Below are 55,437 nucleotides of genomic sequence, written 5' to 3'. Positions count from 1 at the left end.
AGATCTTGTCTCCAAAAAATGAAACAAAAACAAACAAAAAGACCAAAAAAAAAAAAAACCCTTCCAAAATTTCTTTTCTTAGGACACAAAATTGCTTGTGTGTCATATAAGATTTTCTTTAATTTTGTCCCTACTCAGCCTCAGCATTCTAGTCCCAGTCCCTTGTTATCTGTTTGGGGGACACTTGCCTTTCTTCTGCTCCTTGTAGTCCCAAGCTTTGCCCCACCACGGACCTCGGCACAAGCTGCTTCTTCCTCTTCATCTGAACAACTCTCCTTATTCCGCAGGTCAGCTTTCTCTGGACTCTGTTGCTCAGTTCTTGGCATGTATCAGTTTCACAACTTCACATTTGTTTGAGATTAACTAACTTCTCAAATAGGGCAAGGACCAAGAACTACTAGTTAAGCACAAAGTACTTGGAAAGAGGCAAGTGTCAATGTAGATGTAATGTGCTGGGCCGTGTTCCTTCCAACTTAACCCATATTTACTCAAGAGGTTCTCAAAAGATCCATAAGGAAGGTGCAATTATTAGACCCATTTTACATGAGCACAGTATCTCAGGCTAAGAAGGGGTGAGCTGGGACCTCAACTCAGATGGCAGTTTCTACAGTCTGTACTCACTACTCCAACTATGGCACCTCATCAGCATCCACTGAATGCACGAAGATGCACTTTGGTAAGGAATAAACAGCACTACTGGTGGTAACCTGGCAAGCATTTCATTGTTGGTGGAAGAATCGGATGTTTGATAAGAACTTTGCTGCCAAACTTTTATCCTACACCATCTCATTTTGAGGCTTTTTTTTTTTTTTTTTTTTGCCAGTCCTGGGCTTGAGCTCAGGGCCTGAGCACTGTCCTTGGACTTTCTCAAGGCTAGAGCTCTACCCCTTGAGCCTCAGCACCACTTCCGGCTTTTTTTTCTATGTATGTGGTACTGAGGAATCGAACCTGGGTCTTCGTGCATGCTAGACAAGCACTCTACCACTAGGCCAAACTCCCGGCCTTTCTTTTCTTTTTTTTTTTTTTTTTAAGGCTGTATCTCACTATCTGAAGACCAGCCCAGGCTGGTCTTGAACTTCCTGTTTCCTTACCTCAGCTTCCCAACTTCAGGGATTACAGGTGTGGCAGTCTTTTCAACTACTTAAAAACACAGCAGCCCCTGAGCCCTGCTGCAGCTTCTTTTCTGAATTTGTCACAGACTACTCATATTGACTGAATAAAAGTCCTGTTTGCCAAACTGGGGGGAAAATTCCGTAGGGTGCCAGTGGCTCACACCTGTAATCCTAGATATTCAGGAGGCTGAGGATCCTGGTTTGAAACTGGCCAAGGCAGGAAAGGCCACCAGACACTTATCTCCAATTAATCTCAAAAAGCCAGAAGTGGAGCTGTTGCTCAAGTGCTAGAGCACTATCATGTATATGATACCTGTCATCCCAGCCCTCAGGAAGCTGAGGCAGACCTGTAGACTCTGAGGGCAGACTCTAATACATCTTAGGCCTCAGGCCAGCATGGAATGCACAGTGAGACTATTACTGTATCATCATGACACTAGGCAGAGGAAGTAGCCTAGCAAAGTGCTGGTGAGCAGGATAAATTTGGCAACCAATTGGGATCATTAGAAGTGTGGGTAGATCTACAGAAATTCAAGGATTTTCAGGAATCTCATCCGTCTTATCTTCTCTGATTCGTTACTCATACTCCGGGGAGCACCTCCAGAGTTAACAGTGGGTAAGGCAAGGTTAGGGAACTGTTAAGCCACAGGACAAGTTACCTTTCAGTGTGCGGAATGCAGTCCCAATTCCTTTGGGACCTGCAGAAATCTCTTGACAAACAACCTAAGTTTTCTTTTTAAGAATCAAAGGGAGTTGGCCTAGCTTTCTCAATTCTTCGGTTTTCCTTTCAACAACAAAAAAATAAGATTCCTCTCAACTTCTTCAGCGTGGAACCCACCAGCTATGGAGAAGAGCTCTAAAGACCAGCTACACTTAATTAACTGCATCAATACAACAACAAAAATGTAGCAAATCCGACAGTCAATCCTGATAGAGCTTACATGGAAAAAGAAAAACAAAGAAAGCTAAGCACCTTGCTCGTTTATTCCTGTACACACATTGTTTTTACAGGAGGACCTCCAGAAGGTGCAACGTTCCCGCCACATCCTACTTGACGAGGTCTAGGGTGGGGTCTGTGGGTGGGGAATCGTCTCCCCGGCCCTGAGGGAGACTGACTGTAACCGTCCCCGTGCACACAGCCCTGAGGGACTCCGTGGAGGGGGAGCTGCACGTAGTACTTGAAGCCCAGTCCCGACCAAATGACTAAGGGGCTGTGTGACCTTGGACAAGTTTCCTGACCCCTCTGGGCGGAAGTTGGACCGCGTGGTCTCCAAAGGTCCTCCCCAGCCCCGAGCCCGGTACCCAAGAGAGCTCCAGCATTACAGCAGCTTCCGGTGGGCGCAGCGCAGGACAGTAACGGTCCCCACCCCCACCGCACCCAGGCCCGCGAAACCCTCACTCAGCACGCCTCCAAGGGACGGCGCAGGCCCGGCCCGACCCGGCTCCGCCCCTTCCCGGGGCGTCCCGTCGTGCCCCGCGCTGGGCTCCTCAAGCAGTAGGACGCCTCCCGCCTTTCCGCGCCCCGACCCCGAACTCCTCTCCTCAGTTCTCCCGGGCGTCCTAACCTATCAACGTCTAGTAAGCTCAGCCAATCGGGCGGGCTCGGGATCTTGCCTTGCGCCCGCCCCCTCTCAGCGCTCAGCCGGTCTGAGCGCAAGACCTTTACCAGGCCTAGCCAATCAGCGGAAGGATCCCACCTGCCCCACCCCAATGTCCCGCCCCTCGGCCAATCCGTGCGTCCCATCTCATTGCCCGCCTAGCCAACCCGGGCCTTGAAACTTGCGGACGAATGAGCGAACGGCGGCTCTTCAACGCTAACTGCCCGGCCAATTGGGGACTCCGCGTGGCCACGGCGGCAACCAATTGCCGAGGAGCGCGGTGCCGCCTCGGCGAGGCCCGGCCCGGATATCCCTCCGCCTCCCTCCCTCCCTCTCTCTCCCACCCTGCGAGCCGCCGCTCACTTACTGCCTCCTTTCCTTCTTTCTCCCTCCGCCACCCGAGCACCAGCCGTGCTCCGCGCTGCCCCCGGGGTCCCTCCCCCGCCGCCAGAGGAACAGCCACCGCCACCGCCGCGGCCGCCGCCAGAAGCACATTTGGGAGGCGGAAGGAAGGAGAAAGGGGAGGAAGGGGAACCCGAGCGCCTGCCCTGAGGGAGCCGGTGAATGGGCTTGTGGTGACCCCCGCCCCCCACCCCACCCTCCCTTCCCACCCGACCCCCCAACCCCCACCCCCAGTTGGAGCCGCCGCCCGAGAGGCCGGGCCGTCGTCTTGGGAGGAGTCGCCGCAGCCACCTCCGCCATGGAACTGATCACCATCCTCGAGAAGACCGTGTCTCCGGGTAGGACGCGGGGACTGGGGGTGTCGGGCTGAGAGGACTGGGGCGGGGGAGGGGAGCCCGGCCCCACTGACCCCGCTCCCTCTCGCACTTTCCTTTCGCCCTCCCCCCCTAGACCGTCTGGAGCTGGAAGCAGCGCAGAAGTTCCTGGAGCGTGCGGCCGTGGAGAACCTGGTGCGTGCCACCCCGCCGCGCCCCATCCCGCCGCGTCCCCATCCCTGCGTGCGGGCCTTCCCGCCCTCCCGGAGGCCCAGGCCTCGGGAACCCACCCCGCCCCATCCCGTCCCCCTCCCCCCCCAGCCCGGTCCAACCTAACCCCGCCGTCGGGAAGCCGGTGGGTGTGTCCCGCCCCGGGCTCCACGTTTGGCCAATAGCGCGGCGCGCCGGGGTGATTCTAGTCCAATCGTCGCGCAGCCTGAGGGCGGCGGTGCAGCGGGAGGGAGAAAGAGGGAGAGAAGGGAAGTTAGGTTGCACGGCGCTGCGTGTTCAGCAAGGGTGGGGGCGGGGGAGCCGGGCTTTAGGGGCCATGTGGAAGCTCCTGGCCCGGCATCCCGCCCTGTGCTGTCCAGTGTCGGTTTCTCCTTTCTGTCCCGTGGTCCCTGTGGTTCTTTCCAACTACTTCACATATCTCTCCCCTGTCCCTCGGTCTGTGCTTATGGCTAGGCCTGGCACCTACCTACCTCTAATCCTAAACCCTTTATATTTTTCCCCCTTCCTGCCTGGTTATGCCTGGAATGTGTGTCTATTATGTACGGATTTCGATGAATAAAGACCTAGTCACTAAGGATCTGCACCCAGACAACAGACTGAAACTCATCCTTGAGATCAGGCCTGATGAAATCACGGGGGAAGCTCCTGCTAAGTTTTTCGTATTTCCAGATTTAAGGGGTACAGGAAAGGGTAAGGTTAGGTCCACCAGAGACCAGACCTTGAGTAGTGAAATGTAAAGTAGATTGAAACAGTTTGGTGTCAGAAATGTTTCACTTTACTGTTCTTTTCCTGTTGGGGTGAGGAGCAGAAGGAAGGATAAATGAGTACTTGAACTCTTAAAGGTAATAGGTAGTAGTAACACTGTAACCAAATGTGTTCCTTTGTGATGTCTTTGCAAAATAACAAGAACAAAGTGACAAGGTTTTGTTATGGGTTTTTTTTGTACTAATGTGTACTAGTTTTTAATAACCTACTTATCTTTAACTTAACCTTTGAAAACAATTTCTGTTAGTATAGACTGACAATTCCATTTAAGGTATGTTCTTGTTTTGCGTTTGCAAATTTGCAAGAGGACTTTTGTTATCCTGACATTCTTTAGCAGTACATGGCTAATAAAACTTTTGGCATTGTATTATGTGCTTGTAGGGCTTGTTAACGGTAAGCAAATGTGTCTGTTATGGCTTTTCTAACTTTCCTGTCTGAACAGAATTATCTTGGTAGGGGGAAGGGAATGGGTAGCTTAAAAATTTTAGGCAAAGATTCTTGTACAAAAATGATATGCATGGAAAAGCTTTTGTATATTACAAAAGATTGAGTTCAAAATGTATAGGAGCCTTTACTGTTTTGCTGGCTATGAAATATAAAGTCATTTTCCTTGAAAAAAAACTTGTCTGCTATTTTATCTTCATTTTCTCCTAGTTTCTGAATGCTTACCGCTTTTCCTTATAAATGTGCCTTTTCATTGCTTTCCTTTTGCTGAACACACACCACTAATCTGTAAAAGTTTAGGAGATCAAAATCTCATGCTTCCATGAGATCAGAAGCATGTAATGTAATTATTTTTGGGCTAAATGTTCAAACAAAAAGTTTTTTTTATACCTTGTCTCATTCACTCAACCAATATCGAGTACCATACATTGTTGTAAGTACTTGGAAAACTAAATAGTACATAGAGTCTCCTGACTACAAGATTGTCAAAACTTGATTTAATTTGGGGGGTGGAGGGGGGCTAGTGTAATGATTTGAACATTTAAGGATGTTTTTAGTAGGAAAATATAGGTACTGGGCTACTAGAGCTGAATAGCTTCCCTGTATAACAAAAATTCTTTTCCTGTTTTTCTGAAGAGGTCTTCCTATGTTGCCACCGTGGCTTCAAACTCCAGGATTCAAGCCATCCATTTACCTAGGCCTCCTGAGTACTGAGACTATATTCATGAGCCACCACATTGATCTGAGTTGAGATTTTGCAGTTCTCTGAAATGTCCATGGTGTGCTCTAAAAGTTTCATTTTCCTCTTAACAGCCCACTTTCCTTGTGGAACTGTCCAGAGTGCTGGCAAATCCAGGAAACAGTCAGGTTGCCAGAGTTGCAGCTGGTCTACAGATCAAGAATTCATTGACATCAAAGGATCCAGATATTAAAGCACAATATCAGCAAAGGTGGCTTGCTATTGATGCTAATGCTCGACGGGAAGTAAAAAACTATGTAAGTAACTTCTGGTCATGGTACCTATGAGACTAAACCGAAGTTTGTCATTTGTCTTTCACAGGGGGAAACTTTGGTAGTATGGTAGTCTTTTGGAACCGTAACCTAAAGGTAAAAATGATATTTGACTTGAAATTTCTCGATTATGATCCATTAATGGATCAAAATTCTTTTCTGTGAACTGAGGTATCCTGCAGCAGTTTTGAAAACCTTAATTGGATCTATTTTGAGTAGTATATAGTTGGTACTAATATCTAGATCACTTAGCAAACTTGTTAACAACATACTTCCAGAGGTGGTTTGCTGGGCACCAATGGCTTGCGCCTGTTATTCTAGCCACTCAGGAGGCAGATGTCTGAGGGTCCTGGTTCCAAAGAAGCCCAGGCAGGAAAGTCCGTGAGACTCTTTTTTTTTTTTTTTTTTAATTAATTTATTTATTTTTTTAATTTTTTGCCAGTCCTGGGCTTGGGCTCAGGGCCTGAGCACTGTCCTTGGACTTTCTCAAGGCTAGAGCTCTACCACTTGAGCCTCAGCACCACTTCCGGCTTTTTTCTATGTATGTGGTACCGAGGAATCAAACCCGGGTCTTCATGCATGCTAGGCAAGCACTTTAACCACTAGGCCAAACTCAGTTAACCACTAGGCTTAACTTCAGTTAACTACCAGATATCTGGAAGTAGCTGTGGCCCAGAGTGGTAGTAAGAGCCCTAGTCAAAAAACACAGGGACAGTACCCAGTTAATCTACCTTTAATGAGGGTAAAATGGGTTTTCAAGCACTGCAGAAATTCTGTCTTGAAAGTTCTAGAGTGAGGCTCGGGCTTTTGTTTTGTGCCCGTACTCAGAGTATAGACCAAAGGCCTTGTGACACAGGCACTGTACTGCTGAGCCATGCCTCCACCCATGTTTTTTTACTACTAATTACTTTTAGAATTGGGTCTTGCTTTCTATGCAGGCACAGACCTGAGTTATCATTCACCTTATGTTGGGCTTCACATGTATATGCTAGCTATCATGTTCAACTTCCTTCTATGCAGTTGCTAGTCTCTAGGACTTTTCTTTCTAGCACTGCAGTTCTCCCAGTCTTGGGCTCCGATGTAGCTGTGGGTACCATGCACACCATTGTGCATGTTTCAACCCATGGTTGAAAAGGGAGACCTTCCTGTGAACCTTTCCTGGGCTGGCCTTGAACCTGATTCTCTTATTCTCAGCCTCTTAAATTGCTATATTGCAGATAGTTCGTGTTTTGGACGGTCAGTATGGGTTTTTTTTGGGGGGGGGGCATACCAGTGCTGGGGCTTGAACTGAGGGTCTTGCTAGGCTTTTTTTTTTTTTTCCTCAAGGTTAATGTCTGTCATGGGCCACACCTTTACTTTTTTGTAGATAATCATTATTATTTGGTGGTGTAGGCATAGTTATACAAAGTCAGAAAATTAAATGGTTTCTTGGGTCTTTCAACCTCAAAGAGTGCTTTATCTATTTAGCAAATAATGAAAATTTTCTTTAGAAATCCCTGACTTTGGGGCTGGGATTTGACATAATGGTAGAATGCTTGCTTAGCATGCACAAAGACCTGGGTTCGATTCTCAGTAGTACATACACAGAAAAAGCCAGAGGTGGTGCTATGGCTTAAGTGGTAGAGCTTTAGCATTCAGAAAATGAGCACTGACAAAAATAAACAGCAACAACAAAAACCAGACTTTTTCCTTGACATTCTTGTGAATTACTAAATTACAAACCGGGGCCGGGAGTTTGGCCTAGTGGTAGATTGCTTGTCTCGCATGTACGAAGATCTGGGTTCGATTCCTTGGTACCACATACTTTAAAAAAGCTGGAAGTTCGGGCCGAGAGTTTGGCCTAGTGGTGGAGTGAAGACCCAGGTTCGATTCCTCTGTACCACATATATAGAAAAAAGCTGGAAGTGCTGCTGCGGCTCAAGTAGTAGAGCTCTTGCCTTGGGAAAGCCCAAGGACAGTGCCTAGGCTCTGAGTTCAAGGCCCAGGACTGGCAAAAAAAAAAAAATTACAGATCTATAGTTAATGGCTAATCCATATTTCTAGCCAAAGCAAGTGATTCAAAATATTGTAGACAAATTTGCTTTTTTGTTTTTAATTAATGAAGTTCATTAGTGCCCTGTATAACATGGGTATGGCTCAAGATGGCAAGTAAATTAAATATCTATATAGTCATAATTTTTTCCTAGATTTTTGAGTGAAAAATAGATTCCTGCAGTTATAGACCATCATAATGCTACACATCAATCCTTTGCTGTTTCCTGATTCTAGATGTTAGCTTTAAGTAGTGGCCCTTAATGCAAATAATTCTCTTCCTTTTTTGTACTTAATCTAGTCATGCTTTTGAGGTACCCATGACTAGAAACTGAAGTTACAAAATCCATCCTCAAATCTGTGGAGTATGTATAGCTGTTTCCATGTTGGGTCTGTAGCGTAATGTCATTTTAACCTTCTTTCAGCTATTTGGCATAAATTAAGTATAGTCCAAACCTGAAAATATTTTATCTTTATCTTATTTCATTGTCATTTGTAGAGCTTGAACTCAGGACCTGGGCAGTGTCCCTGAGCTTTTTTAGCTCAAGCCTAGCACTCTACCACTTTGAATCATAGCTCATTGAAGATAGTCCCACAGACTTTTCTGCCCGGGCTCGCTTTGAACTGTGATCCTCAGATCTCAGCCTTTTGAATAGCTAGGATTAGGTGGTAGTTTCCAGCATCCAGCCTTGGCACATCTTTTAATATTGGTGAGCTTAAGTCTTTCTTTTTTTTTTTTTTTTTTTTTTGTGGGTCATGGGGCTTGGACTCTGTCTCTGAATGCTGTCATGCTGTCCCTGAGCTCTTCAGTTCAAGGCTACTGCCCTACCCCTTGAGCCACAGCCCCACTTCCTGTTTTCTAGTGATTGATTGGAGATAAGAGTCTCACAGACTTTAGTGCCCAGGCTGGTTTTGAACTATGATCCTCAGATCTCAGCCTCCTGAGTAGCTAGGATTACAGGCTTGAGCCACCGCGCCTGGCGCTGAAGTCTATATATGAGTACCATTAGCATGAGTCAAGCATGGCGATGCATACTTTTCATCCCAATTTATTTGGGGAGGCCTAGGCAGAAAGATCACTAGGATCGCTTGACCTTTAGGAGTTCAAGGCAAGTCAGGACAATGCAGTAATGCCTCACTTTATAAAATTATAGCCAGGTGCTGTGGCTCATGCCTGTGATCCTAGTTACTCAGGAGGCTTTGATCTGAGAATCAATTAGTTGGAGGCTCTTATCTCCAATTAACCCCCAGAAAACCAGAAGCTGGAAGTGGTGTTGAAGCTAAATGTGGTACAGCACTAGCCTTGAGCTGAAGAGCTCAGGAACAACTCCCAGGCCCAGAGTTCAAGCCCCACAACTGACCAAGAGGAAACCTCCAAGTTGGCAGTTAACCTTGATCTTTCCTAGTATTGCTAATAATTCAATCAGTAACAATCAGTGCTTGGTGGTCTTTTTTTTTTTTTTTTTTTTTGCCAGTCCTGGGCTTGAGCTCAGGGCCTGAGCTGAGCACTGTCCTTGAACTTTCTCAAGGCTAGAGCTCTACCACTTGAGCCTCAGCACCACTTCTGGCTTTCGTTCATGCTAGGCAAGCACTTTACCACTGGGCCAAACTCCTGGCCCCTGCTTGATAGTCTTTTAAAATCTAGATTTTTGGAACACAGTTGAGCAAGCAATTTTCTTTCTTTGAACAGGGACTTGAACTCAGAGCCTGAAGTGCTTGTTTGGTACTTTTTCTTTTTGGCGGGGGGTTGGGGGTGTCAGTTGTGGGGCTTGAATTCTGGGCCTAGGCATTGTCCCTGAGTTCTTCAGCTCAAGACTAGTGCTCTACCACATTGAGCCACCACACCACTTCCGGTTTTCTAGTGGTTAATTGGAGATAAGTCTCATGGACTTTAGAGCCCGGGCTGGCTTTGAACCTCAGTTCTCAGATCTCAGTCTCCTGAGTAGCTAGGATTACAGCTATAAGCCACAGCACCCAGCTATTATTTTATAAAATGAAGCATTACAGTATGTGGTACTGAGAAATCAAACGCATGCATGTGTGGCATGAGCATTCTACCACTAGGCTACACTTCCGGCCTATTCGTGAGACATCTCCAATGGACAACCAGAAAACCAAAGTGGGGCTGTGGCACAAAGGGTAGGGCAGTAGCCTTAAGCTGGAGAGCTCAGGGACAACGTCAAGGCCCAGAGTTCAAGTCCCATGAATTAAAAAAAAGGGATTTTTGAGAATTTACCTTTGAACTTTACATAGTGTATTGCAACATCATGTGGTACCTCATAAATAAGTATAGGTTTTACTTGTCATTTAAAAATTTCAGATTCAAGGGTCAGGTGTTTGGCCTAGTGGTAGAATGCTTGCCTAGCATGCATGAAGACCCAAGTTCGATTCCTCAGTACCACATACATAGGGGGAAAAAAGGCGGAAGTGGTGCTAAGGCTCAAGTGGTAGAGCTCTAACCCAAGACTGAGCGCAAGCCCAAGACTGGCCAAAAAAGAAAAAATCTCTGAAAGGCACTTAGAACTTTGTTTTTGTTAGTATCCATTCAGCCTATGACATTTTGAATAATTCAGCACATTTTTTTCCCCTTACTACCTCCCATCATTGACAAAGTTTTAATTAACTGGGCTGTGAGTGTAGCCTAGTGGTAGAGTGCACCTCTTGAATGCATGAAGCCCTAGGTTTGATTCCTCGGTACCACATTCACAGAAAAAGCTGGAAGAAGTGGTGCTGTGGCTCAAGGGTAAAACGCTAGACTTGAGAAAGTCCAAGGACAGTGTCCAGGCCCTGAGGTGAAGCCCCAGGACTGGTCGAATAAAAAAAAAAAAGTTTTTGTTAACAAAGAACTATTGATTATTAGGTGGAGCTGTCTAGGTGGGTAGACAGAGGTGATGGTATATAGTATACAGAATAAGAGAAATCCCATAACCACCCCCAAAACAAAGAAAAGAGGGAAAGATGAGTTCATTATTAGCTAATAGCTACAAAGCAGGGCACTGAGTGACCTGACCCAGTCAGCAGAGCTGGCCTGAATGTCTGCAGCTATTCTTTGTCCTGTGTTCATGCCCGAACAGTTAACTGTTTGCCTTTGATGGGACTAGTGATTCTTAGTGAGTTCATGGACTGAATTACCTGATGGTGGTAATGGTTAACCCTGAGTAAATTGTGACTTCATCCTTCTTTAAAAATTATTTTTATCATTTTTTTTTTATTGTCAGGGTACTTTATAGAGGGGTTATAGTTACATTCATCTGGTAATAAGTACATTACTTTGTGTACATTAATATCCTTTCTCATGTTTTTGTCCCCCCCCCACCATGACTTCTTCCTTTATCTGTCCCTATACCCCTTGGGTTACAGATCAGTTCTTTGATTCCTAGACAAATGGAAAGAATTCTTTCAGACTAGAAATTAAAGTTTGATTCTTAGTTTTTTTTGTATTATTAGTACTATTGCATTTAGTATTGCTGCTTGACTAAGGCCTTTCTTTATTACCAGTTTTGACCAAAAAGTAGGTTTTTTTTTTATGTCAATAAAGAGCCAGGATAGAGAGTGACCTACTGTGCATCAGACCTACCTCAGTGCCCTCATCTCACCCTTTGTGTCCACAAAACAATCCCTCCAGGAGTCTGGAAGATGAATTTTGTCCCCACCCCTTACCGAAGTGTGCAGGGTGTTTCTAGAAAGTTCCAATTGGTGGTAAGGGAGGGTTGGTTTGCCACTGTTCTGGAGAGTGCTTATTGTTGGTGTTGTTACAATAGCTGTCTTTTTGTGAGGTGGGGAGGACAGAAATCAGAGACATTGATGTGCAACATGTTTGGCAAAAAGTATTCTCATGATGCTACAACTTGATGTTTTGTCTCATTTTCCCTCAGGTTTTGCAGACTTTGGGCACAGAAACTTACCGGCCTAGCTCTGCCTCCCAGTGTGTGGCTGGTATTGCTTGTGCAGAAATACCCGTAAACCAGTGGCCCGAACTCATTCCTCAACTAGTGGCCAATGTTACAAACCCCAATAGCACAGAGCACATGAAAGAGTCAACATTGGAGGCTATCGGTTACATCTGCCAAGATATAGTAAGTGTTTGCCTGATGTTTTCTAATCTGTATACTTTCTCATTCTTTCTAGTTATGCCATGTATATTAGGATTTCTCTGTCAAATCATGAAAGAATGAAAACCAGACTGCTGCAGTGTTTGGAGATACAACTAATTTGTTAACTTCTTTAATCAATTTATTAACCATACTGTGAAGAAAAGAAAGTGGAGAGTGGAAAGTCAAATTACTCAGGAGGCTGAGATCTGAGTATTGGCATTCAAAGCCAGCTCAGGCAGGAAAGTCTGTGAGATTTCTCCGATTAGCCACAAAGTAGAGCTGTGGCTCAAGTGGTAGAGCTTTGGCCTTGAGCACCAAAGCTGAAGGACAGTGCCCAGGCCCAGAATTCAAGCTGAGGGACAGGGCAGGGGGTGGGGGAATAAAATGTAGGGCTTAGTGGTAATGTCTGCTGAGCATGTGCAAGACCCCAAATATCAAAGATCCCTAGCATAAATAAGATCTCTCTTCATCCTCTACCTATTCCTCCTCTTCTTCCTCTACTTCTTCCTCTACTTCTTTTGCCAGTCCTGGGGCTTGAACTCAGGGCCTGGGCACTGTCATTGGGTTTTCTCACTCTACCATTTGAGCCATAGCGCCACTTCCAGCTTTTTCTGTATATGTGGTACTAAGGAACCAAACCCAGGCTTCCTGTAGGCTAAGCAAGCACTCTTACCACTAGGCCATGCTCCTGGCCACTGATGTTTTGTTTGTTTTGGTCAGTCTTGGGGCTTGAACTCAGCCTGGACTCTATCCCTGAGCTCTTCAGCTCAAGGCTACCACTCTATCACTTTGAACCACAGCACCCCTTCTAGTTTTCTGGTGGCTAATTAAAGATAACAATCTCATGGACTTTTGTGCCTGGACTGACTTTGAACCTTGATCCTCAAATCTCAGCCTCCTGAGTAGCTAGGATTGCAGGCCTGAGCCACCAGTATCTGGCTGATGTTTTATTTTCTTTTCCTTTTTTGGAGGGGGTTACAGGCCCTGGCCCTGAGCTCTTCAGCCATATTACCATTTCCTGTCTTCTAGTGCTTACTTGGAGATTAGAGTCTCATGGCTTTATAGTGCCCTGGCTGGCTTTGAACTGTGATCTTCAGTCTCAGCCTTCTGAGTAGCTAGTATTACAGGTGTGAACCACCATGCCCAGCTGATGTTTTATTTTCATACATGCATATAAAGTATTTTTTCTTTTTTCTTTCTTGCCAGCCCTGGGGCTTGAACTCATGGCCTGGCCACTATCCTTGGACACTTTTTGCTCAAGGTTATCACTCTGCCGCTTGAGCTACAGCGCTACTTCCAGCTTTTTTTTGACTATGTGATACCAAGGAGTTGAGGCTTCATGCATGCTGGGCAACAACTCTACCACTAGGATATGCTCCAGCCCCTAAAGTATTTTTTTTTCAAGGGGGGGTGGTGGTATGGGGTTGATCTTAGGGCCTTGGCTCTGCCTTTGAGCTTTTTCACTCAAAGCTAGTGCTCTACCACTTTGAGCCACAGTACAGTTCTTCTTCCTATTTTCTGGGGGTTGATCTCTCCTGCCTAGGCTAGCTTTGAACCACAATCCTGTCAGCCTCCTGTGTAGGATTATAGACATGAACCACCAGTGTTCTGCTTAAAATACTTAGATCATCATATTCATCTTCATTCACTTTTCACCATTACCTTCTCTTCCCTCTCAGTGACATCCACCTCCAATAAAACCTTTCTCCCTCCACTCCCCTCCCCTACCAGAGTATAAACTCGGGCCTCATGCTCCCGTTCTTTATTACTGGTGCTCTGCCTTGAGCACACTCCAGTCTAGCATTTCTTTTTCTTTTTCTTTTTTTTTTTTTTAATTTTAACGAACACAGGTTATAGTTACATGTGTAAATTAGTGAGTACATTTCACTTAAAACTGGGCACTGGTGGCTTATACCTGTTATCTTACTAGCTACTTAAGCTGAAAGCCAAAGTTTATGATTCAAAGCCATCCTAGGCAGGAGAATCCGAGACTGTTGTCTCCAATTACCACCAAAAAATGAAGAACTGTGGCTTAGCTGATAGCATGCTTACCTTTAGTAAACAACAACAACAAAAAAAAACAACTCAGGGGCTAGGAGTTTGGCCTAATGGTAGAGTGCTTGCCTAACATGCACAAAGACAGGTTTGATTCCTCAGTACCACTACATAGAAAAAAAATATATACTAGACGTGGTGCTATAACTCAAGTGGCAGAGCTCTAGCCTTGAGAAAGTCCAAGAATAGTGCCCAGGCCCTGAGTTCATGTTCCAAGACTGGCCAAAAAAAACCAACCTCAGAGACAGCTCCTAGGCACTTGCGTTTAAGCCCTAGGGCCAGCATGTAAGAAAAAGACTGATGCTATACCACTTGAGCCACACCTCTGTTTCTGGTTTTTCAGTACTTTTCTGCCCTTGCTGGCTTTAAACCAAATCCTCAGGTGTGAGCTGGCAACACTTGCTCTAGACACTTCTTTCCTCCTTTCTCTCATTTTAAATACCACTACTAGGATACTATTACAGGGTTTGAGCTCTTGCTGGGTTTGCCCATTGTCTACTGAGTCATATCTCCAGTCAGGGAGAAGAAGCTTTTTTTTTTTGCTAGTCGTGGGGCTTGAACTCAGGGCCTGAGCACTGTCCTTGGGCTTTTCTCAAGGCTAGCCCTCTGCCACTTCACCACTTCCAGCCTTTTCTATGTATGTGACACTGAGAAATTGAACCCGGGTCTTCGTGCATACTAGGCAAGCACTCTACCACGAGGCCAAACTCCCAGCCCGTCACCTGATCTCTTTTCTTAATGTACCGTGAATACTGTGGTGCCGTTTCATTTACTGCTTACAGTAGCTTCTGTTTAGTTTACTATTCTCTGTAGTTGATTTGGCCACGGGAGCTGCAGTAGTCTTTAGTGCTCCTGATGAGGTTATCACCTTTGATGCCTGTTTCAATGTAGAGAACTGCAAAGAATGTTGGACCATTTGAAGTGCTGTTCCTGTGGGATATTTTGCAAGTGCTTTGCAATACTATCTACAAATGGAAATGTGTGGAGGAAAGATTAGAGTCATAATGCTTATAGAGTAGATTTTAAAAATAAAAAGAATGATTAGTTGTGGAATTATGTTCATTGCATGTCTGCTTTTTTTTTTTCTTAGGATCCGGAGCAGCTACAGGATAAATCCAATGAGATTCTGACTGCCATAATCCAGGGAATGAGAAAAGAAGAGCCTAGTAATAATGTGAAGTTAGCTGCTACTAATGCACTCCTGAACTCACTGGAGTTCACCAAAGCAAACTTTGACAAAGAGGTGGGTTTTTGTGACAAATGGTATATGAGTTTGAGAATGAGGGATCAACGAATTAAATGAAAGCATTGTTTGTCCTGGGACTTGAACTCTAGGCCTGGCCACTGTACCTGAGCTCTTTAGCTCTTCAGATCAAGGCTACCGCCCTTCCTTGCTTCCTCCTGCCACTTCCCGTTTTCTAGAGGTTATTGGAGATACTTGTCATGTTTCCCCCCCCTTTCCCCGCCAGCCCTGGGCTTGAGCTCAGCGCCTGAGCACTGTCCTTGGACTTTCTCAAGGCTAGAACTCTACTACTTCAGCCATAGCACCACTTTTGGCTCTTTTCTATGTTTGTGGTACTGAGGAATAGAACCCAGGTCTTTGTGCATGATAGGCAAGCACTCTACCACTAGGCCAAACTCCCAGCCCTACTATAATTTTTTTTTTTTACTTTAGTTTTTTTTTCATATTTTTATTGTAATTAATAGAAGGGTTACATTATATTCACCAGATAGAAGGTGCATTAATTCACATACATTGATACCCTTTCTCATGTCTTGGTCCCCATTTCACTCCCCCCACCTACTATAATTTTTTTTTGTTTTTGTTTTTGCCAGTCCTGGGCTTGAGCTCAGGGCCTGAGCACTGTCCTTGGACTTTCTCAAGGCTAGAGCTCTACCACTTAAGCCTCAACACCACTTCTGGCTTTTTTCTATGTATGTGGTACCGAGGAATCGAACCCGGGTCTTCATGCATGCTAGGCAAGCACTTTAACCACTAGGCCAAACTCCTGGCCCCTATAATTTTTTTTTTTTTTTTTTTTTTTGCCTGTCCTGGGCTTGAGCTCAGGGCCTGAGCACTGTCCTTGGACTTTCTCAAGGCTAGAGCTCTATCACTTGAGCCTCAGCACCACTTCTGGCTTTTTTCTATGTATGTGGTACCAAGGAATTGAACCCGGGTCTTCATGCATGCTAGGCAAGCACTCTACCAATAGGCCAAACTCCCGGCCCCTATACTATAATATTTTTAAATGCAAAAATACACCCATACTTTTTCATTATGGGTTTGGCTCAAGGGTATGGTGGTAGCCTTGAGCTGAAGAGCCCAGGGACAGCGCCCAGGCCAAGTTCAAGTCCCTTCATCCACCAAAAAAACAACAGCAACAACAAAACAATATTCCTTTGTCTTTCTTTTATGTATGATGTGATTACAATAGACATGACAAACTTTTACAGTACTTCACATTAGAACCAGTCTTCAAAACTTTTTTTTTGGTCTTTTTTTGGTGCTGAGGATTGAACCCACCACATTGTACTTACTAGGCAAGTACTTTGCCACTGAGCTACATCCCAGCCCACTTCAAAACTTTTATAAGATTGGAACTTTGTATCTTTGAAGAAAGACTCCCATTTCTCTCCCCCAGCTTTTGTCCTCCACTCTTTCCATTCCTACCAATTTGACTACTATAGATAACATACAAATAATGCCAGACAGTATTTTGATTAATTCAGCTAGCATGTCCTCAAGGCTCACCTTCTATAGCATGTCAGAATTAGTTGTTTTTAATTCTCAAAATTAAAAAATAAGGAAGTGGGTTTTTCTACATGTAGATTTTTGTTTTTCTTTTAACCAGCAGTTTTTATGATGTGGTTCCTTGCCTACTATTTCCCTGAAATATTGTATGTAAAAATCATCTTCTAAATTAAGAAATAAGGGACATCCCAGGCCCAGAGTTCAAGACCTGTGACTGGCCAAAAAAAAGGCAGGTTACATAGCAGGTACTGGAGACAAACTCATAGCTTTCTGCATGCCACCACTGCCTCAAAGAAGAACTTCTAGATTGTATCAGGGTTATGTGGTAACATGGGACAAAGACAGGGTTTCGTTATAGACTCTTGGAGTGTTTGTGTATATTGTTTATCCTGTGCTAACGCTCTTTGCCTTTGCTTTTCTACAGTCTGAAAGGCACTTTATTATGCAGGTGGTCTGTGAAGCCACACAATGTCCAGATACAAGGGTACGTATAAGCTTGTATTAAAAGTATCTCCTTCGTATAATTTGAAATATATGGGACTAGTGGACTAAAGAAACAAATTTGACCAATACTGAAAAACTACTCTATGATATATGTAACTGAAGCCCAGATGGAGTCTCAGATCAAGTGATATAGAGCATCAGCTGAGTAGGTAGTACTGCCAAAGAAACAAGTAGAATAAAAAACTGAGTAGAATATGAAAGGAGGGTTTAATTTGAGGATTAATTAATCAAATGTTTGCTAAATTGAAGACTTTAGAGATTTCCTTTAAAAGATGGATTATATTTTTATTTTGTAAATTGTTAAATTTACTTTTCTTTAAAGGTACGAGTGGCTGCTTTACAGAATCTGGTGAAGATAATGTCTTTATATTATCAGTATATGGAAACTTATATGGGTCCTGCTCTTTTTGCGGTAAGTATTAATGACAGAGCTTCTCCTTTGCAGTTCTGTGTTGTTTTTTAAGAAATGTTATGAAATGAAACAAATTCCTTGAATCATTAACGATGTGCCAAGACTTGTTCTATCTCTGTGCTGTTAAAAGTTACTATTTCTGCCTTTTATATCTAGGTTTTATATGTAAATTGTATTTTTGAATGTCTTGTTAAGATGTGGAGGGGCTCTTAATTAAGAGTCAGTACTTCCTTGAGGTTTGTAAATTTTTTCCTCTTTTTTTTTTCCCCTCTGAAGATCACAATTGAAGCAATGAAAAGTGACATTGATGAAGTGGCTCTACAAGGCATAGAATTCTGGTCCAATGTCTGTGATGAGGAAATGGATTTGGCCATTGAGGCTTCAGAGGTAAGCCTGGGGCAATGTTTCTGTAAGTAGCGCTGTTCTACCTTGGCTTTGAAAAGTATCTCGTTTGTATTACTCTCCTTCAGAAAAAGCTTTACTCTGACCGGGCTTAGAAGATATCTCAGTTCGTATCAGTTCTTGTATCCAAGGCACCTCATGAAGGAGACAAGTCCCTAGAGAGGCAGCTGATGCTAATTTCAGGCATGATTTATTGTACATACTGATATTATCACTATGAACACAAGGGGGCAATGTGTTGTAAGCTTACTGAGGCGACTTCTGATGCTGGATTATTTCATTTTAGAGGTCTTTATGCAACCCAGTCTATAGAATTAATAACTTAACATGACAGTCGCATATGAAGGGAAAAAGGAGTAATTCACTTAGAAACCTTGAAAATTGAATTTTGTTTCTAACTTTATACTTTTAAAATGTAGCCTTGTAAGCCGGGCCCAGTGGCTTATACCTGTAATCCTAACTACTCAGGAGGCTGAGATCTGAGGATAGTGGTTCAAAGCCAGCCCAGGCACTAAAGTCGGAGAGACTCTATCTTCAACTAACCATTAGAAAACCAGAAGTGGCTCTGTGGCTCCAGGGGTAGGGTGGTAGGTCTTGAGCTGAAGAGCTCAGGGACAGCGCCCAGGCCCAAAGTTCAAGCCCCATAACCAGAAAAAAAAAAAAGATAAACGTAGCCTTGTATTTGGCATTTTTAACACCATAGGCCCAATTTGATGCTGTGGTTCAAGTTGGTAGAGTGCAAGCCTTAAGCCAAAAAGCTCAGACCACACCAGGGACCTAATTGTAGACTAAAAAATAAATACCTTTGAGCCAGGTGGTGGCTCAAGCCTGTAATCCTAGCTACTCAGGAGGCTGAAATCCTAGGATCAAGGTTCAAAACCAGCCTGGGCACAAAAGGACCTGAGACTCCTATCTCCAGTTAACCTCTAGAAAATGGGAAGTAGGACTTGGCTCAAGGGTAGGGCAGTAAGTAGCTTGAACTGAAGTGCTCAGAGACAACACCCAGGCTGAGTTCAAGCCCCATGACCCTCAAAAAACAAAAAACCTTCAAAATCACAGTGACTATTGCTATTAGTCCCACATAATGTGGTACGGACACTGGGGAAATTCTCACTTACTTGTCATTAGTATTACAGCTTGTTGTTTTGCTTTTTGGTTCTAAAAATTCCTTTGTTCCTCTCCAGGCAGCAGAACAAGGACGGCCCCCTGAGCACACCAGCAAATTTTATGCCAAGGGAGCACTACAGTACCTAGTTCCAATTCTCACACAGACACTGACTAAACAGGTGAGCCTTCTTCCAAGCCTTACTAGGTCCAAACCTTACTAGGTAAGCTGTGAAAGGTTTTTACAGTGTTGGTTTGCTTTGCAAGAGTTACTTACCATAGAAGAATTTAGCAACCCCTCAATTATTTGATGTATTCTGGATGATTCAGGAATAGCTGTGCTGGGTCTGAAGATCCCCTAGGCTTGCATGGAGAAAAACTGGATCTGAATGTCTATATCTTGATTGGAAATAGACCACACACCCTGCTCTAATTTCCTTAGTACTACATTGGCCACACTGTAACAGGAGATAGGGTCTATAAAGTGGCTATGAAGAAAAATAAATCAGGAGTCCGTGGCCTGTAATCCTAGTGATCAAAAAGCTGAGGTTTGAGGATTACAGTTCACAGCCAGCCTGAGGAGGAAGGTCTGCAGGATTCTTCTCTACAGTAGTAGATTGCTTCTTGATAGATGTAAGGCCCTGGCTATATTCTATCCTCAGCACTAAAAAAGAGAATAGTTTGAGATATACACTGGCTATATGTAGGCCACTTAAATATCTGGGATATAGGTATATTTTCAGTGCTATGAGTTTGGATATAAATTACCCTCATCTTCTCTCCCCCCACCCTCCTTTGAACTCAAGGCCTTATGTGCCCAGGCCTTGAGTTCAAGCCTCAGGACTGATACTTAAAAAAGAATCAAAGAACATGACATGAACTACTGAATAAATATAGAGGTTCTAAGTTCTTTTGTAATAATTGTGCTTTGGTTACTATTGTTTTAATTTGGGGTATCACAGTTTTTCTTGGTTTGGTGTTTGGGAAGGTTCCTCCCCTCCCCCCACCAAGCTCTTTCAATGCATGTGAGATTTTTTTTTTTTTTTTTTTTTTTTTGGCCAGTCCTGGGCTTGAGCTCAGGGCCTGAGCACTGTCCTTGGACTTTCTCAAGGCTAGAGCTCTACCACTTGAGCCTCAGCACCACTTCCGGCTTTTTTTCTATGTATGTAGTGCCGAGGAATTGAACCCAAGTCTTCGTGCATGCTAGGCAAGCACTTTAGCACTAGGCCAAACTCCTGGCCTGCATGTGAGATATTTTTGAAGAGTTTTCTTTATAAGGACTTTTAAGAAACAATGCTGGTGACTTTGAGCACTGGGAAACATCTTTGTACATAGGAATATAATTTTATGTCCTGAGGCTTGACATCAGGACCTAGGACCTCTCTGAGCTCTGTGTAAGTTGGAGTGAGAATAGTGACCTGGAAAAGATAAAGGTGTGTTTGTTTGAATACACTAACTGCTCCCTTAAATTTTGGGGTCATCCTTAGGGGTTTTTTTGTTGTGTTGTGTTTTGCTTTGCTTTGCTTTGCTTTTCCTGAGGCTTAGTCTGGCCCTGGGCACTGTCCCTGAGCTCCCTTTGCTGAAGGCTAGAATTGTATTGCTTGAGTAACGGTGCCACTTCTGGCTTTTTCTGTGATTTTAATTGGAGATTAGAGTCTCCTGAAACTTTCCCACCCCGGACTTTGAACTGTAATCCTCAGATCTCAGCCTCCTGAGTAGTTAAGATTATAGGTGTGTGGCACCCACACTGATTTTATATTTTAGTTTTACAGGAACTATTTGTTGTGCTTCTCAAACTCAGAATGAATCATATTCATATTATTTTTTGAACTGCATAGGCTGCTTAGCCTATATTTTGCTGTTTATATGATTGACCACAATGAAAAACTTGTTTTCTAATCTTTTGTGGGGAAGAGATAGCACTGCTTTTTTCTTAGTTTGTTTTTGTTTTTTCAGTCAAGAGGCTTGGGTACTGTCTCTGAGCTCTTTTGCTTAAAGGCTAGTGCTCTACCATTTTGAGCCATAGCACTGCTTCTAGCTTATGAGTGGTTAATTGGAGATAAGAGTCTCACAGGGACTTTTCTGCCTGGGCTAACTTTGGACCACAATCCTCAGTCTTCGCCTCCTGAGTAGCTAGGATTTATAGGCATGAGCCACCAACCCCTGGCAATACTAGGTTCTGAATCCAGGGCTTCATGCTTGCTAGGGGTACCCTACTACTGAGCCATATCTTGAGCCTGTGAGTTCTAATGTAAGGAGAGATCTGAATAGAATCTCTTTCATGAAAATTTATTAAAAATGAAACAATTGGGCCGGCAATGTGGTTTAGTGACAGAGTGTGTACCTAGCGTGCACGAAGCCCTGAGTTCGATTCTCTAGTACCACATAAATAGAAAAGGCTGGAAGTGATGCTGGGACTCAAGTGGTAGAGTGCTAACCTTGACCAAAAGAAGCCCAAAGACAGTGTCTAAAACCTGAGTCACTACGACTCCAGAGGCACTCTACCCTTAATGTCTTCATTCTAGTCACTACGAATTCCCTTACTTGGTTTTAAACGTGTGTGTGTGTGTATTCAGACTTTACATACATGATACTCATTTTGTCATTACATGTATTTGAAGTTGGCTCATTCTGTTTTCTGGATATAATAATACTGTGTTGGATATAATCACTGTCGTGGATATAATACTAAGAAGAATCTTCCTCCTTCAGCATCTTAGGTTAACAAAGGCTATGCTGTGATGAAACTTTGTGGATTTTATATTTACTTCCCTGAGGCTTAAATTCTACAGTTATGTGGGAGTATTCAAAGGCCTTTTTGAGAATTGGTTGAACAGAAGCTTACTTAGAGCCACATTCTTTCACCAGGACGAAAATGATGATGATGATGACTGGAACCCCTGCAAAGCTGCAGGGGTATGCCTCATGCTTCTGTCCACCTGCTGTGAAGATGACATTGTGCCACATGTCCTCCCCTTCATTAAAGAACACATCAAGAACCCAGATTGGCGATACCGGGATGCAGCAGTGATGGCTTTTGGCTGTATCTTGGAAGGACCCGAGCCCAATCAGCTCAAACCACTAGTTATACAGGTGAGCCATGAAGAAGGAGAAAAGTGGGATATCACTTTCACTTTTACCTTTTTTTTTTTTTTTTTTTTTTTTTGCGGGGTGGTGGGATAGTGGCCAGTTTTGGGCTTGAGCTCAGGGTCTAAGCACTGTCCTTGGACTTTCTCAAGGCTAGAGCTCTACCACTTGAGCCTCAGCACCACTTTGGCTTTTTTTTTCCTATGTATGTGGTACCATAGAATCAAACCCTGAATCTAAAACTAATTTTAATCCTCTTGCCCAGAATAATAACATTTGCCCTGTTTATGCCAATACTGGACTTAAACTCAGGGTCTAGGTTCTAGTCCTTGGCTTTTTTGTTCAAGTCTGGTGCTGTACCACTTGAGCACAATTCCATTTCTACCTTTTTTCACTGACTTTCCTACCCTGCTATCCCACCTGGTCTCAAGCCATGAGCCTCCAGTATACAGGCCATGATAAATTACACCCTTAATCCGGTATTTATCCTTGTAGGTTTTTTGTTTTTTTTTTTTTTGGTGCGGGGGGGGGGGGGGAGGGGGGTGGCTGGTAGGTTATGGAGCTTCAACTCTGGCCTGGGAACTGTCCCTGAGCTCTTCAGCACAAGGGTAGTGCTCTACCAATTGAGCCACAGTACCACTTTGTTTTCTGGTGGATAATTGGAGATAAGAGTCTTTTCTTCCTAAGCTGGTTTCAAGTCGAGATCCTTAGACCTCAGCCTCCTGAGAAGCTAGGATTAGAGGAAGGAGCCATCAGTGCTAGCTGTTGTGAGGTTTCTTTTCTGTGCTTTATATACAACCAGATGGAGTTCTTAATGTTGTTTTGCAAAGGACATGGGTTATTGCTGTGTTGCTTAGGCTATGTCCAAAGTTCCTGCTTTTAACCTAGCAAACAGCTGAGTCCATAGGCGTGTACCACCATACCCAACTATGCTATACAGTTGTTTTTATTTATTTGTGTGTGTTTGTGTCAATGTTAAGACTGTAATTTAGGGCCTGCCTCAGGTATTTGGGGCTTTTTTTTTTTTTTTTTTCCCTTTAATCAGTTGTGGGTCTTGGGACCTAGGCCTAAACACTGTCCCTGAGCTCTTCAGTTGAAGGATAGTGCTCTACTACTTTGAGCCACAGTGCCACTTCCGGCTTTTTCTGCTTGTGTGGTACTAAGGAATTGAATGAACTCAGGGCTTCATGCATGCTAGGGAGATACTCTACCCCAAAGCCATTCCCAGTCCATCTTCTTGACTTTTTTTCACTATCACTTGACCCACCTCCCTCCTACTTCCACCTTCTTGAAATGCATCTCGTGGATTTGTCTGCTGTTAGCTAGGATTATAGACGTGAGCCATCAAAGCCTAAATTGCCTTTTTTTTTTTTTTTTTTTTTTTTTGGTGGGTCATGGGGCTTGAACTCAGCCTAGGAGCTGTCCCTTAGCTCTTCAACTCAAGGCTACTGCCTGCCCTTGAGCCAAGCTCCCCTTCACATTTTCTAGAGATTACTTGGAGACTTGGAGATAAGAGTCTCAGAGTGGGGCCGGGAGTTTGGCCTAGTGGTAGAGTGCTTGCCTAGCATGCACGAAGACCCAGGTTCAATTCCTAGGTACCACATATATAGAAAAACAGCCAGAAGTGGTGCTGAGGCTCAAGTGATAGAGCTCTAGCCTTGAGAAAGTCCAAGGACAGTGCTCAGACCCTGAGCTCAAACCCAGGACTGGGGGAAAAAAAAGAGTCGCAGAGATACGAGTCTCAGGTCCCTTTGGGCCAAGGCTGGCTTTGAACCTTGATATTCAGATTTCGGTCTCCTGAGTAGCTAGGATTACAGGTGTGGCCAACATGCCTGGCTGCCTAATAATTTTTAATAATGGTATTAATTTATCATCTGGATAAAATTGATATCTATGTAAAATAATCCCCTTATGGAAAAGGTGTGTTAATTCTGTAAAATAGTGGACTCTATATGTATTGTTTGTATTTTGTTTTGTCAGTACTAAATCTAATGGCCTGGTGCTTAAATTTGGTATTCTACCACTTGAGACATACCTCTAAGCCCAGGCATGGCTTAACACCACTAGTAGTTCCTAGGAGGTGGAGACTGATAGGATCACAGAGTTCAAGGCAAAGAGCTTTATTAATGTCCAATCTCAACTAGTAAGTTGGGCCTGATGGCTTGCCTTTTTATTATTTTTGTAGAAATTTCAAAATGAACATCTTTTCTAAAAACATTTTAGAAGCTAAGCACTAGTGGCTCACACTTAAAATCCTACTCAGGAGGCTATGATCTGAGGATGTAGATTCAAGACCAGCTCAGACCTAAAAGCTGAGGAGACTTTATCCCCAAAACATTACTCAGAAAAAGCTGGATGTGGTGCTCTTGCTTAATTGGTAGAGCATTAGGCCTTGAGCACAGAGAGGCTTAGAGATAGCACCTAGACCCTGAGTTCAAGCCTAGGATTGACCAAAAGGGGTGCAGGGGCATTTTAATGATATATTGGTAAATACACAACTAGCAAGAAGTTAGGCTGGAGTCACGACTCAAGTAAGTTTTAGATCACTTGCCTAGCAAGTAGAAGGCCCTGAAGTTAAACCTCAGTACCACCAAAAATAGTTGATGTGAATTTTATCCTTGTTCTTATTGTGTTTTCAGGCTATGCCTACTCTAATAGAATTAATGAAAGACCCCAGTGTGGTTGTTCGGGACACAACTGCATGGACTGTGGGCAGGATTTGTGAACTGCTTCCAGAAGCGGCTATCAATGATGTCTACTTGGCTCCCTTGCTGCAATGTCTGATTGAAGGTCTAAGTGCTGAACCCAGAGTGGCTTCAAATGTGTGCTGGGTAAGGGATTTCTTTCTTGGTGAGAAAAGGAGCTTACCTGAGCCACTTATAACAAAAATAAGAGATGTAGAAGAGAAGTGGCTCTACTTCACTGGAAGGCTTTTCTTAATACCATCTCCTTTCTAATGTCTTCACTTAAAATGTGGGGGAGATGCTAACTGCAGGAGCCAGTGGGAGCTGTTGACTCATGGTGACTGGTTCCCGAAGCACTTAGAGCAGTCATGGCAACCCAGCAGGAGAGACAATCTGGACTTGCTCTTTTCCTTGAGTTGCTTGGGGACAAGCAGTTTTCATTAAGGTAGAGAGTAACTGGCTATAAGAATTTACCATTGTTCAGAGAGGGGCAAGAGGGAAAAAAGGCATGCAGCCTACATGCTGACTCAGTTTAAGCAATGTGTGGTTTATTAGGGACCTTTGGGGATGTGGGAGGAGGAAGGAAGGAGTGACCTAAAAGCCTTTCTGGAATTGAAAATAAAATGGCCGGCAGTGGTGGTAGATGAAAGTATTCTGCTGCTTGTAAAATAAGTTTAAGGTAACAATATCTTGATGACCTTGGCAGAAATGTTGGTGCTTTACTAGAATTGGTTTGTTTTTAGGTCAGTTGGAAAAGACTGCTTAAGGTATCCTAAGAAAGATGAGGTAATCTTAGGTTAGAGTTCCCTTAGGACTAATAGTTCAGTGTGCGTTTCAGGCCTTCTCTAGTCTGGCTGAAGCTGCTTATGAGGCTGCAGATGTAGCTGATGATCAAGAAGAACCAGCCACATACTGCTTGTCTTCTTCATTTGAGCTCATAGTTCAGAAGCTCCTGGAGACCACAGACAGGTAACTGATCAGCCATAAAAGTGGTGATATCTTAGTATTCAATTTCTGTTGCCTTTTTTGTTGTTGATAGAAATGTGAACAGGATAGTATTTTAGCTTCTCTGAAGGAATTGTGAGAATTCTACAGTGATTGGTTATTTGTTGAGTGAATAGTTTCTGTTATTTGTTAAGAGTAACTAGTTTCTGTTACAATTAGAAGCTGAAAACAATCTACATAACTCTTAATTACCTGTAGAAAGGTCCTTTAATTTTGCATTGTTAACAGTTAAGAGCATCTGTGGTATAAGAAAAATAATGGCTCCAATAATTAATTTTATTGCCAGGCCAAATCAATGTTATAATTTTTTTTTGGATGAAGTCTGTAGATAATAATTGATAGCTGGGCTGTGGCTCATGCATGAGATCTGAAGATCAAAGTTCTAGAATTGGCCAGGCAGAAAAGTCTGAGACTGTATCCAGTTAACCAGTAGAATGCATAAAAGAAGAAGCTATGGCTCAAGTCAAGTGATAAAGCACCCGTTGTGAATCAAAACAGAACAGCTGAGTGAGGGCCAGGAGTTCAGCCTAGCGGTAGAGTACTTGCTTAGCATGCACAAAGGCCTTGGTTCGATTTCTTGGTACCACATACACAGAAAAAGCCAGAAGTGGTAATGTGACTCAAGTGGTAGAGCACTAGCCTTGAGCAAAAGCTGCCCAAGGACAGTGCTCAGAGGCTTGAGTTCAAGCCCTAGGACTGGCCAAAAAAAAAAAAAAAAAAAAGTACCAGTGCACACACAAAATATTTGGTACATAAACAAGTTTTTCAAATATTGCATAAAGAGGCATGAGTTAGGATCGCTTTTACATTATTTATGTTTTATGTGTGTTATGTCTAAAGTCATGACTAAACAGGTAAGAATAAAACCTTAACTCAGTTCAGAATTAATCTATTGGCTAGGTGTTGGTGGCTCACACTTATAATCATAGCTTTTCAATAGGCAAAGATCTCAGCATCCAGGTTCAAAGCCAGCTGGGACAAAAGGTCTGTGAGACTCTTCAATTAACCACAAAAGGCCAGAAGTGAAGATGTGGCTCAAATTAGTAGAGTGGTGGGGTTGAGCAAAAAGGCACAGGGACAATGCCTAGGCCTTCAGTTCGAGCCTCAGGACCAGCACACACTCTCCTTCCCCCCGCCCCCCCCTAAATACTACTTTTCTTGTTGGCATATGTAGAAAATTGATGTTTTTGCCTTCCATTATTTAGGGAACTGCTTTTGAATGTTGTGTCACCTAACTCTACACTGCCTAGCATTTTGCTTCTAGTTTCCTCTCAGACTTTTAAGGTTTTTACCACATGCTCCTTACAGACCTGATGGGCACCAGAACAACCTGAGGAGTTCTGCATATGAATCTCTCATGGAAATTGTGAAAAACAGTGCCAAGGATTGCTATCCTGCAGTTCAGAAAACAACTTTGGTCATCATGGAACGACTACAGCAGGTGCTTCAGATGGAGGTAAGACTTGGCATGCCACTGGCTCCAAGGAAAAGAAACAGTACTGACACCAAGCCATAATCTTAGTTGCATTTTTTTTTATCATTAGTTAAGATTATTTAATCTTCCTAGCAACCCCATCAAAAGTGAAAGATAACTCATTTAGAAGATGGTTTCTTCTTTTCCCTATAGTCACATATCCAGAGCACATCAGATAGGATCCAGTTCAATGACCTTCAGTCTCTGCTCTGCGCAACTCTTCAGGTATGATGGTGCTTCTCTTTTCTTAATTGCTCCAGGAAGGGAATAAGTCTGTATGTCAAGCTTATGTTCTTACAGAGCTGAAAAACTGTGTCAATGATGCTGATAGAACAGTATTTCCAGAAGATTGATTTGTGACTTTGGTTTTTTATTGGTCAGTCTTGGGGCTTGAACTTGGAGCCTGGGCACTCTACCACTTGAGTCACAGCACCCCTTCAAGCTTTTTCTGTGTATGTGGTGCTAAGGAATTAGACCTGGAGCTTTGTGCATGCTAGGCAAGCACTCTGCCACTTGAGCCACAGATTCACTTCTAGATTTTGTTGATTCATTAAAAATAAGATTGCAGGACTTTCTGCCCAGGTTGGATTCAAACTGTGATTCTCAGGTCTTAGCTTCCTGAGTAGCTAGGATTACAGGTATGCCACTGGCATTGATCAGTCTTTTAAATTGGAATTGTTTAACTGTCATTCCAGTAAGGCTTGTCAGATAGGCACAAATGAAATAATTAGAAATGACTGTTAATGTATATGTTGAGAAACTAAATGAAGTGAATGTTTGATCACAGGTGATTTGTGCAGAGTTCTTGGATACACAAAGTTTATTTTGCCTTTCCAAGAGAAAAATCAAGAGACCTAACTGATTTCAAAGAGGCGGGGGGGAAGGTGTGTAGAGCTCTGATTTAGAAGGGTTTGGAATTAACAGAACCCAAATTCTTTCACAGAATGTTCTCCGGAAAGTACAACATCAAGATGCTTTGCAGATTTCTGATGTGGTCATGGCCTCCCTGTTAAGGATGTTCCAGAGCACAGCCGGGTCTGGGGGAGTACAAGAGGATGCCCTGATGGCCGTCAGCACACTGGTGGAAGGTCAGTGAGCACTGATGAGACAGGCAGTGGCTGTCTTCAGACTGCAAGGAAGAGTATATATAAATTGTTTAACTGCTCTTTGTCAACATCTTTAAAGTAAATAAGGAACTAGTTTGCACCTGTCAGAGGAGAGGAGCACTATTATTTTAGGGGAGAACTTGTGTAACAACAAGTAGGTGGAGGGAGGAAGGGAGGGGGTTTAGGTTTTTATACATTCTAGAGCAAGACTCCTCTTCGGAAAACCTTTCTAACTTCAACCTGGTGCTGGTGGCTCACGCTTGCAAACCTAATTACTTAAGGAGGTTGAGATTTGAGAATCATAGTTCAAAACTTGGGCAGAAAAGCCACTGTTGTAAGGGTTTCCAAAAGGAAACTAATGCGGTTCAAGGGAAGAAGGTTTATTGAGAGAGGGAGAAAGCAAATCTCTAGTAGCACAAGAGCGATTATATAGAGGAGGGTGAAGGAGGCAGTATGGCCACAGCAGTAGCACAGGTGACCTCAGAGGATGAGGAAATAACCTCAAAGCCTGGAGGACCCCCTACTACCCCCAGCCATGCCAGTTTGCCCAGGTTATAGGTGTTGGGTGGGAATTTCTAGGTGCAAGAGGAGAGAGCCAAGGGAAGAAGGGCTCATTACTCTGGGCAGACCTAATACCCCTGAGACTAATCTTCAGTTAACGACTCAAAAATGGAAGTGAGGCTGTGGCTTAAAGTAGTAGGGTGCTAGCCTTGAGTAAAAAATGCTCAGAGGCAGTGCTTAGGCCCTTTCTGAGTTCAAGCCCCACAAATTACAAAAAAAGTTTCTAATTTCTTTGTTGTCTTGGTTTTTCTTAGTTTGACCTATAGTGCTTTGCATTTGGATTATCTAACACATAATATTCAGTGTGGTGTGCTTTTTTTGTTGTTTATTTTTGTTAATGCAAAATTGCATCAAGGGAGCCCTATCTTACTCTTTGAGGGGCCAATTGAATGCACACTAACACCTTTACCTAGGTGGTCACTAGTGTGTTACATTTACTTGTAATTCTTAGCTACTCAGAAGGCTGAGATCTGAGAATCATGGTTCAAGTCAGCCCAGGCAGGCAGGAAAGTCTCCAAGGCTTTTTTTTAACCAGTCCTGGGGCCTGAACTAGGGGCCTGGGCACTGTCCTTGGCCACTTTACTCAAGGCTAGCACTCTGCCACTTGATCCACAGTGCCACTTCTGTGTATGTGGTTCCTGGACAAAGTTAAATATGACTCTTTTTTTTTTTTTTCTCCAGTTGGTCGTGGGGCTTGAACTCTGGGCCTGGGTGCTGTCCCTGAGCTCTTCAGCTCAAGGCTACTGCTCTACTCCTTGAGCCACTGTGCCATTTCTGGTTTTCTAGAGGTTAATTGAAGATAAGAGTCTCCTAGGACTTTAGTGCCCCGGCTGGCTTTGAACCATGATCCTCAGACCTTAGCCTCCTGAGTAGCTAGGATTACAGATGTGATCTACCATGCTCAGCTTATCTCCATTCAAGCACCTAAGAGCTGGAAGTGGTTAGGTGCTGACTTTGAGCAAAAAAGCTCAAGTCACCACCCAGGCCCAAACAAAGCATAAGCCTTAGGGCTGGAACAGATGCATGAACACATACAACATTTTAGTAATCTAGAATGCTTCTTCAGGGGTGACTTCTGTAAGGTCTTACAGTTATAAATTTGGCTTTTGTGACAGCTTTTGCAACGGAAACATTAACTTACAGCTCCACACAATACTGAGGAGTGACTACATATTGGAGAACCAGGTTGCTGTCATTAGCTAATACTTTGTTTCATTACAGTGTTGGGTAGTGAGTTCCTCAAGTACATGGAGGCCTTTAAACCCTTCCTGGGTATTGGATTGAAAAATTATGCTGAGTACCAGGTAGGGTATGCCTTTCAGAATGCCAGCTTTGGGTTTTGTGGGAGGGTTTTTTGTTTATTTGATGGTTGGGGGGGGTGGGGGAGCATTTTTTTGTATATGCACTAGAGATCCAGTCCAGGACCTTGACCATGCTAGGAAAGCATTTTTCCACTGAGCCACATCCTAATCCTCAAAATAATATATTTTCATATATGCCTGATAGTTTGTGTAATACAGACAGAATGAACTTCCTGTATCCTAGGTCAGTCCTTGAGTGTCTGATTTGGAATAATCCATTCAACAAAACAGGATATTGGATCCATCTGATAAGAGATCACAAGAACACTCAGTTCTTCCACCACAGTCCCTAATGAATATCTCAGCTAATCCTAGTTTCTTTCTTGCCATATTGGTTGTTAAAAATCACAGTAAGGGCCGGGAGTTTGGCCTAGTGGTTAAAGTGCTTGCCTAGCATACATGAAGACCCGGGTTCGATTCCTTGGTACCACATACATAGATAAAAGCCAGGAGTGGTGCTGAGGCTCAAGTGGTAGAGCTCTAGCCTTGAGAAAATCCAAGGACAGTGCTCAGGCCCTGAGCTCAAGCCCACGACTGGCCCAAAAAAAAAAAAAAAAAATCACAGTGAGAAGGTGATGAAGTGGTCTTTGATTTAAATTATACTGACTGATGATTAGGTTAAAAATAATGCCTTGGGCCCAGGCTTTTGGCCTAGTGGTAGAGTGCTTACCTAGCATGCATGAAGACCGGGGTTCGATTCCTCGGTACCACATTCATAGGGAAAAAAAGTCAGAAATGGTGCTGTAGCTCAAGTGGTAGAGCACTAGCCTTGAGGAACAAGCCCAAGGACAGTGCTCAGGCCCTGAGTTCAAGCCCCACGACTGTTCCCTCCCCCCCCCCAAAAAAAATAATAATGATATGCCTTGCCCCTTCAGACAACTTTTTCAGACAGTTTGGAAGATCATTTTCTTGGGGGTTTTTTTGCAGGTTTGTTTGGCAGCTGTGGGATTAGTAGGAGACTTATGCCGTGCTCTACAATCTAACATTTTACCTTTCTGTGATGAGGTAATGCAGCTACTACTGGAGAACTTGGGGGTGAGTTGTCTGCGCATAATCTATTTAACTAATCATTGAAGATATAATCAGTTGGAAGGAACTTTGAACATTAGATCTTTGACAGGAAGCTATAATTTCCATGAACACTGGCTGTGAGCTTATGAAGAAATTAATTTGTTAGGTCTGACTGGAAGAAATGACCTCTTCCCTTGGCTCTCTACCCCTGCACCCTGGAAATCCCCGCCCAGCACCTGTAACCCTGGCAACTGGCATGCCTGGGAGCAGTGGGAGGTCCCCACTGAGGTATTTCCCCATCCTCTGAGGTCACATCCACTTCCACTGTGGCTGTACCCTTCCCCCTATATAATCTCTTACTTCTTGCCCTAAGCTCTCTTGCTCACCCGACTCCATCTTGGGCAGCAGGAGTCTGCTCTTTCCTCACGCAGTAAACCCTCTTCTCCTGAATTGCGTGGGGTTTCCTTTCCGCAGACCTTACAAATTGTTATCAGATGATTCTAAAGGTTGCAAAGTTAATGAAAAGAATGTACTCTTGTTCTCTGGGGTGGAGGGGAAACAGTGACATGTAAAGGAAAAGTACATAAGGTCTCTGTCCAGCAATAAGCAACATAAATTTCTGTGTATTGGACCAAATAAGTTGTTGATTTACTTTTTTTTTTTTCCCCCCTTATCAGAATGAGAATGTGCACAGGTCTGTGAAGCCACAGATTCTGTCTGTGTTTGGTGATATTGCCCTTGCTATTGGTGGGGAGTTTAAAAAATACCTTGAGGTTGTATTGAATACTCTTCAGCAGGCCTCCCAAGCCCAAGTGGACAAGGTAAGTTTCATGCTGTCCTGGTAAATTGTGAGTCCACCTCTTACTGGAGCAGATGGACTATTTCTGTGTCTAAAATCATTGTGATGGAAGTTCTGTTCTTTGTCTCTTCCAGTCAGACTATGACATGGTGGATTATCTAAACGAGCTAAGAGAAGGCTGCTTGGAAGCCTACACCGGAATTGTCCAGGGATTAAAAGGGGATCAGGAGAACGTACACCGTTGAGTATACAATTTGTAGCCTAGCTCCTATGGAGTCAGATAGGCTGTGTCTTACCTCCTGAGCCAGCTTGTTGGTGAACTAGCAACTGCTATTTAGAGAAATAGGGAACAGTACGGAACCCTAAGGGAATGTTCTGCAGAGGTTGTATATAGGCTTTTATTCTTTCTACTCTTCCCTCTGCTCCTGCTCTTTTGTCTTACATGTATATGGGAAGAGAAGCTTTACGTACTGGGGCTTAAACTTGACTTTGTGTATGCTAGGCAAGTGCTTTACCACTGAGCTGCACCTTATCCCTCCTGTCTTTTTGTGTGGGGGGGGGGTCATGGGGCTTGAGCTCAGAGGACTGGGTGCTGTCCCTGAGCTCTTCAGCTCCCTACCCCTTGAGCCAAGCCCCACTTCCTGTTTTCTAGAGGTTAATTAGAAATGAGTCCTTTTGTGCCCAGGCTGCTTTGAACTTTGATCCTTAGATCTCAGCCTCCTGAGTAGCTAGGATTACAAGCTTGAGCCACTGCATCAAGCTATTATCCCTGTCTTGAGCATTGCAAAGATGAGATCCAGCAGATCTGCTGGAAGAACTGTAACAGAAAGCTGATTGTTTTCTATACCAACCATGAATAGCAGTTTTTGATGACTTCATTTGATTACTAATTAAGGAAATATTTGAACATTATCTCTGTCATTGGGACTCAGGTGAAAAGTTCTATTTGTTTCTTCTGTATTTGTTCTGCATATAAGGAATAGTTGTATCTTCTGTAAACTTGGGGAAAGACATCCTAATCTGAGTCAGAATAATTTGGTATCACTCTGTAGCCTGTTATTCATCTTAGAACTCCATTGGTAGGGTAGATATATTGCAATATTGAAAGAAGATCTGGTCCTGCCATACCTACATACAGTACAGTTCATCAGACTTTCTCTCTTTTATAGCGGATGTAATGCTGGTACAACCCAGAGTAGAATTTATTCTGTCTTTTATCGACCATATTGCTGGAGATGAGGATCATACAGATGGAGTAGTAGCTTGCGCTGCTGGGCTGATAGGGTAAGTCATGTGCTTTTAGTAGCTGAGTGGGTTCTCTTAGAAAATGAGAACTATTCAGGAAAGAAGCTTGAGAATAGTGTGAATAGAAGCAATCCACTCCCTACTTTGTTTGCATAATGACCTCCCTCCACCCCCATTCTGAGACAAAACTCAGGGCCTTAGGCACTATTGCTAAGCTTTTTATTCAAGGCCAGCACTCTGCTACTTATCACACTATTTCCAGCTTTTTTTTTTCTTTTCTTTTTTTTGGGGGGGTGGGTGGGTCTTTGGGGCTTGAGCTTGACCTAGGTGCTTTCCCTGAGCTCTTCCACTCACGGCTGCCGCCCTACCCTTGAGCCAAGCCCCACTTCCAGTTTTCTGTAGGTTAGGTGGAGATAAGAGTCTCATCTCCTTTTGTGCTGGGTTGACTTTGAACCTTGATCTCAGATCTCAGCCTCAGGATTACAGGCATGCGTCATGGGGCCCAGCTCTACTTCAGCTTTGCTGGTTAATTGTAGATGAGAGTCACAGGTATTGCTGTCTGGGCTGGTTCTGAGCTGCTTATCTTCAAATTACAGGCCCTGAGCACGATAACCTGCCATCTAGTTCTATTTTTTTGTGTGTATTAAATACTAATTTAGGGAAGTCATCCTACTAGATAGATCTAATAGATCTCTAAAATTGTCCAGTTTGAATGCTAAGAAACCTTCAGTTAGCTCAGCAACTGGTTTGGCAGGCTCAAAACTTGGTGTTGTTCTGGGCTCATTCTAGTGTGGGGGGTGTCTTTTTTCCCCCACAGAGATTTATGTACAGCATTTGGAAAGGATGTACTGAAACTAGTAGAGGCTAGGCCAATGATCCATGAACTGTTAACTGAAGGACGAAGATCAAAGACTAACAAAGCAAAAACCCTTGCTACCTGGGCAACAAAAGAACTGAGGAAACTGAAGAACCAAGCTTGGTAAGATCTTGTTAAATTCTCTATCTTAAGCTTTCTTGAAAGGAGGTATGGTTTTGTAAACTGTTTTGGTAAGGTCTACCTTTGGCTTTTGGGGCTTTTTGGTCCCCTGGGTCTTGAACTCAGGGCCTGGGCACTAGTCTAAGCTTGATGATCTAGGGTAGTACACTTCTACTTGAACCACAGCTCCACTTCCAGTTTTTTGATGGTTAGTTGGAGATAAAAGTTTCAGACTTAGCCAGGTACAGTGGCTCATGCCTGTAATCCTAGCAGCTCAGGAGGCTGAGATCTGAGGATCACAATTCAAAGCCAGCCCAGGACACTAGTCACAGTGAGACTCTTATCTCCACTTAACCACCAGAAGGGAACTGGCACTATGGCTCCAGGGGTAGGGCGGTAGCCTTGAGCTGAAGAGCTCAGGGACAGAGCCCAGACCCAGAGTTCAAGCCCCACACCAAACCAATAAGTTTCAGCTTTCCTGTCCAGGCTTGCTTTTAATCTAGATCCTCACTTTTTAGCCTCCTAAGTAACTAGGATTATAGACATTAGACACTGGTACCCAGTTACATCTCTTTGGTATGCCCTCTTTCTTAGGACTGGGATCTAGCACAGGGCCTTACAGCTAGCTAGCTGCTAAGCAAATGGTCTACCACTGAATTATAGCCTTATCCCTTTCTTTATTACAGTGTTTGGCTGAGCTGCACAGAGATCAGGTTGTCTTAACTCCTGCTTTGAAATGTTTGTCCCTTAGCTATTTAGTAAACCGTTATCATACAAACTTTAGTAAGATGATATGTTTTGAATTTTATCTTATATTCATAAGAATTGACTTCTAGTTTTAACTTGCTATGAAACACTTTTTCATTTTTTTTTTTTTTTTTTTTTTTTTTTTTTGTTAGTTCTCGGGACTTGAACTCTGGGCCTGGGTGCTGCCCCTGAGCTCTTCACAGCTCAAGGCTACTTCCCTGCACCAGTACCACTTCCGGTTTTCTGGTAGTTAATTGGAGATGGGTCTCATGGACGTTAGTGCCAGGGCTGGCTTAGAACCGCAATCCTCAGATTTCAGCCTCCTGAATAGCTAATATTGCATGCATGAGCCACCACACAGGGCTGCTTTGAAACACTTTTGCCACTAAGCAACTCCTTTATTTTCCCATATATCTCTCTTGTGTGGGTGTTAGAGCAAGTAGATGATATTTAGGACTGGGGTGGGGGGTAGAGAAGCTGTCAAATTCTATTCAGGCCAGGCTCATGCCTGTAAACCTAATTACTCAGGAAACTGAAATCTGAAGATCACAGTTCAAAACCAGCCAGGGCACTAAAGTCTGTGAGACTCTATATATCTCCAATTAACTACCAGAAAACCAGAAGCAGCACTGTGGTTCAAGTGGTAGAGTGTTATGCTTGAGCTGAAGAGCTCAGGGATATCACCCCGACCCAGAGTTCAAGCCTGATGACCAACAACAACAAAAAATCATACCTAGAAACACTTGGTTGTAGAAATTGGAAGTATTTGAAGTAAGTACATGTCATTTCAGGACTGATTATTCCATTCATCTTTTTTTTAGATCTGTTACCATTGGGATGATAACCTGAGACCCCCACTGGAAATCTCCAATCTTTTGAAAAACCCGGAAGTGAGGAGTGTGCACGGATGCTGAATGTTTGGGAATGAGAGGATGAGTGAATGAGGCTTAAACACCACATTGAAAATCCTGCCGCAGCCACAGCCACCAACAGCAGAGCTGTTAGTGAGCTAAGTAAGCACTGACTTAGTAAAAACCATAACATCGGCCATCTTGGAAAAGAGAGAAACAATGGATTTACTTGCTTATTAAAAAAACAAAAGAGCTGTCTCTTCCCAGGGGTTGCTAGAACTAGCTTTCTGTCTTTGGTGCGGAATGGAATGACTGGTTTGGGAGAGAAGGAGGGACTGGGTTCAGCTGTGGTGCTTTGTTGTAAAAGGCAGCCTGGCCTTTGCTACTGAGGAGAAAGATGGAGCCTGGGTTTTGAGCCCCCCTTCACTGTACCTTTGCCGTGTGGTACTATATATGTACTGGCTAGAAGGAGGGGAAGGGATTTTTACAGTCTGAGAATGAGTGTGTGTGAATGAGGCGGTATCCACATTCTCAACTTCAAGTCATTGCAGTTTCTTTTTCCCAGAAAACAAGGGGTTAGATGTTGCATTTCATGAAACTAACTGAAGTTCTGTCTACTGATGCAGCACAAGAGATGTGTGTTTTAAAAAAAAAAAAAAAAAAAAAAGGAAAGACGCTCTTTAGGTTTTGTTTTCTTTTTTTTCTTTTTTAAAACTAGGGAAAACACTGACGAATGGTCAGAGCTCCTATCCTGATCTTTTCATCAAGGCGCCTTTCCTGATAACATGGTTCAACTGTGAATGTAGAAGGGGGGAGGGGGGAGAACAAAAACTCTGGAGTTAGAGGATATAGAAAAATAAAAGTACAATTGTTACAAATAAATACAGACTTCAAAGATGAGAATACAGCCATAGCCCAAATCTAAATTTAAATTCTCAAAAATTGGCAGCCCAAAAACAAAGCTCTCTCCCGACCTGTATTGTGGCAGTTCGAATACCCCCAGAAAATTGTGCCAAAGAGTTTAAGAAAACAAATGTACAATAAAATACACACACACACACGGAAAAAAAAAAAAAACAGGAAACTTCAGGTAACTTTGGATTGCAAATGAAGATAAATTTAATGTTCAAACAATCTGATAAAATAACCATTTGGAAACTGCTTGGCCTTCTGTTCTCTTATTTGATTATAATGCGATATTGGTCTCTTGCACTTGAAATCAACTAACCAACAAAACAAAGTGTGTGTGTGTGTGTGTATGCACACACACACGAACTAGTACTCTTAATAAAATGGCACTTGAAAAGGATTATATTTTTCCACTAAAGTTGAAGATTAATAAAATGGTGTCATATATTTCCCTGATTGGTCATACACTTTAGTATTTTTAAAGTGTGATGTACTCTGATTACCATAAATAAGAATTATTTTCTCTTTTACAAGGGAATAGGACACTCAATCTTTCAGCAATAAGACAGGATGTCAGTGAGCTTTGATCCCATTTTGATTTTTGCAATTATTAGGTGTTTGCTGGCATTTTGAATATGTTGCTTTCCAAAAAACCAAGGAAGTTTTTTTTATTGCTTCCTGGTGGAGGATTAAAAACAAGACTCTTATTCCCACTTCCATTTCCATTGTAGCAAAAGATTCCCTCTTAGTTTTACTCAGTTTCTTTTGCATCTTCACCTTTCTATCCAAGCCTTCCATTTATAAGTGGGATTGGCTCGGTTTGCCTATCCTTGCAGCAGCATTTCTAATAGCTCTTGTTACAGGGTATCAGATATTGTGCCTTTTGGTGCCAGGTTCAGAGTCAAGTGCCGATCTATGAACCAGTGTACAAAAAAAAAATAATCAGGTGTTTGAAGGAGAGACGCTCCATTGTGTATAGCGAACTCATACCAGCTCCTAAGCTCTATTTGAGAAGAGTCCTAGTCCTCTAATGCCTTGTTTCCATTTTAGTTGTTCTTTGCAGGAAAGGATGCTTTACTAACCATTCCTGATATTAGGTAGGGTTGGGCTTAGGGAGGGGCAGAAATGTTGGGGAAAGAAAAAAAAAATCTGATCATTCCTCAGTGCTACCCATTTCTGTCCTGTGTGGGCTGCTTAGCTAGACAGCAGGAGAATAAAGTACACCGAGAACCATAATGAAAACAAAACCTTGCGTGTGTTTTGTTATGTTTTGTTCCAGGGAAGCAGTTGACGAGTGCTGTTATTAATGCTTTCTCCCAAATGCATTCAATGATGGGGAGGAGGAAATGAGCGGGTTGGATTGTGGTCTTGGTGCCTTGCAGTTATTCTGCACTGGTTATGCATTTAATCCTCCTCTTTTCTAGTTCTCTTTAGTTAGCAGATTTTCTGTAGTCTGGATATTTGTCGTCAGTTGTGCCACCTAAGACAACTGGATGCAAAATACATTCTGTCCACTCTCTCTGGGCCTTCCCTACCCCTAAGTCTTGGCACATTCCTTCAAGAATGTAGTTACCGTCTGTTTGGGAAGATGTCAGTGCAAATGTGAAGAAAATGGGCATCAAACTACACTTTGGTTGCCACAAGTGGCAGCTGCCTCTACCAATTAATTAATTTTCCTTTTCATTTTTTTTCCAGTTCCTCTGAGCCCTTCTCTATTGAACTGTTGAAATTTTAACTATCAGAGACAACTGTAATATTGCTCTAAGGACTTGTGGAGAAAGGGAGGGGAATTGTTCAGTGTAGTGTTTGAACTTTCAGAACCAAGCAATCTATTTACTCTTACTACTTAAAAAGTGTGTTAGTCCAACTTTAAGAAAAGTCCAAACTCCATCAGCTTTTGATAGCATCTTGGTTTTTGAAACATCTTCAATCTGTAATTGGCATTAAGAATGCCGTTGGCATGCCAGTCTGTAATGGCATTAAAGACCTGTTAAAACACTTGAGCCCAACTTTATTAACCAAAACTGATACCACCACCTTTATCTTCTAAATAAAGTCCGCTTTATTTTTATTTTCAACATTTTGCTTCCTTTTCTTTTTGCAGATTGTGTCACCTCTGTGGAGGTGAAGTGAGTGGTTTGGTGGTGGTTTGGGAAAGTGTGTTTGTGTGTGGATGGAGGGTAGGTGGGTGGGGACACAGGCGGTGTAACAATGCGTTTGGACAGAAATGCTCCCCTCTGTGAGGCAGGGAGAAAGCACCACATGGAAGAGGCTTCCTGTGTGCAGGTGAGTAGACATTATTGCCTGTCGTGCATATTTTTCAGGCTAATGACCTGGTATCCTAAAAGAAGTTGCTTTTGACATAGTTTGCAGGGTGAACTTCATTCCTCTTCCCAGAAATTGGAGAGAGAAAAAAACCCAGTACTTTGGGATTTAAACTGGGTCCTGCATTTGTACCTTCAGGCAAGTTGATAAGAGTGCTCTTTTTGTTGAACAAAACCTGCATGTGGACTTGGCCTCTTCTGCACTCATACCCTTGTGTTTATACTTTTGCTTTTTTTTTTTTGTCAGTCATGGGGCTTGAACTCTGGGCCTGGGTGCTGTACCTGAGCTTTTTCAGCTCAGGACTACTACCCTGCCCCTTGAGGCACAGCATCACTTCTGGTATTCTATGGTTAAATGGAGATAAGAGTCACTGACTTCAGGGCTGGGAGTTTGGCTTAGTGGTAGGGTGCTTGCCTGATATGCATGAAGACCTGGGTTTGATTCCTTAGTCGCACATACATGGGGAAAAAAAGCCGGAACTGGTGGCTGAGGCTCAAGTGCTAGAGCACTAGTCTTAAGAAAGTCTAAGGACAATGCTCAGGCCCTGAGCTCAAGCAAAAAAAAAGTCACGGATTTCACTGCCCAGCCTAACTTTGAACCTCAGATCTCAGTCTCCTGAGTAGGATTACAGGCATGAGCCTCTGCGCCTGGCTTATACTTGTATTCATAAGTGGTGTAATCATAAGGCAAATAGCAAGGTTATTGCAAGAAAGTCACAGACTTTCCTCCCCAGGTTAGCTTTGAACTGAGATCCTCAGCTCTTAGCCTCCAAAGTAGCCAAGATTAACATGCATGAGCCATTGGCACCCAGCTTGCATTTCTGTACTGATAGTATTTTTGATACACACCATCAGTTCAGATTGCTCCCAAGAAAATACTTCCTGTTCCCAGATAAATCTACCACAGCAATATGCAATGTGCATACTCCCCCAATTAAAAGAGTGAAATATTTCAATTCCATTTGGCTTCACCAATAATCCTAATTTTTAAGTAGACCTGATATAAAAAATAAAGACTTGTTACATTCTTATTGCAGTGACTTTGACTTTACTGGTAGGGTGAGACAGAAGGATTGATTCATCAGACCAGGGTTCTAAGGAACCAAGAGTGACCCAAGTGTACAGAATACCAAAAGCTGATCCTTTCACATGCTTGATTTGGACAGAAGCCTTAGGGACACAAACCCCTGGTGCTCTATCGTTGGTCCTTGCATCCAGTTCTGGCACTTAGGTTTTGCTGTTTAGTTGGAGACTGGAGTTCCTCAGATCTCAGCTTTCTGAGTAGCTATGGACCATAGGCTTAAGTCAGTCACGGTAACTGGAATAAATGTGTATTTTAAGCTTGTTCGCACTTTTTTCATTTTCCACCAGTCCTGGGCTTGAGCTCAGGACCTGAACACTGTCCTTAACTTTTTCAAGGCTAGTGCTCTACCCCTTGAGCCTTAGCACCACTTCTGGCTTTTTTCTCTGTATGTGGTACCAAGGAATCAAGCCAGTCTTCATGCATGCTAGGCAAGCACTCTACCACTAGGCTAAACTCCTGGCCCTTGTTCACACACTTGTTGCTGTATTTCTTCACTTTAATCCTCCCATAATGCAGTGACATTGGCTGTCTTGTGCTTAACTCTACCAGCTCAGGGCAGTGGTCTGTATGTAGTAGGTGAATATCACTTGGTATATAGTTCAGGGAGATTTTTCAATGGCATCATTACCTTTGAAGGGAAGATCATTCAGAAGCCTGGGGATGATAGGACCTCTTGTGAAATGCTAATAGTCAACCCTGGGTTAATTGGAGGGATGGAAACAGGATTCATCAATTATTTAGATGGTGCCCATTTTATGCCAGAGTACTTGGCATAGAGAAATAAATGTAATCTTCATTCACAATGAAAACACCATTTTTGTCCTGTTTTGTTGTTTGTTTGTTTGTTTTGCCAGTCCTGGACTTGAGCTCAGGGCCTGAGCACTGTCCTTGGACTTTCTCAAGGTTAGAGCTCTACCACTTGAGTCTCAGCACCACTTCCGGCTTTTTCCTATGTATATGGTACCAAGGAATTGAACCCCGGTCTTGTGCATGCTAGGCAAGCACTCTACCACTAGGCCAAACTCCTGGCCCTAATTTGTGGCTGACCAATGGCTCATGTCTCTATTCCTTGGAAAGATTGCATTGCAGTTGAAGGTCAGCCTGGGCACAAAAGAGACCCCTCCTTTTTTTTTTTTTTTTTTTTTTTGCAAGTCCTGGAAGTTGAACTCAAGCCCTGGGCACCGTCCTTGGACACTTTTTGCTCAAGGCTAGTGCTCTGCCACTTGAGCCACAGCACCACTTCTGGCTTATTCTGTGTATGTGGTACCAAGGAATCCAACCTGGGGTTTGTATATGCTAGGCAAGCACTCTACCACTAGGCTATGCTCCCAGCCTGAGACCCCTCCTTTTTATGTGTGTGCAGGTTCTGGGGTACAGAACTCAGGCCAAGGGAAGTCTTAAGGACTTCTCTGCCAACGCTAACTTTATTGTTTTTTTGGTTTTTGTTTTTGTTTTTTGCCAGTCCTGGGCTTGAGCTCAGGGCCTGAGCACTGTCCTTGGACTTTCTCAAGGCTAGAGCTCTACCACTTGAGCCTCAGCACCACTTCCGGCTTTTTTCTATGTATGTGGTACTGAGGAATCGAACCCGGGTCTTCGTGCATGCTAGGCAAGCACTCTACCACTAGGCCAAACTCCCGGCCCCCAACGCTAACTTTAAACTATAATTCTTAGGGACTGGGAGTTTGGCCTAGTGGTAGAGTGCTTGCCTAGCATGCACGAAGACCTGGGTTCGATTCCTCAGTACCACATACATAGAAAAAAGCCAGAAGTGGTGCTGAGGCTCAAATGGTAGAGCTCTGGCTTTGAGAAAGTCCAAGGACAGTGCTCAGGCCCTGGCAAAAACAAAACAAAACAAAAAAAAACTATAATCCTTAGACCTCAGCCTCCTGAGTAGCTAGGATTACAGGCATGAGCCAGCAGCACCTGCCAAGAGAGCCAACCCCCTTCATAGCCTGTAGCTGGGTGAAGGAGTGAGTGCCTGTCATTGCAAGCTACATAGGAGACTGAAATTAGGATCATGGTGTCAGGCCAGCCGAGGCAGAAAAGTCTAAGAGACTTTGGTAACATTTGGGAGATAACGGACAAGACTCGGCCAGCACTAATGGCTCATGCCTATGATCCTAGCTATTCAGGAGGCCGAAATCTGAGGATCTCTGGCTTCACAGTTTGGAGCCATCCCAAGCAGAAAAGTCTATGAGATGCTTATCTCCAATAAACTACCAAAAAAGCCAGCCAGAAATGGAGCTGTAGCACAAGTGCTGGCCTTATGCAAAAAACAGCTCAGGGATAGCATCCAGGTCCTGCCTGAGTTCAAGCCCCAGGACGCATACACCAAAAAGAAAGAAAAAAGAATAATAAAAAAGACTATGGAGAAGATGAAGCATATGTGGCAAATACAGAGTTGTAAAGAAAGCAAAACCTTCTATTTCCTTACAAACATTGCTCCCTGAAACACCAGTTCCCTCCAAAGCAGGGTATGACTGCAGGACTGAGGGGAACTGGTAGAGGGATGTGTCTCCTCATTGACCCCAGGTGTGGCCCTTGAAGGTCCAGAATAGTTACATGGTGACCTTAATTTCCTAATGGTGCTCGGAATCCCAAGTGGGTGACAACAGTGGCACCAGATTTAGCATTGTCCCATGTCACTAATCAGTTTTCCTGCCCGTTGGATTCTATTGAGTCATCTGGCTTTTATCTTGATTCAGTCTAACGCCACCTCCTCCTACTCTTTTCAGGCAAGAATGGGACAGGAAAGACGTCTTTCTCCAGAGCAAGTCATAGGAATAAGGGACAGTATGTCCCTGCTGGTTTACAAAAGATGCTTGCTGGGGGGCCTCACTTTGGTCCTATTTCTCATATCAGTAATGGGCCATAGGTCCTCTGCTACAGGCCTGAGAAGGACTGTAAGAATTTACAGCCCAATTTGACCTGTGTGCACTTGTTCCTCTCCTCTACCTTAACTCACTCCTCAGGTCAGTTTCTCTTGCCATCACCCTGGTTTCTCTTCCATCTACCTGCTACATAATCAGGACAATATCAAGACTCTTTCTTGAGCTCAGGATTCTTAGTACCACTTCCGGCTTTTTTTTTCTATGTATGTGGTACCGAGGAATCGAACCTGGGTCTTCATGCATGCTGGGCAAGCACTCTACCACTAGACCAAGACTCTTGGGAGGGATTTAGCTCGAGTATCCATAGCATTCAACATTCCTGACGACTCTAAGGCAGTTCATATCCTCCCATGCTCCATTGCTGGTTATTTTTTCGCCACATCACACTTTGTAATTATCTTTGCTCTTTTGTGCGGTGTGTGCATGTGTGCACATACATGAACACATATATGTGCCAATTCCAGGGATGAACTAATTCCAGGGATGCAATCAGGACCTCATACCTTCTGTTAGCTTTCTTGTTCTTGGCTAGTGCTCACCCACTTGAGCCACACTGCCTGCCCAGCATTTTGCTGGTTAATTGGGAATAGAGTCTTGTGACTTTTTTTTGGCACAAGCTGGCTTTGAACTTTAATCCTCTAAATCTCAGCCTTGGGTTATAGGCATGAACCATCATTGCCTAGTTATCTTTTTGTTTTAATCGTGAGACTTGAATTCTGGGCCTGGGTGCTGTCCCTGAGCTCTTCAGCTCAAGGTTATTGCTCTACCACTTTGAGCCACAGTGCCCCTTCCTTTTTTTTTTTTTTTTTTTTTTTGTGGGTTATGGGGCTTACACTCTGCCTCCACTGTCTCTGAGCTCTTCAGCTCAAGGCTACCGCCCTACCCTTGAGCCAAGCCCCACTTCTGTTTTCTAGAGGTTAATTGGAGCCAGGCTGGCTCTGAACCTTGATCCTCGGATTTCAGCCTCCTGAGTAGCTAGGATTACAGGCGTGAGCCACCCGCCTGGCCATTTCCTCTTTTATCTTTTTCAAATTACCAATCTGTGGCAGGGAATTTAGCCTAGTGGTAGACTGCTTGCCTAGTATGCGCAAACACCTGGGTTTGATTCCTCAGAAAACTTATTTGAGGTCAGGGTGTGGGGGGGGTAATGGGTCCCAAGACATGTGAAAGGGTATCAACGTATGTGAATTAATGCACCTTCTATCTGGCAAATATCATGTAACCCTTTTATTAATTACAATAAAAAATATATATAAAAAAAAACAACTTATTTGAGGTGACTGGTCTGGCCTTACAACCTAGTTCTCCTACCTATGCCTCTCAAATAGTTAGAATTACAGGCATGTATCACCACCACACTTGGCCATATTCCAGACTTCTTGCATGTCTACAATATGCTGGGTATTGACAACACAGTGAAATACACTCATGTACAGGAACATATGTCTCTTTTTCCTTCATGGAGCTTACATTCTTAAAGAAGAATGCAAAAAAAGAAAATAGACAGATTAAGTATTTTTTTTTTTGCCAGTCTTGGGCCTTGAACTCAGGGCCTGGGCACTGTCCTTGGGCTTTCTCAAGGCTCTACCACTTGTGCCACAGCACCATTTCTGGCTTTTTTCTATGTATGTGGTACTGAGGAATTGAACCCAGGTCTTCATGAATGCTAGACAAGCACTCTACCACTAGGCCATGCTCCCAGACCATGTGTTTGGATTTTTGCAACCAGCACAGAATCATTTGGCTTCACCCCACCAAGTGATTCACTTAGGCCTGTACCTTGCACATACAGGCCTCAGCCAATAATTGGCTGAGAGTACTTGCCTGGCTTTCCAGTGCCACAGGAAACTTTATGTGGTTAACTTTATGTGTACCAAGGGTTGTAGAGAAAATTCCAGTGCACTTTCTGGCCCAGCTTCCAACCTTGCATTTTTAAATTTATTTTTATTTTTTTTTTTGCCAGTCCTCGGAATTCAGGGCCTGAACACTGCCTTTGGGCTTTCTCAAGGCTAGAGCGCTACCACTTGAGCCACAGCACCACTTCCAACTTTTTCTATGTACGTGGTATGGAGGAATCAGACTTGGGTCTTCATGCATGCTAGGCAAGTACTCTACCTTTGGGCCAAACTCCCTGCCCAATCTTGCATGTTCTGCTTCAGAAGAGAATTTGTAAGCCATTAAGAAAGGGGACCCCTAGCTGGGTGTCAGTGGCTCATGCCTGTAATCCTAGCTACTTGTGTTACTATGATCTGCGGATCATACTCTAAAGCCAGCATGGGCAGGAAAGATTTTGAGACTTACCTCCAATCAACTAAAAAGCCAAAAGTGAAGCTGTGGCTCAAGTTGTAGAGTGCTGGCCTTGTGCAAAAGAAGCTCAGGGACTGCACCTATATCCTGAGTTTAAGCCCCAGGACAAGAAAGAAAAGGAAGGAAGGAAGGAAGGAAGGAAGGAAGGAAGGAAGGAAGGAAGGAAGGAAGGAAGGAAGGAAGGAAGGAAGGCAGGCAGGCAGGCAGGCAGGCAGGCAGGCAGAGAAAGGGGGGGAAAAGTAAGAAAGGAAGAAAACAAGAGGAAATGTAGAGAGAAAAAGGAAGGAAGAAAGGAAGGAAGGAAGAGAAAGAAAGACAGAAAGGAAGAAAAGAAGGAAGGAAGAGAGAGGACGAAAGAAAGAAAAAAAGAAAGAAAGAAAGAAAGAGGACACCTGCCTCGGATTAGTGAAGTGACAGATGTCTCAGACAACTGCCTGTCTTCAGAGCTAGAGATGGGTCATTCCATATGGCTCAGAGAAAGCTATTGCCTTGAGAGCAAGTGGCTGACCTGCCTTCCTGTTCCGGATTATAAAAGGGAGCAGGCCAGCAGCAGGAGGAGAAGCCAGTGAGAATCCCCTCCTTTGAAGAGAGTCCAGAGCTCCTGCTGGCCCTCAGAGGAGGGACAGCTAACCAAAGCCCAGCCTTCTTACAGTGGGAAACATGGCAGCTGCCCTTGTTTGTCACAGAGCAAGAGCTTTTTACTTTCCTCCTCCTCCTCCTCCTCTGAACAAAAAGGTGGGCTCAGGTTCCCAGCTAACTGCTGACCCCCCCCCCCCCAGCAAAAGGTCCCTTCCCCACCTATGCCATGCTGCCAGGTCCCTAGGGAATGCTTACTCAGCTAGGGACCCCCACTTCGCCCTGGTCATTCTTCACCTGCAGCTAGGCTGTCTCTGCCTCTACCCACGGGGTTTTTAATCCACCGGAAAATAAAAATGACTCATTAACACCTCCCAGGCATTTACAGGGCACCTTTACTTCTGATTCCTATTCTTTCCCGATGAGAAAGGCAAGTCAGGAATCATTTCCAGCCCAACTCAGAGGATAAGTAACTTGTCCAAGGTCACATAGTGGCAAAAAGAAAAAAAAAGAAACACATAAAGAAAAACAAAAAGCAAAAAACAACTTTGCTGTCTCCGGCCCGGCAGTGTGGCCGATGTTCAAGTAGTCTCGGTGGCAAGGGTGAAATCTGTCTGTTTGTTTTGTCTTTCTGGCCTGCGGGTGCTGCTGTGATGGGGCCGGGGAGGAAGCCCGCCTTCCTCAGTGTGCATTTGACCTTCATGGGCGCTCACTTCCGAAGTTTAGACCTAACTCTCGTCTCCCCGCCGCACCCCGAGCTCCGCGTCTCCTCCGTCCAGGCGCTGCCCCTCCTCCGAGAGCGCACGAAGGGCCAATCGTTTCCTTCTCAAACAAGACAAAAGACAAGAATCCAAATAAACAGCTACACTTCCTCCCCACGTCGTCTGCGGGCCCCAAACCCGAGGTGCGGAGCCCCCGCCGCTCCCCCGCGCGGCCCGCAGCCGCCCCGGGCACGCGCCACCCCGCCAGCCTGCGCCGGGAGGCGGCGCGGCGCGGGGCGCGGAGGGGGGCGCGGAGGGGGGCGCGGCGCGGGCCGGCCGCCCGGCGGGGAGCGCGAGGGGGGCGCCGGGCGCGCCGCCAGCCCGGCCCGGGCCGCACCGCGGGGGCCGCCGCCCCTCGCCACGTGGTGGTGGTAGCGGCGGGGTCCCGGGCGCCTTTCCCAGCTGGAGAAACCCGGAGCAGCCGGGGAGGAGGAGGCGGAGGAGACGGCGGCGGCGGCGGCGGAGGAGGAGCGGGGCGGGCGGGAGGGCGGGAGGGGGTTGGGGGGAGGGGTGGGGGGTGGGGAGAGACCCGGCGGCGGCGACAGGGCGAGGAGCGGAGCGCGGTGCCAGGGGGGGGTGGGGGCCCCGGTGCCCGTCTGGGGAGGGAGCCGGCGGAGGGGGTAAGCTGCGATCACAAGCTGGAACCGGCGGCAGCCGTGAGTCCCCGGCCGGGGCGAGGGCGGGGGAGGGGGAGCGGCGCCCCGCGCGCGGCCCCGGGGGTCGCGGGCTGCGCCGGGGGAGGGGGCGCGAGGTTGGCGGGCCGTTGTTACCGGGTGACTGGGAGGAGAAGGGTGCCGTAGCGGGTCCCCCCGCTGCTCCCCCTCCACCCCGGGCCCTGGCCGCCGTCGCTCTCTCCAGGCCGCGTCGCCTCCAGAGCCCCTGGCTCGGCCCCGGGCAGGGCGGGCAGCCGTGGGGGGGCTCCGGGCTCGGCCAGCCGTGGGGGTGGGGGCTGCGCGGTTTCAGTCCCAGAGAGGGGAGGGGCGACGATTTCTGTCGGCCGAGCTGAAGGGGTTTAAAGGGCGGCTCTTAAAGGGGCCGCCGAAGGCTCCCCCTACCCAGCCACCTTCCCTCTGCGCTCTGCGGGGCCGCCGGGCGAGGGGGAGAAAGGCGGGGAAGGTGGCATGGGTCAGGCGCCCCGGGCACCGAGCCCTCCAGTCGGGGTGGGCCCTGGAGCCGGGGGTGGGGGGGGGTGAGCGCGGGCGGGAGGAGCAGGGGGAGGGGCGGCGTGGGCAGGAGGGGGTTAAAGGTGGGGCCGCTCTACAAACGGGCACACACTCCTTACTCCGACCCAGTCAGTCGCGTTTCCTTGGCACTGAGAGTGGGTGACGGGGGGTTGTTAGGGCCCCTTGCGCTCCAGCCACAGTGCGCCCCTAGCTCCCGGAGCGCAGCTTCGGGGAGGTCGGGGACCCCCGCGCCCGAGCGCACACACGCTCCGGCGCGCGCACACACACCTCGGACATTCCCATAGTGCCTCACGTGACACACGGCCCGAACGTGCGCACCTTCCCCACGCTCACGCTCGCGTGCTCACGCGCGCACGCTCGCGTACACACACACACACACACACACACACGCGCGCGCGGCCTCCACTCCGGCCGACCCCAGCCGCGGCCCGGCCAAGGCGCGCACTGATGGTGACACACCTCCACTCATTCACATCCACACTCCCCCCACACGCCAGCCACACACACATTCATAAACAGGGCCCTGAGAAGTACACACGCACCCCCTCGCTGCCTACTCTTTCTTTCGGGAACCCTGAGTCATTCCTGCCCCCTCCCAGGGCTCCCCAGGTCCCTCCATGCAGGCACACTGGGACAGACTGGGGTGGCCCTGGGCCAGCCTCTTCCACTGAACCAGGCCCCCACCCGGCTCGCTCCCTTTGACCCTCAGCCAGGGACTTCCTGCAGGTCCCGGGTCGGGGGCTCGGAGCGCCTGGATGCCTGCCACTGCCCCGGCGCAGTGGGGGAGGGGCTTCCTTTTCCTGAACTCTGGGATCCTGCGGGAGGAAATGGGGAAGTTGGGCGGGGAACCCGTGAGGCCTGGCTGACTTGTTGGGGCTGCCTGTCCAAAAGCACTGGCTTTCCTTCGGGTGGTGCCAGGGCCCTGGGATGAGGACCTCAGCGACTGTCGAGGTACTTGGAGAAGGGAGGTCTGGGGTAGAGTGGGCTGAGGAGGGAGCACCGATGGTGGATGGCACTGTCATCGATGCTGGGAAGGCAGCCCTCCTATCCACAGGTCCCTCTGGGCTCTGGATGGAGTCCTTCCCTGCCGGTGGGGGCGGAGGGGGGGGCTGGCCTGACATCTTCAACCCCCCACTTGTCCCCCATCCAGTCTTCAGTTTTATTCCGCGAAGGGGGCAGCAGCAGGATGATGGGCATAGTCTTCTGGGAAGGGGCTGTGGGAGTGCCCCTGGCTATCCCAGCCTAGGGTGTTCAGGCCAGCGTGAGGGCACTGGGGATACGTGCCAGGTGGCCCCTTCCATGTTGTTCTTGCTCTCCTAGGAGGCCACTGGGGGCCACAGCACTTACCATGGAGTCCATGTTTGAAGACGACATCAGCATCCTGACCCAGGAGGCCCTAGGGCCCAGTGAGGTGTGGCTGGATGGTCCTGCAGACCCCTCACTGGGAGGGGACATGTGCTCTGCCTCCCACTTTGCCCTCATCACCGCCTATGGAGATATCAAGGAAAGATTAGGAGGCCTGGAGAGAGAGAATGCCACACTCCGTCGCCGCCTCAAAGTCTATGAGATCAAGGTCAGAAGCTGGAGATGAAGGGGTCGCAGGAACTAGGGGCCTGGCAGAGAATTCAGGGACCCAGAGGAGGGGTCAGAGTTCACATTGGGGAACTAGTGAGTAATGTGATTTCTCTGGATTGGAGCTCTGGGATCCCAGAAGCTAATCTGGAAGGATCCGTTTTGAAGCTGTGGATCCCACTGGAAAGGGAAAAGCTGGGGCCTGTGAGGCAGGTTGTGGGGTTGGGGTGTAGTGGGTGCCAGCCCTCTTGAAGATTGGCCTCCCACAGTACCCGTTGATCAGTGACTTCGGAGAAGAGCACGGCTTCTCTCTCTATGAAATAAAGGATGGCTCCTTGCTGGAGGTGGAGAAGGTTAGTCTGCAGCAACGGCTCAACCAGTTCCAACATGAGGTGAGTACATGCCTGGCACACAGCCCTGTTCCCTGAGCTTCTTGCCCTGCTCTGCTTTTGATATCCCCCTCACCTCTCCCCTTCCTCCACCCCAGCCTCTGGCCTTATAGGTCTTTTGATCAAGAATGACTATGGTCTTCCCTAAACCAGTTGCAGCTTTTCCTGCCCCTCTGTGTGTGGTGCTGAGAGTAGGGTTAGGGAGGGGTGGTGCCTGCCCCTCGGCCCCCACTCAAGGTTTCACCTGACTCTGGCTCTCCCCTCTGGGCCCATCCAGTTGCAGAAGAATAAGGAGCAGGAAGAACAGCTCGGGGAGATGATCCAGGCATACGAGAAACTGTGTGTGGAGAAGAGCGACTTAGAGACGGAGCTGGGGGAGATGGTGAGGCCCAGAGAGAGTAGGGGGTGATCAAATGTGTTCCCGGTACTCGGTTACCTATGTGTGAGCCTTATAACTTTGTCACATCCCTGCTTGTGATGTGCACCCCATTTGTATTCATGTATATCTGTTTGAGTGAGGCTGTGTGTGACATCCAGGGTTTAGAGACCATACAGTGACTCTGTAGAACACCGTGGGTCACACTGGGTCAAGCCTGTGCCCATAGTGCTGTGTCTGGGAGGCAAGGATGGTGGGGGCAGAGGCTACTAGGAATGGCTATAAGGGATGAGATCTGATAGGTGTGTGATCTGTCAGAATGTAGCCTGCCTGCCTTGTGTGAGCAAAGTGGATGAGCAAGTGTTAGACTTAAGGTTACGTAGTCTCCACCGATTCCTAGCCTGTGACCCTGGTCAAATCATCCTCTATCCTTTCATTGAAAAATGGGACAATAAGAACCTCACTCAGCTGTGATGAGGCTAATGAGGCAGTCATGTGAAAATGCTTTGTTTCAGTACACAAATGCTTTTATGGCACTTACTGTGTGCCAGGCTTCACCTCTTTACCTATACTTACTCATTGCACCCTTTATATTGTAAGGCGTAGGCATGATACTGCAATCCCCATTTTATCTACCAGAGGTAGATGAAACCCCTAAGTGATTAAGTTACATATGCAGATTGAAGTTATATGCTCCTGAAAGGGTGGCAGTATCTGGATACAGAACTCTGTGTGTGTGTGGGGGGGGGTGGGTGTGTGGGTGTGTGTGTGTATGTGTGTGTGGGTGTGTGCTGATACTGTTGTGGCTTGAACCTAGGGCCTTATGTTATTTCTTGGCTTTTTTTGTTCAAGGCTAGTGCTCTACCACTTGAGCTATACCTCCACTTCTGGCTTTTGGGTGGTTAATTAAAGATAAGAATCTCGAGGACTTTCCTGCCTAGGCTATCTTTGAACCCACATTCTCAGATCTCAGCCTCCTGAGTAACTAGGATTATAGGTATGAGCCATCAGAGCCTGGCTTGGAGTGCTATTATGAATGGCTCTGTGTGTGAGGATAGAAAAGAGATGCTTGACCTGACCTTGCCTTGGGAATCTGTAGAACCACCTGCACTGCAGGTGCTGGGATGGAGCGTGAGCGTGGACTACTCTGGTAGCCTCTTCTCCAGGGAGAAGTGTCCAGAATGGGGGAGTCCTGGGTTTGGGAAGCTCACAGGAGCTCCTTGGGACCTGTAGAGACCTCCAGCCCTCCATCTCCTCCTGCAGCGGGCCCTGGTGGAGACACACCTGCGGCAGATCTGTGGTTTGGAGCAACAGTTGAGGCAGCAGCAAGGCCTCCGGGACACATCCTTTTCCAGCCTGAGCGCCCCACCCGCCCCCGCCCCGCCCTGTGCTGACGTCGACCTCCACTACCTGGCATTGAGAGGAGGACCTGCCTTGACTCATGGTGAGATTCCATGATTTCATAATTTCCTCAACTCCAACTCAGCACCATTGGATTCTTCTGGCTTCCCTAAAATCTCTTCAGTTTAGGGCCGGGAGTTTGGCCTAGTGGTTAAAGTGCTTGCCTAGCATGCATGAAGACCCGGGTTTGATTCCTTGGTACCACATCTATAGAAAAAAGCCGGAAGTGGTGCTGAGGCTCAAGTGGTAGAGCTCTAACCTTGAGAAAGTCCAAGGACAGTGCTCAGGCCCTGAGATCAAGCCCAGGACTGGCAAAAAAAAAAAAAATCCCTTCAGTTTATCCAATAATCACCCCATCCTGCCTTTTCCAAATGTTGACATATTCTATGCGTTCCCCAACTTCTCCCATTGCCATCGCCTTTGAACACAGCCTTTCTCATCAGGGTCTGTTTGCCCCATTGCAATGTGTGGGTATGCCAGCAGAGGGTGCCCCTGCCCAGAGTCCTTGCCTGTCTTAGCTGTGGTTAGGACAGGCCCGTGAAAATGCCCTAGACTTCTGAATCTGACATGGGAGAGTCTCTTGAGGCCTCCAGCAAGATTGACACCAGGAACCAGCCCATCCTTCCCACTGCCTCAGTGACTTCTCATTCTCCTGTGCCTGTTCTGGTTTCTCTTGTCCCTCATGCTTTGTTTCCCACCTGTTTCAAGTTGTGTGGGTCTGGGGATTGATGGTGGTAGCTGGACCCAGCCTGACATTGTCTTGTCTCCTGGCAGCAGGCTGGCCTGGGCCCACACCGAGTGTGAGTGAGCTGGAGCGGAGGCGGCTGGAAGAGGCCCTGGAGGCTGCACAGGGGGAGGCCCGTGGGGCCCAACTTCGGGAGGAGCAGCTCCAGGCAGAATGTGAGCGGCTCCAGGGGGAGCTGAAGCAGCTGCAAGAGACTCGGGCCCAGGTAAAGATGGAGAACAACCCCGAGTAGTCCAGGGAAAAATGGAATGGCAGGGATGGGGTCCAGGCAAGGATGAGGGTGGGCTCTGATCTGTTCACCTTTCTTCTTAGGACCTGGCTTCCAACCAGTCGGAGAGGGACATGGCATGGGTGAAGAGAGTGGGGGATGATCAGTAAGTCGGATCGCAACCTCTCAACCTGCAGCATGTCCAGGGCCCCACGAATTTGCTCTCTATCCCTCTGGTATCTGGGGGTGCTTGTTGCTCTACCCTCATGACAAGGAGGGGATGAAACCTGTTTCTTCCTGAGGTGTCGAGCTGGGAGAGATGTACTCAGTGGCTTTGTTGTCATGTCATTGTCCTCTGTTAGTTTTGGGGCCTCTCTGGGGCCCCCGTGGCTGGTTAGGTTTGCCCTTCCTTCCTAGTGAGCCGGAGAGAGCTGGTCCTCCTCTGCTCGTCTCAGAAGGGAGGCACCGGAGGCTTAGAGAGGTTTCAAGATGGTGTAGAAGCCACCATGGAGTCTTAGTCGGGGACGTGGGGCTCAGATTTCGGAAGGGAGTGTGTTGGTGTGAGAAGCTGGACAGCGGAGGCCTCTGGGGGAGTGCTGGGGAGGGAGGGGACCGGGCAGCCCGTTGTCAGTGTCCGGTGTCTCTCACAACTACACCCAGAGACTCATCTTCTCCTACTTTCTGAGAAATAGAGTGCAAACCTTTTTCCATCCTAGATGCTTTCCCACACCCCACCGCACCCCACCCCCAGATGAGACAAGTGGCACAGACTTCCCCCGTTCATTGGAGAGGGAAGCCTGAGAGCCAGAGTGGGACCAGAACCAATCCTTTATCTGTAACCCCAGGGGATCCTCCATCCCAAAAGACTTCCTCCCAGCTTTTGGCCAACTTCCTTCCTCGCCCTGGGGTGAAGGCCTGGGTGGAGCTGTGATAGTAAGGAGGTGAGAAGCAGACTATTGGGTTGGACCCCTCAGCTCCATTGCTTTTAGAGGGGAGGCCTTGTGGAGAGGTCCCGACCTAGCTTGCAGCTGGGGCTTTGAGCCCACCTTGCCCATGTGTTTAGACTCAGAGCACACACAGTTCTAGAACTGTAGCTCGCACCAGAAATCATAGCAGAGGCCTCTTGATGGATCAGCTAGTCCAGTCCCCTTCCATTAGAAGAGGCGGTGCAGCTTCCCCTAATGGGCTCAGCATCAAGGGAAGACTTCTTGGCATGCTGGAATGTGACCCAGAGACTCCTCCTGAGCTGCACTGCGGTACTGACTTGGATGTTACCCCTCTGGACCCCAAGTTTCCCTCCAGTCCTTACTGAGAGATGTGAGAGGAAGGTGAGGTAGATAATTGATGGGGCAGAGAAAGGGTGGTGGATCCCCAGCTCGGTAGGAGTTTGTGTCAAAGGAAGTCTTCACTCTCCTGGTAGTTTTACTGTCTTAGAAAACTCAGCCCCTAGCCGGGCGCTAGTGGTTGACACCTGTTCTAGCTACTCAGGAGGCTGAGATCTGTGGATCAAAGTTCAAAGCCAGCCTTGGCAGAAAAGTCCATGAGACTCTTATTTCCAATTAACCACTTGAAAACCAGAAGTAGCGCTATGGCTCAAGTGGTAGAGCAGTAGCCTTGAGCTGAAGAGCTCAGGGACAGCTCCCAGGCCCAGTGTTCAAGTCCTACAACCGACAAAAAAAAAAAAAAAAAAAAAAAAAAAAAAAGCAGAAAGAGAGCGAGGGCTGGGAGTTTAGCCTGGTGGTAGAGTGCTTGCCTAGCATGCATGAAGACCCAGGTTCCATTCCTCGGTACCACATCCATAGAAAAAAAGCCGGAAGTGGTGCTAAGGCTCAAGTGGTAGAGCTCTGGCCTTGAGAAAGCCCAAGGACAGTGCTCAGGCCCTGAGCTCAAGCTCATTGCTGGCAAAAAAGAAAGAAAGAAAGAAAGAAAGAAAGAAAGAAAGAAAGAAAGAAAGAAAGAAAGAAAGAAAGAAAGAAAGGCAGAGAGAGGAGTGGGGAGGGAGGGAGAGAGGGAGGGAGGGAGGGAGGAAGAAAGAAAGAAAGAAAGAAAACTCAGTCCCCGCTGGGCTCTGGCGGCTCACCCCTGTAATCCTAGTTACTCGGGAGGCTGAGATATGAGCATCATGGCTCAGAGTCAGCCCGGACAGGAAAGTCTTACCTCCAATAAACTACGCAGAAAAAGCCAGAAGTGCACTATGGCTCCAGTGGTAGAGCACTGGGTTTGAGTATGAAGAGGCTCAGGAACAGTGCCCAGGCCCAGCATTCAAGCCCCAGGGCAGCAAAAGGAGAAAAAAAAGAAAACAAAACTCAGTCCCTTTTGGTAAGAGGCTCTTCCCGAGGGCTCCCTCCCCGCTGAGGAAGCCAGGTATCCACTCTTCCTTCTTTCTCCTGCTGTGTCTGCTGACCCTGTGGGCTAGTGGAAATTCTACGTAAGCACTTTTCCAGGTGTGGACATCTGGGGCTGGGTTCTGGTGGAAGGGGGTATGGAGGGACACCCCTTTCTTTTGTATCCTGAAAGTCATGTCTCAGCCAGGTTGACTGCAAGAATCCTCACCGTGTGTTCTGTCTCTCCA

At 45.9% G+C, this 55,437-nt stretch overlaps 2 protein-coding genes across 2 annotated transcripts in view; both read left to right on the top strand.

Annotated features, from left to right (window-relative positions):
* The first annotated feature begins 3,064 nt into the window (after positions 1-3,064).
* Positions 3,065-39,125, top strand: Kpnb1 (karyopherin subunit beta 1). Its single transcript, XM_090350717.1, has 22 exons — positions 3,065-3,450; positions 3,563-3,621; positions 5,680-5,862; positions 11,784-11,984; positions 15,148-15,300; positions 17,234-17,293; positions 17,636-17,725; positions 18,002-18,112; positions 19,312-19,413; positions 22,100-22,324; positions 24,958-25,149; positions 25,841-25,971; positions 27,316-27,463; positions 27,635-27,706; positions 28,425-28,569; positions 30,370-30,452; positions 31,437-31,544; positions 32,198-32,341; positions 32,454-32,559; positions 33,489-33,603; positions 34,382-34,543; positions 36,109-39,125. Coding segments are annotated over exons 1-22 (2,631 nt in total). The 5' UTR covers positions 3,065-3,410; the 3' UTR covers positions 36,110-39,125.
* An 8,393-nt stretch (positions 39,126-47,518) lies between these two features.
* The window catches only part of Tbkbp1 (TBK1 binding protein 1), a 16,723-nt gene continuing 8,804 nt past the window's right edge, over positions 47,519-55,437 (top strand). The window contains 7 exon segments of the mRNA XM_090350716.1: positions 47,519-47,646; positions 49,495-49,747; positions 50,016-50,138; positions 50,413-50,517; positions 51,775-51,955; positions 52,687-52,862; positions 52,970-53,031. Of these exon segments, the coding sequence (XP_090206842.1) occupies positions 49,523-49,747; positions 50,016-50,138; positions 50,413-50,517; positions 51,775-51,955; positions 52,687-52,862; positions 52,970-53,031 (872 nt within the window). The 5' untranslated portion in view covers positions 47,519-47,646; positions 49,495-49,522.

The sequence above is a fragment of the Megascapheus bottae genome, chromosome 17 (assembly GCF_031878675.1).
Source record: "Megascapheus bottae isolate mThoBot1 chromosome 17, mThoBot2.hap1, whole genome shotgun sequence".
Classification (NCBI taxonomy): Eukaryota; Metazoa; Chordata; class Mammalia; order Rodentia; family Geomyidae; genus Megascapheus; species Megascapheus bottae.
This window is presented reverse-complemented; position numbering and strand designations above follow the sequence as displayed.

Excerpts from the sequence above, each read along its gene's own strand:
- Kpnb1 (XM_090350717.1), top strand. The coding sequence starts at position 3,411 with ATGGAACTGATCACCATCCTCGAGAAGACCGTGTCTCCGG. Across the intron at positions 5,863-11,783 it reads GACGGGAAGTAAAAAACTAT|GTTTTGCAGACTTTGGGCAC; the intron begins GTAAGTAACTTC and ends ATTTTCCCTCAG. Across the intron at positions 31,545-32,197 it reads TACTACTGGAGAACTTGGGG|AATGAGAATGTGCACAGGTC; the intron begins GTGAGTTGTCTG and ends CCCCCTTATCAG.